Source organism: Sceloporus occidentalis, unplaced genomic scaffold (assembly GCF_023333645.1).
Source record: "Sceloporus occidentalis isolate IW3139 unplaced genomic scaffold, rSceOcc1.0.p SCAF_127, whole genome shotgun sequence".
Taxonomy (NCBI): domain Eukaryota; kingdom Metazoa; phylum Chordata; class Lepidosauria; order Squamata; family Phrynosomatidae; genus Sceloporus; species Sceloporus occidentalis.
The window spans coordinates 726902-798990 of NW_028317107.1; the positions used below are offsets into that span (position 1 = coordinate 726902).

At 40.4% G+C, this 72089-nt stretch overlaps 2 protein-coding genes across 2 annotated transcripts; one reads left to right on the plus strand and one right to left on the minus strand.

Moving 5' to 3' along the window:
- The first annotated feature begins 5742 nt into the window (after positions 1-5742).
- On the plus strand, positions 5743-38408 carry LOC149281787 (netrin-G2-like). Its single transcript, XM_089498959.1, has 7 exons — positions 5743-5955; positions 17143-17786; positions 24110-24282; positions 26360-26386; positions 34544-34711; positions 36844-36978; positions 38194-38408. Exons 1-7 carry the CDS (start codon positions 5743-5745, stop codon positions 38406-38408), a joined length of 1575 nt encoding a protein of 524 aa, XP_089355085.1.
- Positions 38409-42206: 3798 nt separating this feature from the next.
- On the minus strand, positions 42207-57602 carry LOC149281788 (helicase senataxin-like). Its single transcript, XM_089498960.1, has 24 exons — positions 57423-57602; positions 56857-57067; positions 56461-56570; positions 55864-56080; positions 55631-55756; positions 55310-55481; positions 54965-55058; positions 50814-54656; positions 50281-50389; positions 49804-49983; positions 49206-49435; positions 48642-48809; positions 47730-47886; positions 47362-47469; positions 47124-47242; positions 46760-46831; positions 45753-45902; positions 45294-45401; positions 44917-45089; positions 44742-44834; positions 44249-44416; positions 43487-43585; positions 43315-43402; positions 42207-42830 (listed from the first exon to the last, which is right to left on the minus strand). Exons 1-24 carry the CDS (start codon positions 57600-57602, stop codon positions 42207-42209), a joined length of 7599 nt encoding a protein of 2532 aa, XP_089355086.1.
- Between the last annotated feature and the right edge of the window lie 14487 nt (positions 57603-72089).

Genomic DNA, 72089 nt, shown 5'->3' on the forward strand with positions numbered 1-72089 from the left:
TACCATATTTAAATGGTGATCTTCTGATGAGGGAAAGGGTTAAAGGCATCAGTGTTGTTAAAAATTGTTGCATCAATAAAAAAAAATGAAAAAAGGAAAACTCGAGTCTATGTATCCAGCTAAAATCTAATTTTGCGTTCACTATACTTTGCTTATCAGTCCCCAGTGGAGAACAAGTTTCTCTTAAAGGAGAGATCAGGCATCGATCCTTTCCTTTAAGTGTAGGAATGGCTGCCTCTTAATAATGCCTGATAAAGATTTATACGTCAAAGGAAAATTCAGTTGTGATGGACGGGGTTTGGAGGAAGGGGTCTGGAAAAGGCCAAAGTTTCGTGACCATTATAGTTCATGCAGATGCAGGGGATCTTCTCTAACAGCTAATGCATGGTCCACGTTTCAGACGATCACAATAACTAATTGTCAAATCCACAGCAAGCCAAGAGATTAAAACGCATAACATTCTATATGATGAAAGGCTAATGGATGGCAATGTGTCCGGCCTGGAGGAGAGACGAGAGAGAGGGGATGGGAGAGAGACATTTCAATACATAAAGGGATTTAGCAAAGTGCAGGGGAGAGTTTATTGCAAAGGAGGAAAAATCACGCACGGGACGGGCATATGGCTCCCAAATCTAAGACGAGACCAACGACTGTTTAGGTTTGTGACAGCAGGATACACGGGCAGACTAGATGGGATGACACATTCAGTTTCTAATGGTATTATAGTTTTTTTTTTACAGTCTTAGCATATTTTTTAACAATCTTTGAGTCATAATTTATCTTAAGAGGGCTTACAATACAAGACTTGGCAAACAAGGGGTTAACATTATTATTTATCGTAGTGGAATATTAAGTTCCTCAGTATCGTCGTGGGATTGTGTGCCGATCCCCTTGTTTTGTTTGTATGCACGTATATATATTACAAAGCCACCCAGAATTCCACGGCGGGAGCCCTTTAGTGAGATTCTGGTAATATAAGGGTTAATACCGGTCCTTAATTTGCACTTGGAAAGAGTCAGTCTGCCTCCATGCGGGTTGGAAAGTGATGGAAAGGCATCAGTGGGAATAAAATACAAATGGTCTACGGGTTCTCATGAGAGCTGTATACATACTTTTATATATATGTATGTGTGTGTTTTTGTGTGTGTGTGTGTGTGTGTGTACGTGTGTTACTATGAGCCGTCTCCTCCATGTGAACACCTGGAAGCCCACGTTTAACAGATGGAGTGTAGTCTAGCGTGTATCCGGATATAGGTTGTTCTGAAATTTGATTATTGCAATTTAAAATATTCTTTTTTTTATTTGAGCAGGTGATATTTTTTAATGACATTTTGAGGGTTGAATAACGAATCTTAAAGCATAAAACCTCTGTTTAAAATGATGCTTCTTCTGCCAGACACAACAAAATCATACATTACATAAATCCTATCTTTACCCACAATTTCAATCCAAAATTCTGTGTTCATTCATCATTTTACACAGATCTTAGATAAAGTCTGGAAGGACCTCTGGCACATTGAGGGTTAATCGTCTTAATATTGATATTTTCCTACTCTACTCATTAACAATCCCACATTATTTTTTTTTTTTTAAAGGTCGTATATTAGAGGCGATCCTTCAAAACAAAATTGAAATTTTAAAAGTGTAACTTCGAAACAAAATTCTGCTTTTATTCGCCGCATTACACTGCTTCGAGGCGAAGTCTGGTAGGGCTTCTGGCGCATTGGGGGTTAATTGTCTTATTATCGGAAATTTAATGAGATTTTTCACCCTGACGGTTTTTCCCTCTTACGCAACTAACACTCGTGGAGGGAGAAATAACTTTTATATTAATTTTGAACCACATGAAATAAAATAAAAAAGTTAAAAAAAAAGCGTAGAAGGGATCGTCCAACAAAGCCTTGGCCAGAAGAAGCGTCCAAAGCTTATTAGAAGAAGGATCTCTATTAGGTTGGCGAGACCAGGGCCGGGCGTCTTAATAACATTCAGACCTCCGCTATGAAAGATGGATTTTTCCTTTGCAAGTCATTTGTCTCAATCAACCGGACTTCATCTTTGCGAGGGGGCGAAAGAGATTTTAACGCGGATATATGAAGGCCGTATCTCACATCAATGTGTCCGTGCAATCTCCGCAGCTTCTAGGCTTTGAGCGCTGATAAATATATATTTTGGGATTTTCTTCCCATTTTGGCTTTCTAAAAATAAGCAGAATTTATTTAGAAATAATAATAACAATTTCAACATTTCAAACTTTTTTTATATTAATATTTAAAGGCGATTTAAAAAAATAAATTAAAAAATTCCATAATTTTATGTATAAAAGCCTATAAAGAAGCTGAATCTTGTTTTACCTAACTCTAGAAATATCCAGAGATAATGCATTCATTAAACTGTCATGGTCGACTTATGAGGGCAAAAGATCCTATGAATGCACGTAATCATGTTACTTGTCTTTGTAAAAATAAAAATAAATGTTAAAAAACCCTTAACGTAAAGTATTTCGTGTTATATATACTGTATGTATATATATATATATATATATATATATATATATATATATATATATATATATATATATATATATATATATATATATATATATATAGCCTTTCATAGCTTACGGATTTAAGGTATTTGAAATTTCACAACTGGGGGCAGACATTTTTTATGTACTGTATGTACTTCCTGTTGCGTCTTATAAATTAAAACACTACTTCCTGCTCCAGAAGTGCAGGGTGTAACAAAAAATAACTTCCCCCATCTTTTTAAAACAATATAATTTCCATTGACAATAAACAAATAGAGATGTGTAATATATATAGATCCATTAGAAAATGGGTTTGCATCCCTGCTACTTAAAGTCCCTTTTTTATATTTCCTAATGGATTTTTGTAGTTACTTAAGATGTTGTAACGAAGGCATCGCTTGTTCTTCAGGACTGATAATGGATCGTCCTACTAGCTTTGTGTTTCTGTTAATTATAGGTTTATTCTTTGTATCTGATCTACCTGAACTCTTGTGCTAAATCCATTAAACATATCCAGTTACCTGCACTCAAGCAGGGAGATCCTCATTGTGAGAAAACAATCAATAAAGGCTAGTATATTTATTTAACAACAAAAAATCGGACAGCTACCCAGAAGACCTCCATCTGCAGAGGTTCCTGCAACCCTGTCGATACATTTATTTCATCAAGATGTAAAGTTTGCTTTTTTTTATTTGCTTTTTTTAATTGAAACAGTGGTAGATAAGTGGAACAGCCTCCCAATAGATGTGGTAGTGGCTAATACAGTGAGAGAATTTAAACATGCATGAGATAGGCATATGGCTTCTGAATCTAAGACGAGACCAACGGCTGATTAAGGTTTGAGTCTTTAAAAACAAGCAGGCTAGATGGGCCGAATGGGGCCGATCTGCCGGCAAAGTCTATGTTTTACTAGTAGGATTTATGTGATGCTTACATGTTCCTAACTTTGTGAATGAAGGATGATTTTAATATTCTCCTGGGACTAGTCATGAGCTTAGTTAACTGGTAGATTTTACACCATGAAGGGTACATTTGATCTACACGTCTTTCCATAGGAGAGACTCGAGTGGTTTGCCCTGCAGAGCATTGGCGTAACCCATTCTCAATTCTTCAAAGCATTGAAATGGGACCTGTCAGGTCAAATAGCCAACGGCCCTCTTTATAATAAAATGTACCCACGGCAATGGACAGAGTTATTTCTATATTTAAGGCTGCAGTTCCACTTATACAAAACAATTATGGAACTGTCTCATGTTATGCAAATACACCTTAGCCAATCTGTTATTATTCCATCTGGAGGTTTAAATCAGATGAAACCTTTAAAGTACTTGAAAAAAAAAAACAGTCTATGGCAACAACCTATCAGTGGCTGTCTTTACGTCACATGATAATTAAGTGTTCCAGACAAATAATTTTACATGTTAAAATGATTATTTTTAAGAAGGGATGGGCATTGAACACAGTGTAGTTGCTAAAGAGCCAAATTCAGCAGAGCAGGTGGAACAGAATGGGACACCTCCGAATTAGGGCCCTGCTATGCAATAGGCAGTGGCTGATTCAGGCCTAGGGTGGCAAGTCCAAAGAGGTGCCCTGTAATGGGCCGGTTAAAAGTGAGGTCGCTGATCTTTCCAGCTGGCCCAGTAACACTATGGAGGGCTGTGCCAACTCGAAACAGCCTCCATAGTTTACTTCCACCCGGCGCCGCGCATCCCTAAAAAGCGGTGCGCTGGGATATGACATCATATCCCAACTCCCAGAATGAAGGGGGCGGCTGGTGGTGCCGTCAGGACAGAGCCAAAGGTAAATACGCCACAACGGGTTGCAAGCTGTTCACAAAATGGAGCGTAGTAAAAATACTGATGTTTTATTTGTATTTTGTTACAAAATGCAGTCTTTTGTCTCACAAATCATCCTGATATATGCTGTAACACATTCCTGCTGTATACTACCAAAGCGAGGACAAAAAAAGAGCATCTGATTGCTTTTATTGCGATGTGATATCATTCCTCGGGAGAAGTTTAAGTCACGGACAGTTTTAGCAGCCCAATTTATGCTACACTTTACCAGCAGCAGCCTTTCCACAAAATAAACTCACAACCGTGTTTTAATACATAAGACCCTAGGATCTAATTGTATTTAGTAGATGGGGGAAGCCATTTCTTGGTGCACTTGCTCCTACGAGCACTTTGTTTAAGACACACTGAAGATTGCCCTCTTCATCCTGCTCAATCCATAAAAGTTCAGTGTCTGATCACTTAAATGCTTTCCATATTTCTTTGTGAATGATGAAAATATTTTTTTAAAAAGAAATTAGAATTAAAAAAATGTAACTCCCCTTTTCAGAAGATCCGTATATCATGAGATTTATACCATTATGGGCTTGTATTTTGCTTCTATATAATAATGAAAATGTTGTCATATTTTTAGTCACAACTCTATAATGACTTTTCATGTTTTGGATCCCTTTTTTTTAGTAAAATACTAAATCTGAGAATAATTCAATATTTTATTATAAAATAAATACAAAGCAAAAACCACCCTACACAAAAGACAAAGCATCTGTTGTGTGGATCGTGTTGGCAGCTTCAATACAAGAAAAACTGAATTCCAAAAAACATTTTTTTTTTTTTGTTGATATATAACTTTGTCCATTAAATTCTTGCAGGCATCGTTGGTTGAAGGCATCTCGCTTCAAAAAAACAAAATTCCTTGCGATGGATGAAAGAACAGTCCTTCTGAAAGAAAAAGGATCAAGACCCCGACCATCTGGTTCTCTACAGTAGCTAAGCTCCTCCGTTCCTATACGTCCTATACGTCAAAGTCTTCTTTTTTTCCTTACGAGGCTCCAATGCCGGACCATTTTCAAGTTGAGTTCTGGAAACTTAGCTGGATCTTCATTGGAACTTTCTGAGAAATATGAAGCTGAGAAGTCAAGACTGAAGAAATATTCCTAATTTGTTTTTTGGGGGGGGATTAGATGTTTCAATCCAAAAAGAGACAAGGCTTTAAAAACTATACGATTCATTCGCCGATGGTATAGTGGTTCAACTACATGAATGGCTTCACCAACAATGGTCGTTTTTCTTCTTGGTGCAAGGCACCCAGACTCATCCCTATACCTGTAGACGAGGCTTTTCCATGCTCCCTGAAGCTTACATTCCAGGGCTAGTAAACATCTCCTCTTCCGGAGGACTCCATCGTTGGTTCGCGTCACCATGCTGCGGTTGGCCGCCTTCTTCATACACTGCCTCGCTCTGGTTTTGGGACACTATGATATTTGCAAATCCTGGGTGGCATCTGATGATGGACCATCTTGGGAATATTATGCCTGCCAACCAAAGCCCATGGCGATGAAGGATTACGTAATGGTGAAAGTGGACCCCCCTGGAATAACCTGTGGGGACCCCGCTGAGTATTTCTGCACACATGTAAGTACCCCACGGGAATAAAAAGATAATATTTTTCTCCTCGAGCATAAACCCCACCGCTGTCTACAGTAATGTCGGACGGAATTGACAAAAACCTGGTTTTATCTCATTTTGTTCCAATAAACTCCCTTTATCTGCAGACCTGAGGGCATCCATTGTTGTCAGTCATGTGATATTTTGGACCACCCTCCCTGCTCAATCACCACACTGATGCTTTATGGCAATGTTAATGAAGTCTGTTCCTCCATAGACTTTCACTAGTCAGAGTCTCTAGCTGGGTGATTAAGACTGAGATATTCTATTGTTTCACACATGCAGTATGATAAGGAGTCAGGTGTTTAGTAGATCGGGGCTCAGATAACAGAGCAAGAACTCATACAAATGGCTAATATGCAGCTGTCTGAAAACATTATGGGGCAAAAACTTCAAAGATAGCCTCCGCATAAAAAGGGGCTATCGGTAACGGTATAATAACCTGTGAACAGACCAGCCAATCACATAAGGTGACCAGAAGCGTGGCCACCAAACTGACCAGCCGTTCTGCTACTTCTGATGGGAAGGTTCGACTTGCTGCTTCAGAACTATCCACTCCTTGTTCCAGACCTAATCTCCAAGGTGTGATATACAATAAAAGCTAAAAGAACGCAGACAGAAGTCAGGACTCCTGTCTGTTGCAGGCAATGTAACAGATTTAACATTTTAGGAACAAAATGTTTGACGACGAATCGTCTGCTATACCGGAGGACAGGATGGTGCCGGATTAAGCCCATTACTGTCCTAAAGAGCATTAAACATGCAACGCAGGAGTCGTGATATGAATTGGTACAGGTCGTGTTGTAGGTCCCTGATGGTTGATGCATAAATTATCTTATTCATTAAGTACGTGATCTCTGGCTTCTACTTAAAAGGGATGAATTCAACAATTTTAAACACTACTCAATGTCCCAAACCCTTCCCAGAAATAATCCTTTAATCATGTCAATTTTGGTCGCATTCCAAATTTTCGCTGGGAACTCTTAATTGTCATGTGACCCCACAGCAGGCACTGATAGGCCGTTGCCATAGAAGCAGAAAACGTTTCCTTTTGTTGTTTCTGTATGATTAACCCATCGGAAGAAGGAATAAAATGACAGATCTGCTGATGGTTCTTTACTTAGCATACTAAAGAGTGTAAGTGATGCTTGGGGTAGGTGGAACCGAAGCTTTAAGGTATAACTATGCCCCGCTCCATTAAATCCGTAATAACCCCTTTTTCCGAATTACGAACATATTGACCTGACTCGGCGTGAACGCTACACACTTTTAAGTTCTATGGCCGATATCCACTTTCAATAATCTGCCGTTCAATTGAGCTGATCTTTCTTTTTTTCCATGCTGAAATATTGATGTTGGAGATGCGAGGTCTTCTCTTAGATGTCTCCGCGCGTCCAGCTCTCATCCAGCACAAGCTTTTAAACACATTTTCGCTTCTTAGTAGGCATTTTTTTTTCTTTTCTTGAGTCTCCAATCGATACTGCACTTAGGCGTTGCGATAGTCTGTCCGTATAAGATCTTGGACAAAGTATATTAAGGACACGTTTCCATCAACATCTAGAATGATGCTCCTTCAACCCCCCCCCCCTATAAAAGGTCATTAAATGGTCTATATGCATCCGCGCAAGAATATGCATTAGATCCTTGGCTAGCATTCCGGGCCAGCAAAAATCTTATGTTATTATCTTTGTACTTATCGAAAGTATTTGGAGGAAGGTGGGTCGGTATCGGCCGGTTTATTCACGTTGGGATTTGCAAACTGGGCTCTACGATATATATATACTGGGCTGAGGATAATGGGGCTTGTAGTCCCAAACAGGGGGACCTCTCGTCAATCAACTGACCTGGCAAGGCTATAATGTTTCATCTTAGGAAGCCAATGATACAGGAAAAGTTGTCAGGCGTTGAAGAAACATCTTGCGTTTTGAGGATAAATACACATTGATTAGTGATACATAATTTTGTTTGACTTGCTAAAATTTAGAGAAATTAAAAAAAAAGAATAAAACATTGTTTAATTCAGTAAATGGGCCCTACAGGAGGAGGACTTAATTGTCTTGAATTAGCCAAGTGGTCCTTCTGCAGCTCCAACCATGCTCACGGGTCACATAAAAAATTATTATTATTATTATCTTTTATTTATATATGTATGTATCTATGTATTTCGATAAATACACATTGATCCGTGATACATAATTTAGTTTGACTTCCTGAAATTTGGAGAAATACAAAAAAAATCTTTCTTCTTCCTTCTTTGGTCTTCTTTCTTCTTCCTTCTTTCTTCTTCTTTCTTCTTCTCTTTCATTTATATAGGACCAATCTAGAGGATGTATGATTGCATCTAATGATTTACAAAAATAAAGTGAATGACGGCGCTTCTGATAAATATTTTGATATATAAAGTGAGTATAAATAGCTGCCAGCACTTAACACTTAACCCCTACGTGACAATAAAACAAACAAAAGAAAGTGCAGCGCTCCGTTTGTAATAACTCTATATTAATAGTGTTATGCAATATTTGAACATATCCGTCCTTACAAAATAACACCCACGTGCATAGTAAATACAAAAAAAAAACAAAAAAAAAAACAAAAACAAAAAAAAAACAGGTATACTTAGATTCAAATCACATGTGATGTCTTCTATGAGACTCTCAGCAGGTTCACATGAAAAATAAAAGAAGCATATAGATAATAGTATAATATTGTTTATACAAGAGATATTAACCCTCCTATAAGATTGGTACTCACAATCTTTTGAGCAACCAAGTTTGCTCAAACTATAGGGCGTCTGTGTAGAAATATCATAGGATCCAATAGTTTCTGGAAAACAGCAGCTTTGTGGTGTTCCACTCAATGTTGTTGTTCCTCAATGAGCATCAGCTCAAGATATACAGGAGGTCAAAATGAAGAGGAGGATTTGAAAGTAAAAATAGCAATTTATTAGTAGTAAAATCTAAAGAACAATATGCTTGCAACAAGCAAACAAAGTTTGTGCTACTTCCAGGTGGGCGTATCGCCAATTTGCATAACGCGTTTCACCCAATCAGGCTTCCTCAGATGCATGAGGAATCTGAGGAAGCCTGATTGAGTGAAACGCGTTATGCAAATTGGCGATACGCCCACCTGGAAGTAGCACAAACTTTGTTTGCTTGTTGCAAGCATATTGTTCTTTAGATTTTACTACTAATAAATTGCTATTTTTACTTTCAAATCCTCCTCTTCATTTTGACCTCCTGTATATCTTGAGCTGATGCTCATTGAGGAACAACAACATTGAGTGGAACACCACAAAGCTGCTGTTTTCCAGAAACTATTGGATCCTATGATATTTCTACACAGACGCCCTATAGTTTGAGCAAACTTGGTTGCTCAAAAGATTGTGAGTACCAATCTTATAGGAGGGTTAATATCTCTTGTATAAACAATATTATACTATTATCTATATGCTTCTTTTATTTTTCATGTGAACCTGCTGAGAGTCTCATAGAAGACATCACATGTGATTTGAATCTAAGTATACCTGTTTTTTTTTTTTGTTTTTTTGTTTTTTGTTTTTTTTGTATTTACTATGCACGTGGGTGTTATTTTGTAAGGACGGATATGTTCAAATATTGCATAACACTATTAATATAGAGTTATTACAAACGGAGCGCTGCACTTTCTTTTGTTTGCATCTAATGATTTGGCTAAGAGTGCGGAGGCTAACTCGCGTGCCCTTTAAACAACCCAAATACCATTTTTTTCCCTTTAAACTCTGCCCCTTTGCTTACCACTGAGCACAGATGGAGACCCTGGCAGATGGGTGCAGGGCACTGAAGGGTATTGCACACATCATCTAATGTTGGGATTACTGGGTGGAAGCAGGGGTGGATTCTGACCTGCAGGCTCATCCAGCACTCAGACACATGGGGATTACGCTCTTATCCCTGCTGTAGAAAACACACACACACAGGGAGGCGGTTCCAGTTATCTACCACTCTCTCAGTAAAACTTCCTTACTCTTCATCTAAGCCTCTGACCCTCTAGTTTTTTATGATAACCTGTTGATAAATATCCAGTATAAGGAATCAAATATATATTTTTTAGATAACCCAAATTGGGCAGGAAACCTGATCTAATTTATTGTATTTTTATTTTATTTCTAAAGATCTGCTACCCAGTACAGAAGGGAAGATTCTGCAGATTTCTATAATAATTATACACTAGCGGAATACCCAATTTTTGAGTCGGAAAATGGGCTTTGATAATGTATTTTGCTTCTTTACAATGTGCGGGACTTTAAGACGGCTTATTCTAAAAGCCTATCCCCTTTTAGACCAATAAATCACATTAACAACGTTGCTGCTGGTAAAGATACTACAATGTATCAGGCTTCGGAAATGGGGTAATACACAACAGAAGAGATATAATTGTGTTGATATATTACCCTTAGTGTGGCAAATTTCCTTACCACATCCTTAATGTGTTGTGTGACGGAATAGCTCTGTGCATGGGGAGGGGGGGGGTCTTAGACGCGAAAGAGTAGACGTTGGTGGAGCTTTTATGCCGACTCCATGGCCTCTCCCGCATCTCATCGAAATTAGGAATAAACCAAGACTAATGGACACATGATAAACATATAGGCTGTAAACCACTGGGTTGATGCGCCATTGAGTGATGTCATACATCCATACATGGGCATGCAGTGGGAGGTATGTTTAGGCCAGCTGAAGCCTAAGTGTGGTGTCTGATTCTTGGTCAATGGAGTCTGGAGTTGACTCGGAATCGGATTCAATTGTATATCATTGATATGTTGTAGCTAGAATCCCTGCTTGAATAGACTAGACTCAGGGATGTTGAGGCGGTCCTGGCGGTCTGATTGGGCAAGTGTGTGGCACCGTCGGCCACCGATGCACTGGCATATCACCAGTGTGCCAGATGGCCAGTGCGGGCCTGCTCAGAAGGAGTCCTTTAAATCCAGGTAACCGATGGTTTCAATGAAGACCAATGGTTACCACATCTGTATTGAGAGCTCGTAAAGGGTTATATATTTTAAGTGTCTCAGGGAGAGTTTTTAGGAAAGATTCCCAGGGACGCAAGTGATTGGTGTGAAGAACCGGTTGGCAGGTCTGCTTTAGGTAAGCGAGGAGCTGTCTCTTTGTTTACACCGGGTTCTGCGTCTGGTGCCGATTGTCCTCATCTACAGGATTAGTGAATTATAATAACTATGTAAGAGGATCACTAATCCCCGTGGCCTTATTAAAGAGCTCTGCCGTCTTTAAGTACCAAATTCAGCATCAGCGCTGTCCCCGAACACAGCTGTCTACAAAACAGAAGCAGCGGAGAGAGGATGTCAAAGGAGAGCCCAAAATTCTCTTAATTACAGACCTCTCTATGCCAAATAAAATGCAGATGGCCCTGTTAATGCGAAGCAAAAAATGTGTATTCTCGGGACGGCAGATATTCTGAAACAATGAAAATCTTGGAATATAGGAGGCATAAAAACAGAAGAAAAAAGGGGAAAATAAAATGCGATGGCGGCTCATGGGTGGACGCCATTTTTAATGATGGTACAGGAAGTAGGTGGGCGTGGCTAGATTTTACTACAAAGCACATATTCAGTCGTTCGGTCCCACATTGGCCAACATTCTATATTATTAAATGAATTCCCAGCATTCCATTTGTAATATCGGTGCATTCTGTATTAAATATGACGTTCATTATAATACAGTTTAGAGGAGGTTTTCAGAGACGGCCCCATGGGAAAGGAATAAACCTTTTTCATGTACTCCGTTCTGTCTCTCGTGAGCTGCCTCCTGTTTATTTCTTATGATAAATAAAATATACACCTGCGTTTTTTATATCGCTGGCGGCGTGCATACAGCGCTAGAAAGCTCCATTTGTAATCAGGCATTTGGTGAAAATGAGAATTAATTGAGAAACATAAAAACGTCACACAGAGGTATATTTACAGCTTACTACCCCACACCTCAGTGGTGCCGATCGCTGGAGATCAGGGGTACTGCACTGAAATTGTCTGTAGATTGAATAAAATCCAGCCCTCAACCATTAATTCAAACACACATCTCAACCACCCGCACAACACTCAGCCACACATACTACTCAGCCACCTACACCACACTCAGCCACACATACCACTCAGCCACCTACACCACACTCAGCCACACATACTACTCAGCCACACATAACACTCAGCCACACATACTACTCAGCCATCTACACCACACTCAGCCACACATGCCACTCAGCCACCTACACCACACTCAGCCACACATACTACTCAGCCACACATAACACTCAGCCACACATACTACTCAGCCATCTACACCACACTCAGCCACACATACCACTCAGCCACCTACACCACACTTAGCCACACATACTACTCAGCCACCTACACCACACTCAGCCACACATACTACTCAGCCACACATAACACTCAGCCACACATACTACTCAGCCACCTACACCACACTCAGCCACACATACCACTCAGCCACCTACACCACACTCAGCCACACATACCACTCAGCCACCTACACCACACTCAGCCACACATACTACTCAGCCACACATAACACTCAGCCACACATACTACTCAGCCACCTACACCACACTCAGCCACACATACCACTCAGCCACCTACACCACACTCAGCCACACATACTACTCAGCCACACATAACACTCAGCCACACATACTACTCAGCCATCTACACCACACTCAGCCACACATGCCCCTCAGCCACCTACACCACACTCAGCCACACATACTACTCAGCCACACATAACACTCAGCCACACATACTACTCAGCCATCTACACCACACTCAGCCACACATACCACTCAGCCACCTACACCACACTTAGCCACACATACCACTCAGCCACCTACACCACACTCAGCCACACATACTACTCAGCCACACATAACACTCAGCCACACATACTACTCAGCCATCTACACCACACTCAGCCACACATGCCACTCAGCCACCTACACCACACTCAGCCACACATACTACTCAGCCACACATAACACTCAGCCACACATACTACTCAGCCATCTACACCACACTCAGCCACACATACCACTCAGCCACCTACACCACACTTAGCCACACATACTACTCAGCCACCTACACCACACTCAGCCACACATACTACTCAGCCACACATAACACTCAGCCACACATACTACTCAGCCACACATAACACTCAGCCACACATAGTACTCAGCCACCTACACCGTACTCTAATTGCCGACAAAGTCAACACGCACTTAGCCAACCAAGCAACTGCAACTACCATCGTGCTCAGCCATGTCCATACCTAGGGAGACGCTAATAAATATTTTTATATAATAAGCAGAGTGAGGCAGCCTATGGCATTCCGTCAGGTCTAATGTAAACTCCCATTACACCGAGGCATTGTGGATGTTGTAGCCTAGTACAGCCGGAGTAAAGGTGACGATTCGGTGGTGTGTGTATCCCCGTACCCTTGCGGAAGGACAACCTTGTGCTTATTGACCTTGCAGCCTGATAACATTTGGTTTTTGGGGGGGGAGGAGGAGGACGGAGGACACAACCAGATGCCAGAGAAAAGATAAAAATCAATAAAGCCACAAAGAGAGAGAGAGAGAGAGAGAGAGAGAGAGCATTAGAAGAGTCCAGATTTAGAAACTCTCCGAAACAAGCGCCCCATTTCCGCTGCGTGAATAATTTATCTCGGCTCAGAGTTTTCTTACCAGTAGGCAGGAAACAGTCTCTTTCTGCGACCCTTTTCTGCTTATTGTGCATCTCAAGACCAGCTAAGAAGAAGTTGTTGTGTTTTGTTGTTTTTTTAACCCTTTCACGGCCAGAAATCTCTTCTGGTAAGATAGCCTGAGATATTCCTGCTAACGAGCGGGGCAGCCGGAGCGACGCATACTTACGGGCAGTTTGTCGACATGTATCACTTTCTTGGGATCTCCTGGGATTTTCCGATCTCAGGGTCTTGGGGTGAGTGGGCAAATTCTCAGGGGCGACTCCTTCGTGTTATGTTCTCATATAATGACGATTGAATTTCGATCGGCCCTTTTATTACTGCTGTATCACAGGTGAAATCCCTGCTTGAATATAGGTGACTTCATCCTGAAAACCTTTACCTCCTGACAAGCCATGGTTTTCCTACGAACTGTTATTGGAACCATGTGGCTGCCGCCATTAACTATTCAATACATTCTCCGCAGTGAGCTATTAAAGGGTTAATATTTGAAGCATCTCATGGTCGTTGTACCGTGCTTTTCTCCACGTATACAGACCGAGCAATAAACCATAACTGGCCAAGTGGCAGCCCACAGGCCACTCGAAGCCCTGGGGCTTTATAAATAGCGTCCTTCCCTTGGCGCCAAACACTTTCTTAATGCATGTTTTAGTCCAAATAGTTAGAGTGGCACTCCGGTGTCCCAGGCTGGACCCTCATCGTCATTAAGGGGTTAAAGTACTTTGCAAATACTTTAAAATGCATTAACTACAGGCATAAATAAATAAAATCAGGAGAAGCTGCAGCTCCAGAGCAAGAGACAGGGACAAATGCGTATAGGGGATATTCTGAAGAATCCATCCATGATAATTTAAAGAGACCTCTCAGCTATCACAGGCTGGAGTGTCTCTAACTGGTGGCTTTGTGACTCACTACGCAATGTGTTGGTCCCAACACTGTCATGGATGTCTCACTTGATAATAAGTAACCCTCTCTTGCACTCTCTACTAAAGTTCTCTGGGGGCATTAGTTCTTCTCATGTTTCTCATCACTTCTACGGTCATTCTACTCATTTCCAAGTATGGTGGACCATGTTCAAGAGTGATATCCGTACCTGGGAACTTTTTACACTCCCGGATATAGGGGGATAGTGTTTGTGAAGGCCCGTAGAACATCATTAAATTGTCCTCCACAGACCCCAGTAAATGTCCACCATGAGCGATGTTGGTCCTCAGCTCTGGATATGACTTTGTTTTATGAAGAGCCGAGAGTGCGTGATATCTATGAGGTCACCTATGAAAACTAATTCTGATCAAAAGTTTGGAAAATGCTCCTATCGCCATAGCAATAGAATTGTCTAGTCACCAGGAACATTCTATCAGTTGTTACAAGACCATTTTTCAAGCAGTGCACCAGAGTTCATTTTTTAACGCCTAACCCCTCCGTAATTGGCTTCAAAAACGTATGGACAGCCATATTCTACATGACATTAAATTTAATGCTACACTAAACGATACATTTTTCAGAAGCGTTTACGAGCCTCGGGTTCTTGTTCTAGTGATTGAGGGAACATGAGGTTGGCACAGCTCGGTAGCTACTAGCTGCCTGGTTCCAAGACTTTTACCCTTTATGTTCCGGAGTGGGGTTATCTCGCAGGGTTAAACCTGAGGTGTGCACGCATTCCCTGTCTTTGCTTGTATTTTTCTCCGTGGTCAGTGATGAGCAGTCTCGCGCTTAACGCTCTTAGCGTTATTGTTTTCTGAATTGTGGAAGCCATATGTGTTATGGCGAGATGTGCGCGATCTGTTATGTATCTGGTGATAATATGTGCGGTTCATCCAAGGTAGGTTGTCAATCAGCCATGTGCTACATTTGCAGACTTTGTGACTCATTAACTAATCTTATGTTATTTTGAAGCTAACATGAGCTGAATAATGTACATTGAAATTAAAGAAAAAATGCCAGACACTGCGTACCCAAATGCAAATTAACGGAGTGGTGGAGACAACGTGGTTTGTTTACCTCACCTTGCTGTGGCTTTATGGCGCTACTTACCTACCACTCCGATAATAACTTGGATATCTAAAATTACACAGAACATGTCCACAACATCCATACACAACATCCATACACAACTCACCCCGCTCATCTCACACACGCGCTACAATGCAAGAACCAGGGACCTTTGATGGCTTTTAGGCCCGGCCACCATCAGGGGGTTTCAACAAGTACCCATGTATGGCACCCAGACAAGCAGAGGGCCCAGTCAGGAATGGGCTCCTGGGGCCAAGAAAATACGCACAGTGGCCTCTTTCTGAGGATTAGGATCTGGGGCCCCCATTGCAAGCTTTAGAGCCTGGTGGCCCTATTGTAAGTTGGGTAGTTTGAGGAGCATTGGGTTGGGTAGTTTTGAGGAGCATTGGGCAGGACAGCAGGATGTGCAGAGGGTGAGATGGGCAAAGGGGGTCCTGTCTTTAAGTTTGTGCTGGGCCCAAAGATTCCTGATGGTGGCTCTGCTTTCAGGATTCTTTTGTGACCTATGTGACCCATTTCTGATGGTGGCTCTACTTTTAGGATACTTTTGTGACTCATGTGGCCCATTTCTGATGGCGTCTCTGCTTTTAGGACCTTTTTGTGGCCCAAGTTATGCTGCACATCAATAATGTCAATGCACATAACCCACAATCTGGGTCAGCAGGCATTGCTGCATACTTGGACCTCAAAATATTTAAAATCACTTATTTTTTTCAACTTGAGGGAACACATTATATCTGTGTTTGTTCTTAAGAGCAGGTCGTGATAAATTTTTATGCAGGAAGTGAACGGTGCAATGGAAAATGGCTTCCCCCCCCCGCATGCTATTTCCATATGGAAATCTTTTCATCAACGTGCCCAAAGCTTTACGAGATTTCAAAAACTGACTTTTTTCCAAAGGTCAAATAATCCAGGCTTTCACAAAATTTGCTGCCAAACTAATTGTCTCGGCGTGATTTAGGACGTTGGCTTTAGTTCAAGGCATTTGTCTCATTTTTAACAAATACATTTTTCATACTGCCAATTACCAAACCAAATTTACTTTGGTGCCGCAGAGTTTCAGCAGGTCACTGTGCAGAAAGGGGCAGCTTTTACTAAATCCACAGATCTATGAACACCTTGTTACAAAGACAAGATGACTAGTTGTATGCGACAGGTTGCCGGACCAGCTACATACATTGGATAGAGGCGCTATCAACTCAACAGCTTTAATTTAGCATTTTCAATAAGTCAGTTATGGGTTACAGAACAGAAAACATTGGAGTTGGGTAAATTCAAGTGGAAGATGTTCCACTGGTTTGTTATAATCATTTTTATAGGATGTTATTGAAGATCCAAAGTTCTAAAATCCACCAAATTTCCTTTCTTTTTCCAGGAAAACCCATACCTCTGCAGCGATGAGTGTGATGCTGCCAATCCTGACCTTGCCCATCCACCAAGCCTGATGTTCGACAAAGAAGAAGAAGGCCTGGCCACCTACTGGCAAAGTGTCACGTGGAAACGATACCCCGAGCCGCTGGTTGCTAATATCACGTTGTCTTGGAATAAGAGTGTTGAGTTAACCGATGACATTGTGGTGACCTTTGAATATGGACGTCCTACAGTCATGATGTTGGAAAAGTCATTGGACTATGGAAGGACTTGGCACCCCTACCAGTATTATGCAGATGACTGTATGGAAGCATTTGGCATGCCGGCCAAGAAGATCAGGGACCTCACTGCCTCCAACGCCAACCGCGTACAATGCACCGAGGAATACTCCCGCTGGGCGGGTTCCAAGAAGGAGAAGAACGTGCGCTTTGATGTTAGAGAACGTTTTGCCATTTTCGCGGGTCCTGATCTTAAAAAGATGGAGAACTTGTACACAAGAATGGAGAGCGCCAAGGGTTTGAAGGACTTTTTCACGCTCACCGATCTACGGATTCGTCTCTTACGCCCGGCACTGGGTGGAACCTATGTTCAGAGAGATAACCTGAGAAAGTATTTCTATGCCATCTCCAATATAGAAGTGACTGCCAGGTAAGAGAATGGTTTTTTCGCCCATTGAGATCACCCTATTGTTGTAAACTATAAATTCTCCTGAATAATGTCTATGGAGGTCCTCAGGGGCACCATTATGATGGACAGCAAATGCCTATCCGATGCATGTCTAAATTCCCCTAAGTGTATTAACTTCTACCACTTCTGCTGGAGGCTGCTCCACCTATCTACCGCCCTCTTAGTAAAGTAAAATCCCTTATATTACATCTAAGCCCCTGACCTTATGAGATGTATTAAGTCAAGAGGAAAACTGACCTGTATGTAAGGTTCTGCAGAATAAAAAGCTTGTTCTGCAAAACGCGACAGGGGCACTAAATACCTGCTATATATCCTAATGAGTGTCCTCATTGAATCGTGCCTCGTATGCTGCATGGCGTAAGCAAAGCGTCTTGTAAGGGAGAAAATTTGCAGAGCCAGCCGTACTTCCGCAGCCGGTACGCTTAGCAGCGTCTTGTGCCGTGGACCCCATCTGCTGGAGAGCGGAAAGCTCTGACATAGCACCAATCCTGCAGAGAATTCCCAAAACACACGCTAAGGTCACCAGCCTTGTCTCCGATCGGTGAACGTCACTAAACCATGACAAATCCTACAGCGCTCGACTGCGAGAATACTAAGGTTTTCCTGTAATACCAGCCTCTGCTGGTCGACCTTTCCACTCATACTACTCATACACTCAATATGTCAATATCATAAGTAGAGATGGGCAAAAACATTCACCAGTTCTCTAAAAAAAAATGGCGGAAAATGCTTCTTAGCAGCCTATGTCACCCAAACATGACATTTATATCATGACGCTTGCGAAGATTCTGTAAGTGAGTAGAGACTCTGCATTGTCATCAAGTTGCTATTTGCCGTTTCCGCAATTCTTTTTGGGAGTGCAAGTCGTTCCTATGGGAGTTAAAGCGAAAATAGGCAAAATAATGTAATATTCCTAATAACTTCCGCTGGATTTCCCAGCTCAAATCATGGGAATTATAACAAATTGGAAGACTTGTTTAATTTTTTGATGTCCAGGCTATCGAAGGTGCAGCCAATACCAAAGCCCCCTTCATTAGTCTAATCAAAGAAAGTGTGGGACCCTCAGTCTGGGAGGTACTCGTGATACAGGACACCGGGGTATTCCCAGATTCGAAGCATGAGATTCCATTTTGGAATTGAAGTTATCATCAAAACGACTGTCAATATAAGAGAAAATCTAGAAATCCCCCAAAATTATCTTTTTTCCCCCCTCTACATTGTCCTCATGTAGACCAAGGACTGATTAACTTCTGAGACGTGCCGAATGGGTCTGATCTCCCGTCAATCTCTCCCGTCAACCTCCGAGAAAAATCTTTCTTTTCTCCCTAAAATCTGATAAAATGCATGTTAACTAAAAAAAAAATAAATCGGCACGCAGCTAAATTAGCAGGGTTATTGTTAGCACGGAAATCAATGCTGGGCTAAGCCGTAGTGCAATGCTGAGACGGCTGACACCTGAGAACACCCCCGAGACTAAACATTTACATCACAGCCAAAATTACAGAGAGCGGCTTAAACCTTCCCAGTGCCAGGAGGATTCAGTCTTTCTTAACTACGTAATAAACCTTTTCTGGAAGTCCTCCCCCTCCTCTTTCCGCATTGCCCCTAAATGTCACCTGTAGCCCTCCATAGCTCTATTGCTGGACGCTGGCCTCCAGAGCGCCCCCTATAGCAAGCTAATAAAACTACAGACCCCGAAAGTCGGACTGGGGATTACGAGGCAGCCCTGGCACTTTAAGGCCAGTTGCCGTCTAATGATGTAAGTGTGGCCCATGGCCAGATATGGCGTGTGCTCAGGTAGCATGTGGCTGGGCAGATCCACTTGGCTGCTGAACACGTCAACACTGGATCTGCTGCTGGAGTATCGTATCGGGATTGTGTGGAGCGACCCCGGGCAGTGGCATTTGCCTAATGTGCCAGATGGTCAGTCCAGCTCTCATGTTATCCGGTCCCTCTTAAAACACCCCTAAATGCTACAACAGCCCCTTCCCCGCTAACAAAGCACTAAAGTCAACTCCTTCTCGCCTAGTCTAGGTAGACAGGTCTACAAGACCCTAGTCAAATGCCCCTGGGCCCTCTTAAGACCTTAAATCTAAACAAGATCTGCCATGTTGTGTCTATTAAAGGTTCTAGTCCATCTTTATCAATGAATGATGCTATCAGTAGTTATCTGGTCAACGACACGGCAACCGCACGGAATCAAGGTTCAACATGCTGTAGACGGCTCTAATCTGGAAGATGTCTCTGCGTTGCTTCGGGGCCTGCCAGCTACTTATTGTTTCCATCTTTTTGGCATGTCAATACGTGTCCTGTTAATATTGATCCCATGAGTAACTGGAGAGAGACACAGACCATAACTGGGAAGAAAACTGCGCGGCGGAGAAGGGAGGGAGAAAAACGATGAGCCGGTTACAGACGGGAGAGAAGATAAAAGAGAACGCTTAAGAGAGTACGAAAAATGCCTTGTGGGGGCAGAACCCCCAGAGATTGATCATCGTCGATATGTATCTCTTCATCCATTGTTTTAACATTTTTAGAAGGTTTAAGTGGTTGTTATACTTTTTTTGTAGGGCTACAGGAAATTCATGTTTTCCTGTATGTACAATATATATGTTTCTTAGAACGTTTTATACATTTTTGGTAAGTTCTGTTAGTTCCGTCTAGCCATGAAATGGCGTATAGACAGCAAATCTGGTGTAACTCCTACTCTGATACTATTAATACTAATCAAAAGTCTGGGGTCACCTAGAAATTTGCTTGTTTTTGAAAAAAGCAGTTTTCCTCTATTAAAATAACATGGAATGGGTCAGAAATCCAGCGCAGACAGGGTTAATGTTGTAAATGACTGTTGTAGCTGGAAATCGCAGATTTTTTATGGAATCTCTTCATAGGCGCTCATCACTCCTTTATCACTCCCATCACTCCTGTGTTCCAATGGCCCTTTATCACTCCTGTGTCCCAATGGCCCTTTATCACTCCTGGGTTCCAATGGCCCTTTATCACTCCCATCACTCCCATCACTCCCATCACTCCTGGGTTCCAATGGCACTTTATCACTCCCATCACTCCTGGGTTCCAATGGCCCTTTATCACTCCCATCACTCCTGGGTTCCAACGGCCCTTTATCACTCCCATCACTCCTGGGTTCCAATGGCCCTTTATCACTCCCATCACTCCTGGGTTCCAATGGCCCTTTATCACTCCCATCACTCCTGGGTCCCAATGGCCCTTTATCACTCCCATCACTCCTGTGTTCCAATGGCACTTTATCACTCCCATCACTCCTGTGTTCCAATGGCACTTTATTACTCCCATCACTCCTGTGTTCCAATGGCACTTTATCACTCCCATCGCTCCTGTGTTCCAATGGAACGTTGTGTTCGCTGATCCAAGTTTAAGTTTAAAAGGATGATTAATGGTTAGAAACCCTTTTGTAATTATGTTACAGCCAGAAATGTCCTTGTTTTCCATGAAAACAGCTAAGTGACCCCAAACTTTTGAACAGTAGCGTATGTCTATTTTTTGACACGAGTCACTGGGAATTAATACTCACGCTGGTAATTATTTATGTAGATACGCTCGTCGGAATGCCTTGGGCAGGGTGCCTCTGGTTGTCTTACCGTGTAAGATGATAATTATTCAAATAAATGTTGGTTTATCCTGCAGCGCCCTCGGGTAATGCCTCTCGTTTGCCCTTAATTTCGGTTTATGCCGGTTCCTATCTACAACCACCAGCACACGCTTACCCATACATTTTAGATTTTTATCGCCCACAAAATTAAACTGTGTGGTATAAAATTAATTTTAAATTGGTACGGTACCCCCAAAATATGGGACCACACAAGTATTTTCACAATGTTCTTGCAGAAGTATGAAATAAAACACAAGAGAGTAGCATAGTAACATAATATTTTGGTTGAAAAAAGACACATGTCCACCAGGTTCAGGTATGTGGGGTCCTCTGCATTGAAGTCCGTTGATCAGCAGTCTTGCAGGCACTTGAGTTGTCTTCCCACAATCACCCCACTATCTTCAAGTCCAGAAAATGGCATATCTAAGGTACCTTCCTTCTAGATCATCAATGGTAGAGCCAAAACATACCTTCTGTATAGATATATATATATATATATATATATATATATATATATATATATAGTTATGAGAACTGAGGATCCCATGACTGTTCCCATACTGCTGTATAGAGAGTTCATAATCATCTGATAGTCCAGGAAGGAACCCTCTTGGGTTGTTGGGAATGTTAGGAGAAACCCTACATTCCTTATTTACATACTAATGGGCTGTGGGTTCTGGGACTTTATTTTACCCAGAGTCGGAGAGTTTTTTTCGTCCACCCCATCAGTAACAAGTAGGCGACGTCTGTTTATCTGTCTACGTGTAAGGCTTCCGTGAAGTCGATAACCTCCCCAGGTAGATAATGAGCCCCGTGCTCCCACCTCTCTAGAGTCTCCGAGCGGTCATTTGTCTCCCGGCTCGATTTTCCGTGATCGCTGGGAGCTCCTCTCCTTCCTGCCTCGCTCTGTCACCGATAGCCTAATAGAGGCTAATTGAAGTTAATCAGGCATGGGGTGAAACGCGCATAGAGTCACTTATACACAATCTGATTTGAGGGAAGTGAATCAATCGGAGAGTAATTACCATGCGCTCGCACCAGAAAAGAGCTGGCGGTGAGAGTATCACCAGAGCCGTGTGCTTTATACTCACAAAGACTACGGGGGCTTCATCAGAATGTTAACGCTATAAACCCCCATATACACAGCAGGACTCTACATAAAGCAGGACTCTACATAGGCACGTCATACACCAGACAAACCAGGCCACAACCCGGGGTAAGTGCTGGGTTAAATGTATACTTTCCCAGGGCCGTGATGTATTTACCTTGGGCGTTGCCATAGGCCTGGCCCAAGGCACTGCCTTCCGTGCCAACAGGTCTCACGTCTGTGGCTCCCATCCTTACGGCTGAGTGCCACCTCAGTTTTGGGACCCTGTCAGTAGGCATCTTAATTCTGGGGGTCTCTTTGCCTGAAATGGGTGAAAAGTAAAGATTCCTTCTACAAGGACCTTGTGACTTTTTTTTACTGTTCAAGAGACCTCTCATGCCTCGAAACGCACACCCATGCCTCCAGACTGTCCCGCTTTGCATGGACAGTCTCCATTTTTCCACTCTTTCCTGCTCTCCCTCTAAGCTCCACCCCCGCGGTCCCCATTTCATTGAGCGGATGCACGGTGGCGCTGCCAGTTTGATTGACACTCTTCCAAGCTCCGCCCCCTGGTATCCCGATTGGCTGGGGATAGAAGTCGGGCGGTACACTCATGACATATTGAGCAGCAGAAACTTGGCGGAAATATAATTTTTCATAAAAGCTGGGCAGAGAAAATATAATAAATATAATATAATTATTTCAACACCTCCTTTAAAACATATATATATTCCAAAACGAGTTGGATGTAACTGTAGTTTATTTATTTGTAACACAAAAATATTTAAATTAGGAGGAAATGATAAGAATTCCCAGCGCGTGATGTTCTGTGCCGAGAATTTCATAAAATGCTTTTACCGTTTAAGGATTTTGCTAAATTTTTTTTCCCCAATAACCTTTTCTTTTGATTAAAGTGACAGGTGAGGGAGTCTGCAGGCCACGGGCCGCTAAATAATTCAGGGCTTCATTGTTGCCGGGCCGAGTGATCGGGACAGGAATGCAAATCCTGCTAAATTTCAAAAAGCAGGACAACAATTATATATTTATTTTTTTGGGCCCCAAGGACAAAACTCTGCGTTTGGGAAACTAAGTAAAACTCAGTAGCTGGCATATACGTAACACGATAAATTAATTTAGTTATGCAGACAGCCACAATGCAAAGGAATTCAATAGGAATAAATAGGATCGCAGACTAAGCAAAACAGCCTCCCAGCAGAGGTGGTAGAGGGTAATACAGTGAGGGTATTAAACATGCATGGGATAGACATACGGCTCCTGAATCTAAGACGAGACCAACGACTGATTAAGGTTTGAGTCTTTACAGCAGGAGAAATGGCGACTACATGGGGGCCGAATGGGGATTAAAATTGCTTCTATTTTAATGTCTCAAATGTATGTCATTTATGGTTTTTTTGGTGCTAAGGAAGTAGAAATGGTCATAGTTGCGTGCGGCTGTTTGAGGTCCCCGTGGATTGTGTCGTGGCGCTCTTCAGATGGATTAATGTGGCGTCTGGGATTTATTTCATTCATCCGTCATATTCTCATTACGCTCTCTGTCTCCTTCAGGTGTAAATGCAATCTACATGCCAACGCATGCTCGTTCCGGGACGGCAGTCTGCAGTGCGAATGCGAACATAATACCACGGGACAGGACTGCGGCAGGTGTGAAAAGAGGTTCCGCACCAAGTCTTGGCGAGCTGGCTCCTACACCCCTACCCCTCATGGATCCCCCAATGCATGTAGGTGACCTTCACTTGAACGCCCGCACTCATAGAATCTACGTAACTATGGAATTCCCTTTTTTCTTCATTTCTTTACATTTTATGTCTAGGACATTGTCTCGTAATTCAGTGATTTACGATATTTACGTAACAAGTTCACTATTTTTAATGATGCAGAATCCTGGCATGTATGCGGCCATCTTGTCTCTTGAAACCCCGCCCCCCGGATCTCTGCTAGAAAATGACCACGTGTCGCCATTGCCTGATGATTTATGTAAACTATATTTTATTGGTCTATGTGTGTTATACACGGGCTGCGTGATTGGTGTTTCTTAGTACATACAGCACTTGCATGCCACACAATGCACAGAAATTAATTTGTATTTTTTACACATGAATTATTTGGCAATTAGCATAAATCCTCATGCAAGTATTTTTTTCTACAAAAAAAATGAAGAGATTGGGGTACCTTTATAGGGTACTATGTAGCAGGATAAATCACAAACAATCTCCCTCGTCATATTTCATCGTAATAAATATTTTTGGGTCATATTTCTCCATTTTTTTAACCTTTTATTAGAGACGCTAGCAATTAATTAAAAAAATATTGCTCTAGAAAAATCATATAAAATAATAAAAAAAAATCACCCCCCCCCCAATGTTACGAATACTGACTTGCGTTCATACCTAGTCGGGATTTTTTCCCCTGCGGTTCTCTGGATCCCCTCCGGTCCCTCACATTCAAAGACAAGTAATAACGTTTTAAACATTCGGAAGATATGTACTTCCAAATTTTCTTTCAAGCTCCGATCCCGTTGGAGTTTTCCAAAGAGATATTTCATTTTTTTTTTCTTCCTATCTTTAAACATCTGCACTTTAAATTGATCAAAGCTTTGCGAGGACGGTGACTGGAGTGTCACCAGGATCGTGGAGAAGAAGAAGATTTCAAAGAGAACAAGCTTGTCAGATAGAGCCAAGAGCCTGTATTCCATCAAAGGGCCTGACAAAGACATGCCGAGCTTAGACAGATATCCTCGCTCTATCTATTACTCAAGGACTATTAGTCTTCATGCCCTTCCGCCAGGGAATCCTTAACCCTTATATTGTCTGATACAATGTAACGCCAAGCTTCAGACAACCCAAAACACATGGGTTCTCATCTAACGTCAGGCTTGGCCGGTTCTGGAAAAAAAAAATCTAGAACACTTTAAGGGAAAGAGAAGGTCGAGCCTCAACTCAAAAGCTCATTGAGAATATGAAGTCAATGATATATCATTCACGAAACAAACGTCTCTGTCCTTTTGTCGTTTGGCTTTCACCATCAAATCCAGAAAGGAGAAGGTTAAACATATTAGACACATATTTGTCTTTCATGATACAAGATCCCAATTCTCCCGATGTTGGATTAGCTAAGTGTGTAGCGTGGATGATGGGAGTTATTGTCATACCACTATGTTACGTTATCATGATATGTCATATTTTGGATTTCTAAAACATCAACTCTTTTAACGAATGTTATTGCGGTTGTTGTTTTTTCCCTGTCCTAAACCTGGTGACCTCCGTGCTATCCAGTTCCTGCGCCTTCCTACGGCTTTTTGGCTTGAATGTCTCACCCTACCATATACTGTACATAACTGGGAACCTTCTGGTTAGTTTCTAGGGGGTCCCTACTTTGACAGCCCATCAGGACTTTGGGACAGCATCTTAATGTTATGTAGATATATTTTTCACCATCAGTTCTGTCCTGGAGGTTCCAGGTGTTACTTGGCCACCTATGGTCTATAGTTGGGGAGCTTGGCTCCACTTTCTAACCACACAATCAACAGTTTTATCCCCCCTGTTTTCAGGTTTAGCCATACCCTTGTTTAAGTTGGCTCCTGAGCTCCCGAATGGAGATGAACAGGAGACCTCTGGTATGCATGCAGGTGGAGTATGCTATAGCTCCACTCCCCATTCTCTATGTGCCAATGGAAGTAATGGCTGCCCACTGAATCTTGTGGGTCACACCACCAGAGTTCCCAGGTATGACTGTGGCCCCTCTGGCATACCAGCTAGCCTCGCGCTTCCCAGCTAATTACTTATTTTTCCCTTCCAGGTGCAGCGGCTGGTTCCGCCTTGGGCAGTGAGTAGATCCCTCTATATCCCATGTCTTGTGTCTTTCCATGGTCATTCCACCACATGCCTCCACCATTCCACCATACCCTCCACCTCCCTCATCACTCTTTGATGTTTTGTTTGTAAGTGTTTTGTGCTCGTAGATAGACTTTGTGCGATTTATCCCACACTCTCCGTCCACCTTGACAGTCTTATTTACCAAGCTCTAGGATTTCTCTCTGAAGACCTCAAAACCGTGGAGATACTTGGACAAATTGCTCCAAGTCTTACAGCATTCAGATGAGTTGAGCTTCTGATGATCTCAATGTCATGTCACGTTTATAACCTGCAAAGTGGGCTTTCCACCAAAAATCGACCAGTCTAAGCAGATGAGGAGCGAGACCCAAATCCTTCATTTTCTAACCTAAAAGCAAGGTTATAAAAAAGGTCTATTCAAATAGTCTTAGGGGTTTCTAAGATTTAGAATGGTAGAATTCTGGGAAATCTGTTGTCATGGAGATATATAATATATAATTATATCATTTTATTCTATTTAGATCATGGGCAGCATCTGTTTGAATATATAATATTAGTGGTGGGCCTGATTTAAGCCATTTTAGACTTCAACATTAGGTGATGTCATAGATCCAGATTTTTAATACACATATGAAAATATATTATTGCTCTAATATGCCATCTGCGTTCCTGTGAAACTTGCTATAATTGACTACACTTTTTTCCAGCTACATCGGGTACATTCCCCCCCCCCATTACTCTATTTTTTCAGACTTCGTGGCTAGAATATCAAGAATTGGTTCCTGTAGGTTTATAGATTCATTTCATATCAGAATTAAATAAGAACGATGTGCGTTTGGAAAGCAATTCTCACGCCTGTTTCTGGAAACCAAATGGTTACTTCACAATATCTACTTCAAAAGTATCAACCGCATTTGTACAGTTTGGGGGAAACACTGTTACAAACCAACAAAGTGTCCCTGTTGTGGAATGATAGACCCTCTCTGCGACTCAAATCCTTGTGCCCCTTTTTCCTGCCCTGATGCCCCTTTTTTCTAGGAGCTCGGAATGTTTGCTGGACATAAGGATATCATAGGGTTCTACAGGTTTTGTAAATTGTGTGAATAAAATACATTATTCGTCTACTAAATGCCTCGTTCAGTTACATAATTAGGCCACAAGGTCTTGTAAAAAGTCTCAGTAAAACCCTTTTTTTAAGTTGGAACGTATAGCATTGGAAAGAGACATACATTAATGACCTCATACGTTTATGACCTCATTCTGTATATGTGTAGGTTCCGAAATGACACGACTGTGGGTGAAGGCTGATCCTTGTATGGTGGGGCTATGAGATGTTGGCTCCTTTGGAGACACTTTCAGCGTGACGAATCTCATTGCTCTGTCTTTGTGTCTCAGTAGTATCATATACACCTATGCCAGAAATCACAACGACCAGAAAATCACAAACCTCCGATTCAAACGCCTACAATGCGGTCGACCAAATTCCCTCCTCTCCAAAAGGTTTGTCGATAGGCGTAGCAGGTTCTTCAGTATTTTCACCTACGGGGCTTCTCTTGCCCCCCCCAATAGAGTAGAAATGGAATTACACTTTGTTGTCGTTATGACTCGATAGTAGAGGGGTAACTGACCTGTCGCTCCCTACCTGGTGTTGGACTTTCATATCCAGAGCCAGGCCAATTCCTATAAAGAAGTCTGCAGTCCAACATCAAGAGAGACCAGGGTTGGTTGCCCCTGGCCTAGTATGTAGAACGATTCTGAAGGTTCAATACACGCTGTACACTTCTAGATGATCTAGAACCCCGGTTTAGGTGCATGTAGCTTGAGAAGCTTCATTATCGAAGGTCGGAGGTGGCCAACTTGTGAATAAAACCTTGTTATCACACATTGGCCATTGTTTGTGTAGTATTTAAAGCCATAGCAGCTGCCATTGCAATTGTGTTTTTATGTTGATCTGTGTTTTTTACACCCTATCATTTTATAATGGCCTTCAGTGGATCCAGTACATCAGATCTCCCATTCCCTTCCTGTTAAGGAGGTCGAGGAGAAAGCAGGTACTCTAAAAACCCATAATCCTTCTCGTTAGTCCCTTGTGCCTTATGTAGTTTAGACATGATCTTGCTCTGTGTCTGTCCTAGCCTTTAAGTGAAATCAGTTTTCTTGATCGTGTTCTTTAACTACCCAGAACTCCTTATTTTATTATCTTTTTTATTTCAAAATTGAGTACATCTAGATCAGCTCAACAGTTCCGCTGGGAACCTTGAAGTAATGGTCCATAGGTGGGGTTTATAAAAAATTATTTATCAAGCAGTGTGGAATTTCTTTTTTATTGCTTTTTTAAGTATTGTTTGTGAAATGCAAGCTATGTCAGTCCTGTTTTTTATCATTATTATTGAGACGCAATGGCTAATTATGTAGATAAGGTCCTATAACAATCTCTTTTCTACTGTGCTACCAATGGTCAATCACAATTAGTAAGACCCAACTTCTCCTATGTTAGCTTTGCTACCAGAGCACACCAGCTCTTCAGGTGCGAACCCTTTGCAGGTGGTCTCACCTTTCTCAAGAAAGTTTCATGACCACACAGAAGGTAGGTCCCCTTTCCCGCTTGGGTCAGGCTTGGAAACCCTACTTAGATGACGTTCCTCAGCTGTTCCTCTGCCTGTACATTAGTTGCACGTTAGACCATGCTTTGGTATGACGGCATATGAAAGTTGTATTTAATTTAAAGCATCCTTCCTCTTTGTAACACCCTTCCAGGGTTTGCCGGGCTAAGCAGCTTCAAATCTTGCTCCATCTGGAGGAATCCCAAGTTGCCTTTTATAAAGGTTACTCATTAAGTTAGAAAAATACCCTTCAAGGTCCTAATCTTAAAACAAATAACTTGATCCCCATTTATTAATCTGGATATGTTTATCTAGACAGTGGAAACACACAATGGTTTCCTACATCATAAACATGATCAACACAAAGCTTGCACACTAATACTTACAGCTAATACAAGAGATGCGGAGCTACCTCCTTCTGGGTCAAGGTTAATTGCTTGCTGCATAGTTCTAGAGGAATTAGCTAATGCACATGTACTAAGATCCAGTAAGATGAATGGATGTACATCTCTAATAGAAAATGTAATGGGCAATCAAGGAATCCATTTACTAAACATTTTCAGGACTGGTCTGTCCAATGGGATATTAGATATTTTTATAAGCCAAAAAATGGCTGTTCTTTGGGGGTTCCCCAGTCCTCGGCATCTAGAGTGCCACGGCCATTGTGTAGGGATATATTCTCAATTAAAAGGATCGGTGGGTGACCAACATCATTTCCGATGACCATTAAAGCCCTTTTTCTCCTGTTTCATTCTGAAATCCGTTTGTTTCAAGCTCCCAGGGTCTCTGCGAGCCCCCCAATGCTGGAGGCTAAACTCCAGCTTCCGGAAATTCCAGAGAAAATCCGAGGTATGTCTGTGTCTGACGGATTCTAGACTAGGTCGCTACATTCGAGCTGAAAGGTCTTTTAGTAGGGTTAGGGTGACCACGTTTACTTTTTGCTATTCACGTATATATATATATATATATATATATATATATATATATATATATATATATATATATATTTCAATAGAGTGTCTGTATAAAATCCAGCTGGGTAGACGCTGGACTCCAGCCACCGGTCCATTTTTCAGCATTTAGCTTTAATAATTCAAGCCGCGTGTCCAAAGATTTGCTGTCTGCCGAAAACCAAACCACATTTTTAAGTCTGTAGAACATGAGGTCCATTAATTCCACATGATGCAAGTTTCTCCAAGCGCAGAATTAGACAATGGATGCTGATATTATGTGGCTCGACCCCTATTTTCTGGTCCCTGAACCCATGTTCCGATGTAACGTGATGTAAAGCTTCACAGCCAAAAACATTGGCGCGTTTTAGAAATTGACTACCTAGAACCTGGAGGCATTCTAGACTAATGAAGGACACGTGGTCGCCCTAATCCATGGGTGTTAATTTAGATGATAGAGTGGGAATGTGTGAATACAGGTGATTTGTGGACGAATAGAAAACTTGGTTTTGGATGAATGTAATCTTAATTTTAAATCCAGATTCTAAAAATCTAAACTCATTTCTTTGGTTTCACGTTCTAGACTAGCCATGAATTGTTCAAAATTTCCCATTTAATTCTACAAATAACGCTTTTTTTGGTATCTTTGAGTAGATAGAAAAATAGAAACAGAAAGCGTCCAGGATGAAATCGTTTGAACCCAGGTGGGGCAGATGTAGGAGATGTGCTGCCCAAGCGTAGACAGCAAGAACGTGGAAAGTTTTGATTATGCATCAAAGTGTCGTCTAGGAATAGAACCCTGACCCAAAAGCCCTTGTTATTTAGTAACACCTTTACTCCGGCACATTGGCGGATTAGGACCCGGGGTCCCTTCTGCCCATGGAGCCCGACGGGGGTGGAAAGAGGCGGTTGACAGGGACAGCTGGCTTTTTTTCACCTGGATAGAAAGTATGGTGGGAGAAAGAAGAGAGAGACAGACATTCCGATTTCTCTCGGTCTGCAGACTCTCTGCCCATCTTCCATTCTCTCTTATCACAGCTGATCAAACGGTAACAACAGACAGAGTTAGGAGGCTGTTACCGTGGAAACGCAGAGCTAGGAATATTGCCCTGAGCTACTGCCACCTGTCCAATGGCATTTAGTAGCCTCGGGGCTGACGCTATTCTACATTGACTTGTAACCGTCCATCTGTGGAATCTGGAACGCAATAAAAGACTTTCTTTCTATTAAAGTGAGATTACCCCTGCAGCCTCTGCCGTGTTCAACACATCCGGCGAATTCTCTTAACCCCTCGCCTGTCAGATGAATAAATCGTTGTCTACGCCCCAAACCGACCCGCCGGGTTTTGTATTCCAGGCCACGTTGAAGCTTAATTAGCATTTTAGCTTTCAAGGGGCAGTTTGGCAAATGATGCCAGAACTGCATTGATTAAAAGAGCGGTTAAGCCAGGATAAAAAATGGCTGTTTTAGAAGATTGCACGCTTTGGGGAAGTTTAAATAGTTTTGTAAAAGTTATGGGACTTGAAAAAGCCGGAAATGAGAGTGGCAGAGAGTCAAAAAAAAAAAAACTACGCACTTTCTATTTCTAGAGCGGCTGCTGATACGCTTACATTAACATGGATTGTCCACCGAAACATTTCGGGGGAAATATTTTGGCCAGGTATATATAGAACGTACAGTTGAGAGAAAATTAACTTTACTTGCTCACTGCCTTCATGACATTATCAATGCCCCCTATGCAAATCAATTAATCTACATAAGAGCACGCATCTGCATATGAGGGTTGGGTGTTGATTTCACTGAATGGCTGGAGATGGCAGACGTCATTACAAATGCAGTAGAGATACTTATTTACGCTCTACGTAAATCTACGCTCTTTGCTCAAGCATTGTTGGGTTGCAAATTTATTGTGTTGTAGATAACACACCTTGTGTTCAGTTCTCCTTTGTGTTTCATACAGCTGCTCCTCCTATACACAAAGAATTGCCTCTGACACTCCCTCTGACACCCTCTCCCAGCAGGAGACTCACCAAGACAGGTACCTACTCAACTCAAAGTCACTCCAATGTGAGGTCTAAGTTGGACCTTAGTTTCTTCTTAGGAGCGCATGCCGATGGATTGTCTTCTGGGTCATTCAGATCCCTCTCTCTTTTAGATGCTAAATACCATGCAAATGTGACCCATTGTCTAAGGGACCCATTATCCTATAGAGGAGGCGACCAATGACTAATTCTTAAAATGATGGTTTGGTCATGCTATGGGTTTTTTGATACCATAGTTGTCCAAGAACCAAATAATATTGAGGTATCTTTCTCAGTGAAAGACTACCCACAATTATAGATATTTTTTCTCTTGTGACGTCATAAGATTTACCTACAGGGTACGCGAATAAGCCTAGTCCAAGAGATATCTGAAACCAAGTTCTTCCAACGTTCTTGTAGACATCTTCTTGGCCTCTTGAGCCTCACAGGAACCCAATGGCCAACCCAGAACCAGTAAATTCCTACAAATCTTCATAGGAATGTTGACGTTCTCCATATTTGATGTGGTCTGCTGGGTTCTGGAACCAGGTTCCGTTTATTAACTCCAAAGTGAACTCCATGAATCCTTAAACTTTGTGTATAGACTCATAACCCTTTCCCAATTACCTGTAATATATATATATATATATTGTCTATGTTGATTACTTAATAAAACTTTAAATGGAATAGGAATATTTTTTTTCTTGGCTTCTAGTCTTAAATAATTGTAAATAGATAATTATCCAGAACTTACTAGCAGGAATTGTTTTATTTTTCACCCAAGCTTCCCCAAAGGGCTCAGTTACTGTTGAACCCACACCGGCCCGTGTCAAAGAGACTCCGGTAAAGGATTCTGAAGGTAAGGGACGTAGATAGATGTCTTTGTGGATATACATTCACGTCCAATGTATATCTACATCTCTATAGTTTTTTGTACCCTTTGAGCACCAGAGGTAAATGAATTGCACTGCTCCAGCATCCAAAGGGTCAATTGATTAAGCATATGGTTTTACTGATTTTAAGAGATTTTTGAGGATTTAAGAGGAGTCCAGCAGGTTGATGGGACCGTATTCTAGAATCTAGATCGTTGTTCTGGACTTAGACAAACAACTTTCTGAACTTTTCAACCTTAGAAATGAAGCAGAGAATAAAACGGCTCCGGGCGCTACGTGGCAGTGCGTTAAAAATGACATTTATAGAGTCAGCGGATCTATGGAACCAATATATCCCCGGCTTTGAGCACCGCAAATCCAAATAAATCTTAAAATCAATATTAAAAAATAAGATGTTGTAACGTTGTTACTAGGATACCGAGACCAATCGTTCTGGGCATCGGGTACCTTCAGGCATGGACATATTTACAGGTGTAAGCAGGAAAAGTTGGCAAAATATGTATTTGATCTATACACTTAGCATTTTTAATTATTTTATATTCGGTGCAGTTTTGTACAATTTCAGGGGAGAACATTTTTTTTTTTTATAATAATTATTTTAAACAGTCCACATACAGAGACTAGCCAAAAACCTGAAATCAGCCCATCTAGACTGGCCATTTTTGATAACATTTATTTAACTTATTTTTTTTTTAGACAGTTTTATGTGCGTGCCGATAATTTTGGAACTGTGTTAGGCTATACCATTTCCTCAGGCTATTCCATGTATCTACTACCCTTTCAAAAGTAATAAAGCTGTCACACAGCCATGAATATATTTAACGGTGCTATTTTTTTGTAAAATCCAATTTCCAAGAAAAACAACACAAAGAAGCAGCCCATTTGGTGAGTGTTGGGAAATAGAGGACTAACGTCATATGTTTTTACTCCATATCATCTCCCTGTCCTCCGCATGCTATCTCATCTCATTTTCATTGTCCATCTGTCCTGCAATCTCATTGTCAGTGCTTGGGGGTGATTCTAGGGTAGGGTAAATTGAAAAGCTTGTGAAGAAGAGACCTCCGAGGCCCCAAAAGCTTATATAACTTTCTATGTTGGTGCCATAAAAAGGTATCAGCTCCGTTTTCTCTCTCTCTGGTCATATCCATTTTTTTTGTTATTGTCCCTCTTGTAAATAGGATCGGGATTAGAATCTATAGCATAATATATAACTATTATCCAGCAATCACCATAACATACATATAGATTTATATATATATGATCCTCCATTTATATATAATACCTTCTGGAAATGTATTTATAGGCTAGAGGAGATCAAGCGTCTTCCTGAATATATTGTAGATCCCATGACCTCTACTAAACATAGAAGTCTGCCCTCCGGCTACGCCGGTGGGAGATTGACGCTTACTAGTGAGGAAATCACTCTGCCGGTAACATTGTTCCTAGCCCTCGGCAAGGCCACGAACCGGTAGCCGGCCTCTCCAGAGGAGAACGTTGCTGTTCTGAGATACATTGGAACATTCTAAACTCCAAGAACATTTCTTGGTGCTCCTCAAGCAACATTGTATCCCTGACAGCGGAGGCCCGGGAATATCAGGAGCATTTTAGATGGGTGATTGGAGTTGATGGAGTTGGTGGGGGGTTTTTTTTCTCCATCTTACGTGTTTTCTCTCCGTCCTCAGACTGCGAGTGTTACGGACACTCTAACCGCTGCAGTTATATCGACTTCCTGAATGTGGTGACCTGCGTCAGCTGCAAACACAACACTCGGGGTCAGCATTGTCAGTACTGCCGGCTCGGCTATTACCGGAATGTCTCTGCCGAGCTGGACGACGAGAATGTCTGCATAGGTGAGTCAGAAGAAGACCTTAAGGTCTTGGCGAAAGGTCTTGTTTAGAAGGAACACAACCTGCCCAACTTCCAGCTCTTCTCATGACCCCCACTCTGGCCTAAGGAGTGCCTCGGGGTATCCTACCAATGACCTACTCTTACTAAGTACAAGAGGATGGGACATTTTTTAATAAAAACACGATAATCACTGAAAATTGAGCTTTAGCTTTAAGTTTGGAAGCAGGGCCTGGTGATGGAACCTGGTAACAGCAGAAGATACATTTTTGTGTAATTACACAGCTTATTATCATTATTTATTGTTTCATGTAGCGCCTTCATGTTCTGTAGCGCTGTACAATGGGTAAACAGGACAGAACAAGTAGTCTATAACATAACAGTTTGATTTACAGAGACAACAGTCGAGGAGGACCTTGATCAAATGAGCTTACAATCTAGAGCTTCACCAAATGGTTATAGTTGGGCATTTCTTTTTGGCCTACAATGAAAATTGCCCCCGCTTCCAGTCCATAAGAGGAACGTAGGGTTAGACAAGTTCAAGAAAGTTGGGGAAGGGTAAAAGATGGGAAAGGAACGTGGACGTTGAGGTGGGGAGACCCTCTGTCCTGCTTCTTCTACCAAAAACAAGAACTCTACAGGGCTGCTCTATAAGAGGCAAATACCGTCATATGCAATACTAATAATGATGATATTTAACGTGTACCCTGCTTTGATTATTTTCCAAATATGAGATTAGAGAGAAGAGATGTCTGGACGCTCAAAAAAAACCAAAAAACCCACCGCTCCTCATGATAGGCGCCTGGAACCACGTTTATTTTTGGAATCTTGCTGCATGAAATAATAAACCATGAGAATTCCGACAGAGCGATAGGGTTCCTCCGCCTGCTCTGCGTGACTCGTATTATTAAGTCAGTTCTAATAAGTGTCCCCGCTGTCATGGGACCGAGAATAATTCACTCACTACTGTACGAGGAGAGGTCTTAAATGCATTAGATTCCTCGCATCACACCGGGGCGAGCGGAGACTCACTCCGCTGAGTAACAGGTCACAATTCTTTGGTAATTTGATTAAAATGAACCGTTTGCTTGTTCTCTGCTGCCAAAGCCTCTCCGTGGACTGGAATTCAGCTGAATATAACTTCAATACATTATCCTTACACCGAATTAGTGGTCGGCGCACCATCGAGCAGATTCAGATCCTTCTGGCACCACTAGCAGAAAGCGGCTAATGGGGCAATTTGTTTCCCAAAGAGTATTTTTTTAAACCATTGACCAATTTCATTTTTATTATTAGCTGCAATTATTTATTTTTTTAAGGAAAAAAGGGAATTTGATGGCAGATCTACCCCATTCGGCCCCAATCTAGTCTCCCGTTTCTACTCAAACCTTAATCAGTCGTTGGTCTCGTCTTAGACAAGAGATCCATATGCATGTCTATATGCCTGTCCCTGCTTCTGCTGGGGGGCTGTTCCACCTCTCTACCACCCTCTTAGTAAAGTAAATCTTCCTTACATTATATTTAAACCACTGACCTTCTACTTTTCAATATCGACCCTTTGTTCTCCTCCTAATTCAGTAGATATGAGTGAGGAACACTTTTTTATCCATTATTTTGGTAGTTGGGGAGAAATGTATCTTCTCTGTTTTAATATGATGCATGTATTAGCCTTAAATTCATTTGACATACTCAGTTGAAATCCCATCAGTTGCTCTTGTCTGGAACCATCCTTGATCTCTAATTGGCTGCCTTGTCAGCCAATGACCTGAGGCAATATCTATGATGCTATTTTACAGTTTCGGGAGCTGATGATGTCATGCAAAGCAATAATGTTGCATACTGTCAGTGGACAAATGGTAATGAGTCTAATTGTGTAGCTGACACGATGTCTCTAATAAATGCTACATATCATTAAACTGATTTATATAAATATCTTTTTACATTCTCTTATATTTCAGCTTTTAAATGATTTTTTTTTATTACGGTAATTTTGTCTTTGATTTACTAGCTAAAAAAAAAACTATTTTTATATAGATGACGCTGATCAATATCCTGTAAGTAGAGAAGACCTTCATTGACATGTACGGTATCTGTAATAAAGTGAAGCTGCCTTGAGTGACCTTGAATGTCCTTGCAGAATGTAATTGTAACCAGCTGGGATCTCTGCACGATCGATGCAACGATACGGGCCACTGCGAGTGCAGAACCGGATCCGCCGGGCCCAAGTGTGACGATTGCCTGCCCGGGTACCACTGGAAACAGGGCTGCAAACGTAAGTAGGAACGCGGTGGGGGAGGCAAGTTGACCTTTTGGCTCCAACTTCCCATTGAAGACCTCAGCGTGGACCAAAAAAGATCAGACTTTTCCTCGTTTGCCAGGGATGGAAGGAGAAGGAGAACAAGATTGGGGGCCAAGTGATCTCCCCAATCTGTAGTTGATGATGAAAGAATGATAAACCTCAGGCTCCTAGATAAAGATAAAAGGAACCTCAGAGATAGGGCCAGAGATGAGAATTATCACTCTTGCCCCATGACGGTCAAGCTGTCAGTCAATGATCCGTGTCACATCATAGAATGGTCTACTGGATGTTTGGTCTTTGTAGGCTATGGCCAGACCAGATCAGGTAGTCAATCTAATCCCCCATTTCAGATAGTTAGATCATATTAACGCAGGGAAAGCGTAGCTGCCCCGACGCGTTTCGACCTGTAATCCTTGTTCCGAGGTTGATAATTGGCATGCGTCCAAGGAGCAAAATGATAAATACGGCTGCCCTATATACATTATTCTGAAGATAGACGTAGATCTGTCAATGTGTAAAAGATCCGGTTAACGCGAAGATATAAATACAAGTGTTTTATACGTAACGCCCTCCTTCCTTCCGAGTTAAAAGATTGGAGAGCCGACTTTTACTGCCGAATGATTAAATAATGCAGGCACATTAAATCTGCCCAGATTTCAGGATGACCTTTGCTCTGGGTATGTAAGGAGCATTTGAATTACTTTCGCCTAATTTAACGGATTTTAAATAGGACGCCGTTCAGCCTGTGGTATAATAGATTCCAGGAACAGAGCGAAACCGGGAGTTAAATTAGAAAAAGAGGGTGGAATTAATGTACGTAGGGAGAGGGAGAGAGAATATTCAGATGTGTTAAAGACAGACCCCCCCCCAAAAAAAAAAATGTAAAAAAAATATTAAATATCATATTCAATTTATTAATGTAACCATAAAGTATTTCAATAAAAAAAAATCTAAAGTAACTTAAAAAACGGTGAATTTAAAATGATAAAGGGGCAATTTTGTATGGAACGATCATAATTTCTTCTGTTTAGTTGTAAAATGTTGAGTCATTTTTTTAAGTTAAAATTATATATTTTTTTTTTACTGATTTTAAAGTTTATTTAGTTGTATAGAATTTTTTGGTAACTTTCGGCTTCACACGACTGACGATTTATCGATTTAACGATTTTTGTTTCCCCCCCCCACCAGCCAACGTATGTGACGAAGAGCTTCTGATCTGCCACAATGGCGGAACTTGCCACCACGGACAGAAATGTATTTGCCCCGCCGGCTTCAAAGGAGCACTGTGCCAGGATGCTAAATGTGACTCCACCCACAGGAACTGTGACTCCGCCTCCAGCACTGTGGTCAGCTCGGCGCTTCTTCTCGTTTGCACACTTTTGATGAGCACGGTAGACGGTTAAAGCCCTGAACGTCATAGGCTGAGCACACCGCAGGAGCTGTGTCTACGTATCAGTCAATCTTCCTGTTACAGAGCACTAGATAGTCAAGAGGGGGGCAGTTGATGTCTGATGGTAACTCAACTTCTGCAGTGCCTTATTGCCTTGTTACAAGGGACATTGGGAGAGCTTGTAAAAGCACACTGGCGTCACTGGCAGCCATGTGCAAAACAGTGCCATTAAGTTGGCTCTCAGGTGGAAGAGTCTCTCCCCCTCTCCAGAAAATCATGGTGTGATGATAGCCAGCTATATTTTGGACTGGCTCCGCCAAGGGCACTACCTACACCCATCTACGGACTCCGACAGATGGACGTTGGAGCGATCACCAGCTGCTGGTCAATGCTTTTAGGCAAGAAGGTGGTCATAATTAGCCTACCTCTCTTTAGTATAAACAGGGGGCACGTGGTGGACAAAGACAATGCTTAACAAGAAAGGGGGTCATCTCCACACCTCATTGGAGTCCCAGCGTGGAGACCGGACCCCGTGCCAAAAACAAGGACTGCACATATACATATAAATATATAGAAAGAAAACGTATAGGATTTCGGCGGTGGGATTCCGAGCGCGTCCATGCGGAGGCAGGCATCCGAACTAAAAAAAAATCTTTGGCTATGACTGTTTCTGCGATGGGAATTTGCTGCCTTTTAAATTATTTGGTATATTTACCACATTTCACAGAGTTCTTTCTTAATGTGCAGTCCCACTTCCTAGTCGCCACCAAGCTTCATCCAAGTAAATAAATATATATTTATATATATGATATATAAATATATTTATATTTATAATATATAAATATATTTATATATATATTGTATATAAACATATATAAATATATTTATATATACCTATATAAGCAACTCCCACTTCTGAGGATATTTTCTGCATTCCGACACAATCTGATAGAATACATTTTTTTTTTCTGTTTCCTGGAGGTTCTACGAAAATGAAATATTAAAATCACATTCACTGTGACATATCCCAAATCATCATCAACATAAGGTTATGATGCCTTGTCCTCTATGGCAACTAAAGTGTTAACTGGGACTGGGACAAATATAAAACGCTCACTTTAAAGGCACAGGGCAGGGAAAGAGGAAATATGTTATATCAGAAAATAAAAAAATATTGATTATATTGTATATTGAAAAGAATTTTTCTTTTGTAGAGAATTATTTTTGTTTCGATTTAAATGTTATATTACGGATCAGAGAGACGGCTTTATCCTGAAGACCTGGAAACGATGAAAAATAATCAAAGTAAAAAAAAAGAATTGTGTATTAACAAATGCTCTTTGTCTGATGGCTCTTAATTATGTCGATATGTTCCAATATTTAACTCTTCGGTGACCAATGAATTCTTACACCGGGCGTACAAGACTCTGGGCTTGTAGGGCCTCTGAGCGAAAACAATAAGGCATTTTTCCCCAAAATCTTTCACTTATTCCTAAATACATCCCAATTTAAGCCCACAGCCTTTAATAAAAATTGTCGTTAAGGCAATGCAGTGATAAATAAAATTAAGTAAATATACATTTATTTTTAAACGTAATAGTGATGTAATAATATGAAACGTGCGTGTTAAATATTTTCATATGCTTGCTGGATTGCAAGCGGATGTATAGATCAAGAGAAAAATAAATCTCAATATCGTATCCTGATTGATGCGGTAATAAGGAGTAAACCAGCCCGACAAGAACCTCTTAATTAAGGGAATAAAGCGCCCTCTGCTGGCCGAACCAGCTTCTCATCGAAATCTTTACAAGATTTATTTCCCATTGGGGGCTGCCTAGGGGCTCTGCCACCAAATGTGTGGAAACTTTGCATTATGGGACATTGTCACCTTCACAAAATTACCTATAGCCTGTGTAGGTTGGACGTTCATCTTATGGCTACCGAGATGGACAGCAGCCTGTGGCAGAACCAGCATTACCTGATCAATTTCTCACCCTGCTCCCTATCCTACAGCAGGTTCTCTGACAACAATCAGTAACCTAATAACAGGGGACAGAGCTTAACAGGGAGGAATAGTCATGAAGACCCCGAAAACAAGGAATTCTATACCCAAAAAAGGTTTCTAATATGTAAATACTTATTATTTTAATCTGTAAACACAGCTGCATATATGTATTGAGCTGAACCACAAAATGCAAAGGGGGAGAAGCAACAGATTTGGGGGGAAAAAAACAGCCTTAGATGTGTAAAATTTTCAGGCCGTACTGGGGGGGGGGGGGGTAAGTCAAGTTTTCACAGTGCCTGCGAGGTCCAAACCTTTCCAAGTAACCAGAAGTCTTGGGCACTGGCGAAGTCTTCATGTTCATCTTGTATTCTACAAATATTCCCCCGTTCCCGTGTTCGTTTTGGGCAAATACTCATAAACATTCTTCTTTGTTTTACTCTTTTTTCTGCTGGTTTTCTAGCCTAAGTCTTCCATAGTATAGCAGAGGTTAGCAAGAATCCATAGGATCACACCAGGAGCCCATGGTCCGTAAGAGCGACTCTATTGGTCGCCAGCAAGGAGCTCTTCTGGCATCAACCAATGAAGGGTAGCTGCTCTTCATTGGTTGGTGCCAGACACTCTCCCTGCCGGCAACCAATAGAGTCGCTCTTATGGATCTTTTAATCCTTGCGCCAAAGCCATTGCTCTCCCAGTCCAAGTTGCTATGACATGTACCTTGTCCTGCTCTTTGTGAGATGGGGCTAAATCCCTGTTCCTCCCAGGCCAAGTTGCTCAGAGCAGTTGTCTCAGACTCAGACAACTAAAGACAGCTGGATAATGGTCAGATTGTTTTTGTGTCAGGAATCAGTGAGCAGTGGATCACAAAGAAACCTCTCTGTTACTTCCCAGCGGTGGCAAACCCAATGCATTTGACACCAAGGACTTATAGAAAAGCATAGTAAATGAACACCATAAATGAGAAAACCGCAAGATTTACAGGTTGTTAGGTACAAACATGTTCTAACTTAAGGGGTATTTATGTTTTATAAAACACACACACAAAAAAAAAGTTTGTGCGTGCAAAAACTATGAAACGTCATTTTGTCCCATATCGCTGCACTTATATAAAGTAACAAAAGTTAATGAAAGTATAAATTAAAGTATGATTTCACAAAACCATTTGAGTTCTTGGGTTTTCAAGATAAGAGCGGATAATTCCAAGGAATGAGCGTTAGAATATACTACTCCCTGCCTCCTGCCTAATGTAAAATACAGATGTTTTCCAGCCACAAATGTCTATTATCTAAATGAGAATCAGCTGGTCAAAGTAAGTTACTTTAAGTTACTTTTAGTCTCAAGAAGTGGTAATGTTAACCACACACACAAGTGACTTAGAAAAAAACCATATTTGAGGCTTTGTTACATACAGACCAGAACTGCGCCATCTTATCGGATGCAGGATGGTAAAATAAAATTCAGACAAAGTGAACAGAAATTATACGACAAACAAACAAACAAAAAAAAAAAAAAGGTTTGGCTTTTTTAGCCATTATAAAATTTCTCTGTCTATAATAAAATAAGTTTGTTCACAGTATCAACACAACTATCTTACACTACTAGATACATTTATTATACAATGACCCCCTTTTTGGCCATATCAACAGGTAGTAGCCATCCTGATCAGCACAGGGATTTGTGTGAGTGAATCTTGCATAGTACGTTTTAAATACAAAAAAAAATGTAGGGTTTCCAAGGCCTGTACAAAATAGGACTGTTCCATCTGCCTGCAGTCTTCCACCTGTTAACAAAAGCACAATGGAGTTCTCATCAAACTTTCCTCTTCTTTGCTTCATGGTCTCCTTCGGAAGCTGGCTTACCAACCCCATCTTTGTCGCTGTGAAAGCTACTTGTTGGTCTCCTATTGAGAGAGCCCGGGGTTGGTTGTGGAGGCTGTCGAACGTCAGCCGTGAAATGTATGGACAGAGGTCGATGGGTGCTGTTTTGTCCCTGATTTAGAATGGATCGGTGCTGGGAAGGCCCAGATGTTGGACTGGGTCCTTGTGGTTCCTTTGTGCTCTCCAGTCGACGAGCTAACCTTGGGTCCTTTAACTTCTCTCGGGGCGCAGAAGACGCTGCAGAGGGGCTCACTAAGTTTTTAGAGGAATCCCTTCTGGAATCGGCAGGTGGAGGCACCACAGGCCGTGAAGGTGTCGGGGCAGTACTTCCATGCGGCTTAGCAGACTCCCTTGAAACCTTACTCTGGGGCGGATTATGGGAACTATCCCTATGCCTCTCATCTGCTCTTCCACTAGGAATGTGAGCGGTGCGTTGTGCTACCGGCTTAAGCTTCAGGATCTTACTGACATCATTTTGGTAGTTGTCCTCTTTTGTCTTAATAAGAGCTCCCCTTCTTTGGGCATCTTGGATTAAGTGGTTCCAATCGTTGTTCTCCTGTATCCAAGACATAAAAAGTATTGTTAAGCAAGGCCAAACATCCTTCAGGCGTGTAAAGCACGCACGACACCGGTAATGGGGGTCTTCAGAAAACCGCAAGAAGTCTACACTGAAGCATAAGAAACAGGAGACTGCTGGGTACGGTCAAACTGGAAATTTACAACAGAGACACCCTATGTACTCCAAATCCACTTGTCTTGCCTTAAATTTGTATTTATACTACTATCAACTATTAACTATATTTTAAGACCTGCCCCAGTTTTCAGGATTTTCCTTAATAGGATCTCAATGGGTGTATGAAACATAACTGTGTAAAATAAATCTACAGCTGCACGTATCATAGGGAGGCATTGGGGAACAGTCTAGAAACATCAGTAAAATCAGTGAATTTTCTCACAAGAGCTAATGTTACGGGAATATCTCTGGTAATTAAGTCCTACTTAGAGTCACAGAAAAGTTGGAACTTAAATGTTCTTCTTACCATAAGGGTTCTGAGGTTTCCCAAGATAAAGAGACTAAACTTGGCTCTGGTGATCGTCACGTTCATGCGCTGTCGACTTGCAAGAAATCTAAAATAAAACGAACGAGCAACACAATTAAAAAACAAACAAACCGACCAATAACTGATTAAAGTCTAATCAGACTTGGCTTACCCGATGGAACCCTGTGCGGCGTTGGCACGGACACACGTAACAATAATGCAATCCTTCTGACGACCCTGAAAACCATCTACTGTGTCCACTTCTCCTGGCCTGGAAGAGAAAATATTAAGCAGATGATGGATTAGTTTTAAATACGGTGCAACGAATGGGACTTTACTGGCACCAAGTGGCCTGTGTGGCTCAATACAGCATAAGATAACGCATGGTTGCTGTACATAAGAATACGCAGTGTTATTACGCACCGGCTTGTAATACTGCAAATAATTTGTCCTTGGATAAAAAAGGATTTAGAAATATAAAAACACATCTTCTTTGCTCTAAACTACAGCATCTATTACATTCTACATTCTCAAAAGGAAAAAAAAAAAAGGAAAATTCTGAATATGTTTTAATAACGAGTACGGGTAGCCTCCCAAAACCACCTTCTTCCTGTTTTGGTGTCGTTTTTTTGCAAAAAAATTTCAAAAGAGTTCTAAGCTACATGCTAAAAACCGCAGAAAAGCTACAGCGCACCAAGACTACATGCAAAGAGAATTGTGAGACTGTGTGCAAGCGTGTAACGGACCCTCGTGCTGATTTAATTTACTTACAAAGACGCTCACTTGTGTTCTGCCCACGTTCTATCCATTTGGATAGCAGAGACAAAGTAGGTTGTGTATCACTAATTATCCCCCGCAATAAAAACTGGATGTTAATGACATTTTCAGAAGGAAAACAAAAAAGGTTGGTTAAAATTCAGTGACTTGTCCTTACTTGTTATCGTTTCCAAATGCTTGTCTGAGTGCATCAATAATCATCACCTTCTGAGCACGATATGGAGTGATAATTCCAATATTTCTGAAGCAGAACTCTTTTTTCTTGCTTTTAATGAGCTTTATGAGAGCCAGAACGACTTTAATTTCCTGGGGGTTGAAAAATGATCTGGAAAGAAAAAGAAAATAAATCAACAACATTTAACATACAACAAGCACTGGGTGAGAGAGTTCCAGATAATTAGAACCAAAAAAAAAAAGTTTGCCACAAAGTCATTGTAAACTACAGTCATTACACCAGCCTCAAAAACCTAAAAAAGTAACCGTTTACACTAAAAAATGTGACAGTCAAAGCTTAGCTGAGAATTTCTGCAAGGTTTCAGTGTCAAATATTCTGAATTATAGTTTGCTGCAGTTAAAAGGGCCTAAATCTCCAACACATCTAATAAAGCGCTATAACCGTCGACATTCATCTTTTAAAGGAAGATACGTACTCCCTTTCTTTCTTCTCGTATCCATCCGACACATCAAACACCATGTACGGCTGGAAAGGCCAGTCTGAGGAACAGCGGACCTCTTCTGTTGCCCTGCAGAATGCACAAGGAAGACCCTGAGCTCAAAGAATATTCTACACGCCCATCGGACTTACATTTTTATAACAATACCTACCTATCTGTCTTCAGCATGCGCCGGTAGAAGTAATTTGAAGGGAAGAGGCAGATGTCAGGATGCATGCGGTATTGTACAGTCAGCTGAAGAACCGGGGAGTCGGTAGTCAGGGCTTCCAAATACCGGCACAGCCTGGACATCAGTGATTGCCCAAAGCCAAGCTCCCCGGCTTTCTGGAGATAAAAAAAAATAAAATATGGTAGTGAGTCTTTAGTATATGGGAGTCTTTAGTACATCAGTGTCTACCCAAATATATAAAAATCCACCAGCATTTACAGTTATAGAAGATAGTCTGAAATAAGCCAATAAAGTACCTAAATGCTTTATTTTTCCCTAGAAAGAATAAGTTGCATGGCTTCTTTGGCGAGACTTCTTACCAGTGAGATAACTGTTGGAGGCAACTGCTCCGGGTCCCCAACAAGCACCAGTTTAGAACATTGGTGGAGAAGAGGAATAAGGTTCTCCACTTCACAGGACTGTCCAGCCTGAGCAGAAGATATGAAAAGAAAAAACAATACATTTACCATGGAATGGAATATCAGCCGTGCCACCTTACAAGAATGCATTGCTTATAATCCCCCAAGAAGTAGTATTTATTTCAAATTGAACAGCAAATTACAATTCATGGACAGAGTCTTAGAAGAGGAGGCCATCCTTTAAGATATTCCATGAATCATGTTTACTGTCGTAAAGGATCTGAACAATTCAGTATAACATTACGGTCGTTCTTATGCCTTTAGTTAAATAATTTATTTCCCCGTCAAGGTTGACACAACAAAAACAAAAATAAACAATTTAGCAAAATGACCATTTCCAACAGTTTACAAATCACTGACCTCATCCACAATGACGCAGCTAAAAGGCTCCTGTCCTAGTTGTCGGAAGGCAGACTCCAGCAGGAACCCCCCGCTTGTGCTCAGCGTGCAGCAGATGACGTGGGACTCCAGGATAATGTTGCGTTGAACCTCTTGCGGACGCCTGCGGAACTTTTCATTGACATCACAAAATTTAAAAACAGACTCCAGGACGCCGATACGATTTAGCTACGACGATATGTCATTTCACAAGTTATTCCACCACCTGAAAGCTGCGGAAATCTCTAATTCGGATACATTTAAAGTTCCGTACTTGAAGGCTAAAGACACATCAGGTTTACGAGCGATTTAACTTACTACAAAACCACACATTGCTCTACCACGCAAGACCAGCAATGTCGCGTGCAATATTTCATCAATCTCAGTTGGAAACGGTTTATATGTCTGCTAACAAACTTAAAGGGACAGGCTAATTTCCCTGACTACTATAGAACAATGCATATTAAAGTACTATGTCAGCGACCCTAACTCTGTGTACTTTAATAAGCGTTAAAAAACTAAAATAAAATGAATGTTCTCACCTGACCCACTAGAGAGAGTGTCTTGTAGCAGCAGCAGCTGTATGCCCTATGATCTTACCATTGATTGGCTGCTTAAGCTGTCACTCAGTGGCAGTAAGCCCGTCTAATAAAACCAACGGGAACATGTCAACTGGCTGGCTTGAGTAGCCAATTGGTGGCAGGAATGTTCTCACTTTTGAAATAGGAGGGAAGATCTTACACATGCGCATCGGGGACTAAACCGGCTGATAAGAGGCGAGTACATCGTGGGGAAGGAGATGCCGTCAGCCAAATGCACCTCCGGCAGGACATTTAGCTGGGGAAAGGGGGCAAATACATTTAGGGTGACTCTGTAGAATCCCCCCATGCAATTGGAGAGTAAACTATATGAAAATCTAAAGGGATCTTTTAAAGTGCATATGATGGCTGCAGAAAAAGTATTCCGTTTGTAATGCTTAGATCCCTTACCTCTTTTAGGCGATGTGCCAAAAGCTGTCTTTCGCTGGACAGTTTGGCAATCTTCTCTTCCAATTGTTCGCACTGACAGAGGAAAGCGATACAGCAGATTAGCATTTTCACCAAGATGGAATATAAAGACATTCAAACTCATTAGACCCTTATGAAGGTTTACATACGATCAAATAGCTCACAAGACCAACAGCCATTCTTCCAACAATGCGATCTGTTACAGTGTTAAAAGAAATGTTAAGCGGTATTATTCCACAGTTTAAGGTAATAGTCGGCCTTATGGTATTATACAAGAAAGCAGAGCTGGAATACATTGTCATGAACATTCAGGAACAGTATTAACCATTTAGTCATGGTAGTTAACTGCTCCTCTTACCGTATTCTTATTGCATCTTTCCATGGCTCGCTGGCGGGACAGCTCGTCCAGCTGCCTATCCAAAGCTTCTTTCTGTTTGATCATGTTTTGATCCTGCTGCGCGCGATCTATAAATCAAGTTCCTAATTCAATGGGCGAGGCAGACACCAACATACCACTCTAAAGTTATTTTCCCCAAAACCCATTTGTTACGGTTCAGATTATTACATAAAAGGCTGTGTCTCACACTCACTCATTCTGTAGTTTACTTGACAGTCCAGGCTAAACTTTATAACATCGCTGGAAATGCTTTTCTCCGCTCCCAGGCGAACCAGATTTATGTCTCCGCAGTTCCCTGCGTGTGAAGCAAAAAACATCTAAATCACAGAAAAGAATCATCATATTTAATACACACTTATGTAACAATTATAAGAAACTGCCATAATCAAAGACAGTAAGTAATATAAGGTAAACTGGTGAAAAATAAGCTTTTTAGTTGTCTTTCTGCCTTGGTGCTACTTTTTAAAGCTACGTTACAGGCTAGACATATTACGCAATACTAATAAACATTTAATTGCATGATGAATAAAGCCGTATACTAAATCCAACACACACCGACGGGATTGTTCTTGTCGTGGCATTTCTCTTTGAATTCTAGTATGATCTTCTTCATGAGGTCATCGATAGCTGCGTTGGACGGGGCGCAAACCAAAACTCTGTTCCTCTTGTTTTTCACATTGAAGTTTTGATCTGGAACATTGCTGCTGCTCTTCTGCGGGTTAGAACAAACGTTCACCAATATACCAAGAGCTACGAACTGTATAAGTGTGATACAAATAAAGCAAATCAAGTTTTAAAAAAAGGAGCACAAGTAAAGTGATTTAAATCTAATTTGTTTTAGAATTTATTGCACCAGCGTCTCATACCACATCGTAAATCCACAAAAACAAATTTGCAGAAGATTCTTGGTAGACATTCAAACGGGGGGGGGGGGGTTAGACAGCTGGAATCGTTAATTTTATGAATAGTTATACAAAACGTATTAAAAACAAACAAAAAAAAAGTAATTAGAATCCAACAGAAAATGCGCAAAGCGAAGAATCGTGTCGAACGAATAGATGGACTTTGTGAATTACGACCAGGCACAGGGTACAGGCTGGTTCTGCATAAAACTCAAAATTAAAATATCCATTAGTTGTGCTTATGCGATAAAGCTAGGATACAGTTAACCCGCGTCCTGTAACACATCGTACAGTATCGTTGCCATGCCTTTAAAGATATTCTAAGCTATTTTTGTATCTGCAGAGGTTATCTTTGTTTCATGGACAAACACTGCATACTAACTCGTTTCCAAAGAGAAACGTGGAGGAGTTAACTTAAATCTTCTCCAATTCCCACAACATGACCAAGTCTTTTATCAGTACAAGAGAGATCCAGGACAGTTGAAATCGTAACAAAAATACCAGAAAACGTGATTAAATCATTTTAACATTCATTCTCAGGAACGCTCACAGACCGTTCTCTTACCTCCATAAGTATTCTATAAAGAAAGCCCACTATTGTCTTGGACTTTCCGGTCCCCGGCGGGCCGTGGATCATGCAGATTCTGGGTAATTTGGGGTGCTGTTTCACCATAGCATAAGCTTTTTCGATGGCATTCTTCTGATCGCTGTTATACTCCTTCAGGCTGTGGAACTGAGATGCAGAAAGAAACTTTTCACAGCGTTTGTGCATCCAACACCTTGACAAGCAGACATGGCCTATGCAAGAAAGTTCTAGAAGAATTTTTTTATTTTTTTTTTAAATGAAACAAAACATGCATTTTTACTGAATTCATGTGTGTTAATGTCTACGTCTTATTCCAATTACATAGACAAAATGTAAATTATTTTGTCATGTTGCATCAAGGTAAATATACATGAGAATAATGAACAGATGTACGGTGCACGGTAAGTGCCAAAGGAATACGCAAAGCGCTACTCGCCGAGCGTGGCTGAAAATTGCAGACAGGCTGGACACAAACGGAAACATCTGGTTTGGCATTATCTCATCGGACATCTAAGAGTTATAGGAATCTTGAAATCCACCTACCAATTTGATTTCGCTTCTTAGGTTATCCCTTGGCAGGAAATGTGAGGGACTGGGATGGATGATGGGCTTGAAGAGCGGTGACTTTGGCAGATTAAGCAGCGCTTTGTATTGCCTTTGCGTAGTAATCAGACTGCCCACCACCACGCACTGCACTTGCCGATTGCGGCTTCCAGAAAGGTTTCCGTAGGTGTGGATACAAAAGTCACACAGCGTATATTGCTCCTTGTCCTCTAGAGAGAATAACAATGCAGATTTGATATTAAAATGGTATACCAAACTGGGGACTCTAATTGGTTCAACGTGCCACATCATGTCACCCATAGTGATTTACATGAAATGCAGCATTTAAAAAATAAAATAAAAAACACATCTCCAGCAAACCTGCAAATGTAGATATAACACAAAAATAAGGCTTTAGATTACCATATTTTAGCCAAAGTTCATACTCTCATCTGCCATCAAGGCACCTCATGGGAAGGGTTTTGACTCATCACCCATGGGGTGCCCAGATGAGGCAGGTTCAATTTAAACCTTAGCGGTCACACAAACCTTGGCCCACATGATGTAATACGGATTCTACTAAACGGTAAGGACTTACGGATCTGTGTGCGCTGGGAACGAATAAAGCGCGACATGTATCCCGTGTGATACACTAGGGAAGTTGGCTGTTCTCCTTCCTCCCCTGTCATGCTGTTACGCGACTCTGGCGTAAGCAGAAACACCAAGTCATCTTCCTTGGGATGGCGCTGCTTGTTCAAATCCGCATCCCTAAACCAAGCTGCAGGAGCACGCAAAATAATAATTGTTACAAACACAGAAAACAAGGCATGCACGTGTTTCACAACCAATAACGCAAGAGTAGTAGAATTTTTTTTCTATGAAATCGTCATTAAAAAAAAAAAATAAAAAATAAAAAACTTGCCGAAAACCATGGTTACTATCATGATGGCCTAGAACATATTTAAAATAACTATGTAGTAGTGAATTCATGTTGGACAGCCAGCAACCTCGTCTTTCAAGTGAAATCATCTCACTGCCTTACGACAAAGACTGGGCTTTATCTCCATGAACTTACCTTGAAATTCTCCCCGGTTTACTTGACTGTCGATGCAAAAATTCTGTAACTGCAGCCTGCATAGATGGGAATTTATCGACTGTTGTTTAGTTGACCAATCCTGAGCCAACTGTTGGGGAAAAAAATAATACAGGTGGAGATGAGCGGTCATTAGTTAGGTCATTATGTATTTTTGCATTTATGCCAGAACAGATAAAAAGACAAAACCAAACATTTTATGCTTATTTTAAAAAAAAAAATATTTTTTGTTTTTTACTGGTATTTTATTTTGCAAAACAAATCCTACAGTTATTCACTCTCTCGCTACCACTTCTAAAGTTACTAGTTTTGAGCCAGCGTCTCGTTCCCTGTTGTCTCTCTCTTTCCCCAGACAAAAAGTTTCTGTGAGTGAAAATTTCCTTATGGAGTTTAGCCGACATTTTTTTTTTGGCATGTAATCAAAACTTGAGTAATAATTACTGAACTATGCATATGTATTCTACGTATTGGATAACATCTGCAAGAAGTTTGTATGTAACTTGAAAATGACTTACCGATTCAAAGCTATTTAGTAACATCAGGGGGAAGAAAGCATTGAAATATTCATCGTATCCAGAAAACCTGAGAGGAACCTTCATTAGAGGTAATTCGCAGAGGTCCCTAGGAGGTCCAAACTGAGAAACATTATTAAACATTTCATATCTCCACTTCAGAACCTCCCTCATTAGCCAACCTGGGTCACGCATTTGGGAAAGGCCCATTTGATGATGAGGAAAGTTTCCTTTCTGAAATACAGGAGAAGAACCAGTCTGTAATGGGATATTATTTTGGTTGATAAGTGGCTGCAGTACGCTGCTTGTAACCTGTGGAACTGAAGGCTTATTTTGGCCGGTTGAGGACATAGCTGGTCTCTGGAACGCAGGCTTGGGTGGCTGGACTTTAGCTTTAGAAACACCGTGGATCTTTGGTACGCTTTCCAGATCTTTAGTAAGAGAAGCAGTCCTTGAAATGTTACCAGAACCAAAAACTTTGGCCGTGGAAGGCTTGATGGCTTTCTGAAGAGAAGGCGGCAGACCGGGTTTCGCAAACAAGTGATCGCTTGGTTTTTCTGGTACAGAATGCTTTGCACAATGTTCTCCGTTGCCACTAACAGTCGCTGAACAGTCGCTATACTTACACACTGAGCGCTCGACTTTTTCTGGGAGCGATGGAGAGGAATGCACAGTGTTGGGTGTGCTACAGTCGTCTGGGGCCCCAATTTGAATGTCATATTGTATCTGAGAACATACTTCCATGTCAACTGGATCTGACTGGGTTAAGAATAAATCACTGTCATCGTCATCAACCTCCTGATTATTACTAGATTCTTTTACTACGGTTGACGGAGACCCGACGGTACTCTCAACGGGTGAAGAAGCACAAGTTCCCTTCCCAGCAGAACTCTCACCATTAGCAGTAGATGAAGATTGTTCAGATGACTTAACTGCTTCATAAGGCATATACGTTGGTTCTTCTCTGCTAGAACTACTTGGACTTACGTCAGAGCTGCTCTTACGAGTGTGTTTGTTCTGTCCTGAAAGCGACACATGCTTTTCCTCTTCCTTTCCAGGGTGCTTTGAGGTCTCCAATTTTCTTTTGCGACTCTCTGAGTGCTCGGCACTTTTCTCTTTGGGTCTCGACTGACGGTAAAACTGCCGGTCCTGACAAGCCAGAAGTCTTTTGTTCCCTTTCACCAGTAACGACTGTGGCGAAATTAGCTTTGTCTTTTGTTTGTTAGGCTCTACCTTGCCAGCTGATTTGCCATAGTTACGCAGTTCTGCTAAGCTGTCTAGAGAACGTTGTGACAAGTCGAATGCTTTGCGGGGGGCTTTTTTAAGGCCAAGTTTCTCCACGGTGGAAGGTAGCTCGGGACAGACACGAATCTTCTTCGGAGGAATCACAGCAAGCGATGGTTTACGGGGACTGTTGTGCTTTTTATTTTCAATATATGCCCTCACTGGGCTTTTTGTTCTGCTTATTTTTGACTTCAATGAGATTTTTTGACCGGCGGCAGTCTCTGTTTTCTTGTTTAAAGCGGTCTTTGAGGAGGATAACGGTGTTTTCTTTGGCATGGTTGAGGTCTTACTCGTTACAGACAGTTTACTACTCTTTTCGGAAGAGGTATGTGATTTTTTACCATAAAACTTTTCAGAACTTAAGCTCTCATTTGAACGACTATGGCTTTTCTCTTTAAGATCTTTTTGATGAGGCATAGACAATTGAAACTCTTTCTCGGCATCCTGTGCTGCTTTTTCAATGGCATCATCGCAAATGTAATCCGTGTCGTAACCCCACTGGTCAAAGTCATTGTCCGATTCTAAGTCGTTACATTTTTTATCATCAGCTTCCACTTTAGAACTTTCATTTTTTTGTGCCTGGTCAGGAGAGAGCTTCTTCTCCTCAACCCAAGAGTCTTGCCAAACTGAAAACACATCATCAGCTGTTTCAAACTCAAATAACTGTGAATCGTATTGATCACATGTCTGAGGAGATCTCTCAGGTTTTATGTGAACTTCATTCGTTTGTTTGGAAGGGGAGGAAGACGTGGACCGCCGGTCCTCTTTGCGAATTTCGAGTTTCTCAGGCTTTAAATCTTTAAGGACTGGCTTCATTTCCTCGTCTGAAGAGGAGTCAGAGATTGTTATGATCTGATCCGAGGACATCTCTGTGTCAGACGATGAACTCTCAAAGATGGAAGATCTCTTTGAACCTTTCACCTTCCTCTCAATTAGGCAGGGCTCTCGTGGAGCAACCATCTCCTGGCTAGAGTCCTCAGAAAAGCAAAGGTACTTAGCATGGGCAGCCAAAGACAAACAGTCAAGATCACGATCAACCTGAGAATTGGTAAGGTTTGCACGCTGCGCACTTTGCTTTAACAATCTCTTTCTAATCTCAGTCAAAGGAAGGTCATCGTCATCCTCTGGCTCTTCATCAATTTTAATATAACTATTTGCACCGCTCGTTTCTTCATCTAAATGTGGTTTAAGAAGTCCCTTAGCTTCTGTATGCTCATTTTCTAAAGAAAGCCTTTCTAGCTGTCTAGCTACTGGAAGGTTCTCAGAAGTCTCTTCTTTAAGTTTTCTTTTGAGCCCCGATAAAGGAACAGAATTACCATTGACTTCTCTAAGCCCTGGATCACATGGCTCAGTCTTAATTGACCCAGCTTTGGTTTTCATAGTAAAGCCCTTGCCAAGATCACCGTCACTAATATTTCTTCTAGAGACTGAACTTTCTCTTCTAATTTTCCGGCTTGATGATTTCTCCATTACCTTTGATAGCTTGGATTGCCAACCCGTTAGCTCCTTTTTGGGTTTTGGATTCAGCTCCACAGCTGCGTCCAGCACAGTGTCGGCAGCTGACGCGCATCCTCTGTCTGCAGAAAAATCTTTTTTAAATGTCTTGGCACTGGAGCTACGCCCAAGAGCAGAGGGATTCAGCTCTGAAATTCGTGTCTCCTGAGGTTCACTTTTAACAGTAGGTACACTCCACCCTTCCACGCCAAAAGATGAGCTTAATGCGGTGCCAGCTTTAGTATCTACAGAGGAAAGCGGAGACGTGCAGTTGGAGCCATACCACATGTCATCATCATCGTCCATTCTTTCAATTTTTATGAAGGGCACAGACTGTGTTTTACTTGTTGAAATTTGCTCCAAAGTAGAACTTGGGGCGGATAATGCTTTATCCTTGACACTTTTAATAATCTGCGTCAAACATGTTTGCAAACCTTGAGTTTCCGTTTTGCTAAGTTCTAGATTTCGACATACATTGCCTCTGATGATGAAGTTGAGTTTGTCCAGGTACGGCTTACAAGTGCCTTGCTGTCCGAGCTGGTAACCTTCTCGCAAGAGGCTTCGAATTAGCTGGATGCAAGCACTTTGGACAGAACCACCAGTCTGCGAGTTGGGGGAGGAAGACAAGGAATAGTTCGTGGCTGTTCTAGGATTACTCCTGAGTTGCTGGTCTTTGGCTGGAAGCAAAGCACATTTCACAATGGCTTCAACCCATTTGTGTGAGCTCACCCAGAGCATATGAAGGCACTTTTTATTTCTGTGTAACTCAATGATTGAAACCAAGACCAAAATGAAAAGTTCTGTAACCTTATCACACTGTGGGGTCCGCTGATTGAAAACATCCTTTATTTCAGAATACAGGTGGTGAATCACTTCAATGATGTAGGCGACCCCTAAATCTTTCAGGTCCATCACAGACTGAACGTATGGGACAAACCACAAGAAGGTGCTGTCGTGGACCCGCATGTCTTGGCCAATATCAGACTGAAGGATACTTGCAAGACACTGCATTTCTTCATACATGTTGGGGCAGTAGTCAGGACAAATTGCATTCCTCCATCCTGTGTCCTACAAAAAAAAAAAAAAAAAATACAAAATTTTAAATAAAAATTAAAAAAAAAATAAAAAATTGAATAATTTGGGACATCAGTGAAATTGAACACATCTAAACATGGACATAGATTTAAAGTCTATTAAGAAACGGACATGGAATTTCTGCCTCATGCAAATGGTTTTAACTTAGAAGGACACAGACCTTAAAAAGGTCTATTCACCAACAAGTAGACGGGCAAGGAGACAGAATCTGAAAAAAATTAATACAGCATACCTGGGAAAGAAACTTCCATCATAATAAGATTACTTTTTACTTTACGTACCTTTTTTTTCTTCTCTGTATTAATGCTGTAAACAATCTGGCTGCATGTCACGAGGTCATCGTCATCACTAGGGTCTGGCTCAGTTTTGCTCGGCCTTCCATAAAGCAACAAAATAATAATAAAAAAAAAACTTCACTGGACAAATCACCACAAGAGCACACTATAAGCAAAGCAAAAATAATACTTATATATTTAATAATACTGAATTAATAGGGATTTCCTGCTCAAATGGAAATGATATCATTGCCCAAGAAGGTTGTTTGTATGTCTGTGTGCGCAAATGGGTTTGTAAAGTGAGCTCATGCACTGTGTATGAAATTGAACGTGGATGGCGTAGATGCAGACCTCATGCAGCTTTTCCGAACACTTTCAATCTCTCTGTTGTAACTTGGGCTGGCGATGATGGTTTGAAATGCCTGTATGGGATCAATCAGTTGCCCCCAGACTTTAGAGCCCAAACGGTCAAGGATCATCATGAAGCAATGAAGAGCAGGCCAGAAGGGGTTAAGGCTTTCATCTGAAATGTATAACCAGAAGATTATGCTGACGTGAACACAACAGCATCCGTCCAAACAGTGGAAGCTGAGTAAAGAGCTAAAAACAACATGATGATTCCCTATCGTGAAGTTTCCAATAAGGAGGAACAATCAGACGGATCTATAATACCGATACCTTCAGTATACTTTTCCATAACGTGAAGGATAGACTGCATTAAATCATTTTGCTTGTCCGGACCTAGCAGCAATGAATCCATGGCTTGTTCTTCAAGGACAGTCAAAAGCATGCAAATTCCTACACGAGAGAAACAGGACCACTTTAAGATACATGTCACGATCCAAAACAGAATACAGTATGAGACACAGGAAAAAAAAAACGCAAGCGGACACGTCGAGGCTCACCTAGCCAGTAATTCTTGTAGTTGGTTGTATCGTACAGGTGTGAAGGCAGAAGGATTAGCTTCCCTTCCTCCAATTCTGTACTGTAGAGATCAGGGTTTTCAAACAAGCCAAGCTCAATAACCTTAAACAGGCAAGTGAAGACCTCCTGCAGCTCATAATAGTCATCTCTGTCTACCTTTCCCTGAGCTTTTGCGGTCAAGATGGCCCAACGTCTGACCTGAAAAAGATGAGATGAGAAACATTAATCAATGCACAAAGAACTTTATAAGCCCAAGTAGAGAGCATGTCATTTGTCAAAGAAACCGAAAGCGCATCTGTCACCAACTGAGCTTTTTTAAGAATTAAATTGTATCCATCATGCATTAACATAAATATTTTTTCCCCAGCCTCTAATATAATATAAACAATGTCTTACATAAAGTCTAGAAAAGGGATCGTCTCACAGGCACCAGAAGCACTCTGTCAGAAGGCATCATGATGCAGGACGAACGGCTGGCAGCCTCACCTACCCACACTATGATCATTGCTATTTGTGGTTGAGTTCATGTTTTAAGGTAAAAAGTGAGAGAGAGAGAAAGAAGAAAACAAAAAACTTACAGTTTCATTGGGATGCACTAGCAGGAGATATACCCCGGGAAGTTTCTCGTACACCTGAAAGGAATTGTTCACTTGTTCCATCTTGCACAATGCATCAGCACAAAGCTGGCCTACGGAACAAAATATACGTAAACGAGTATCCTACAACACAAACAGCTCACAGATTTCTGAAGATTTATACCATCTATTTAAAAACTGTAAACACTGAGCTGTGACTTTTACCAATGCCGTTTACTGAGATGGAAAGCATTCAAGATACAGCACTGCACTGATTAGACGGTTACAAGGGTTCTTGCATAAAAAGGAAACCTGGTTGTCCCCAAAAAATGCCACTTAAACTCCCTTCATAGCCAACTCTTTCCTTCTATACAATATACGAAGACATGGGATACTTACTGACTCGTTGGTTGAGGAGTAAATATGGGTACTTGAGGGATTCTAAAAGTGGTACGCGAACTTTGCTCTCAAAGTTGGGATCTGTGTAGCCAAACAGCGGTTTCTCTCCATCTTCTTCAATCAAAAAGAGCTCATCGTCTTCCTCTATTTCTTCTTGCAAGGACTTTTCAAGCCAGGCGATGATGCGGGATGTTTCCATCTCCCACAGTGCCTGCCAAAAAAAAAAATGCTCTTAACAGTGCTAATTCCAAATTAATATTCTAGCCCTATACTCCTTTTATTCTCCCTGCGCTAGAAAACCAACATTTGATGCATCCCACAATTAAAAAGAGAACACTTGGTTCACTCTATTTTTTTTTTTGAAGAACAGACTGTCCGTGACACTTTTGCAAAATCTTCTTTCTTCTTCCACGATCTGACATTTCTTGCCACTGATTACTACTACTGATAGATTAAGCAGCCAACGTACTGCCAATGAAATCAATGGGAGTAGGTTCCTGTCCCTGATAGACAGCATAAACAGCCAATCAATGAAAGTGCTCCCAATGGGTAATGCTTAAACGCACCTTGTGGAGCTGCGGAACCTCATCCCGAGCTCGGTGGTACTCCAACACACACTCCATGCAGTAACTGAGGTCATCGTTGGCTTCATGGACGTCCTGTGTGTGCAGCTCTCCGGCAGCATAACCCCTGAGAAGATCGGTGGCAGCAGAACCACCAGGCGTGCACCAACGGCACGTACTCATTGTCCTGCTCGCAAACAATAAAGACACTACATTAGTACACAGTCGCTTCTTAAGACATCCTTACGACGGTAAAGAAGTCTGCTAGTAACTCATCTACTTTATGTAAAAACAAAGCTTATGGAAAATAAGAAAAATTATATATTAACAAAAAAGTAAAAAAAAAAAAAAAAGTCACAGAAAGAGGTCAATTAAAATTAAAAATAGGGAATTATAATTTATGGAACCATACTATGCACACACTTGTTCAAAAGTTTGGGGTCACAGCTATTTTCATGGAAAACAAGGACATTTCTGGCTGTAACATAATTGCAAAAGGGTTTTCTAACCATCAATTATCCTTTTAAACTTGGATCACTGAACACAACGTGCCATTGGAACACAGGAGTGATGGGAGTGATAAAAAGCCATTGGAACACAGGAGTGATGGGAGTGATAAAGGGCCATTGGAACACAGGAGTGATGGGAGTGATAAAGCGCCATTGGAACACAGGAGTGATGGGAGTGATAAAGGGCCATTGGAATTTGGAACACAGGAGTGATGGGAGTGATAAAGCGCCATTGGAACACAGGAGTGATGGGAGTGATAAAAAGTGATGAGCGCCTATGAAGAGATTCGATTAAAAATCTGCCGTTTCCAGCTACAGTAGTCATTTCCAACATTAACCCTGTCTGCGCTGGATTTCTGATCCATTTCATGGTATTTTTAATGGGGACAATTTGTGTTTTGGATGCTTTCCAATAAAGCCTTCCTTCAATTGTTGAACTGCTCCAAATTATGTGAATATAAATGTACGCGCACGGAGAGAGAAATAAGACACACGACACACTCTGGGTCAGGTCCAAAATCACTCTGTTTATTACGTTTGTGTTATAGGTTATATAGTGTCCAAAAAGAGGGACGTCTTAATACGTAAATCACATTAATTGGTTAATCCTTAAAACTATGTGGATATAGGCAGACAACCATTAAAAGCAAACATTAGGCAATATTATGAAATTTCCTTTAACTAGAGCAAAATGCTAGATATCTTTGCGGTTAGTAAAACATTGTGTAAGTATCTGTTAACTCATATTGAATGTAACAACGTACTGCTACTTGCGTCTCTCGCATATCTGCGTGAGGTTTGACCCTTTATACTAGTCAAAGCCAGCTTATATTCATTAAAGCCATAAGCGTTCCTTGATAACATATTTGCAAGTATTCTGTTTCCAGAACATTTGCTTTTCTTTCAAGGACATTTCCAAGTGACCCCAAACTTTTGAACGGTAGCGTGTAAATATTTCCCTCGTGTTCCGATACCTGAAATGGTTCTGTTTAGTCCGGGAAGTACACTAACAATATACTGATACGGTTTATCATCGACAGCCCGACATATACTTTGTGATTCTCCTCGTATCGAAAAGAACCTCAAACTACTTGACAGCTGAGCTGCAGCGACTGCAGTTCTATGATCAGTTGAAGAATTTGGGACACATTTTAACACATTCTCTCTCTTTTGTCATCAAATTATATCTCCAAAGCGCGCCATATTCAAGTCACCCACACAACCATCTCCCACTAGTCATGAATTAAGTTGCCCCCTTACTAGCCAAGTTACCCCAACATATAATAAGCTCTATTCTTTTGTACTAATAAACACAGTTACAGACTGTGCCCCATGTCCCTGTTTCTACCCACAGCTATATTATATTAATACCCCATCTCCTTGAAGCATTTTCAGCTTTATTCAAAAGGTTGTCATTTGCCCCAAACCTCCTACTGCAGACTGTATTGCCCCTAGCTCTCCCTGACACCGTTAGGCCAGTCCCTTTTAACACGAGTGCACTGTGGGGGAATTATCATGCCCCTGCCACTTTCACAATGCCCCTCATTAAACTCTTACCCTAACCTCACACACCACTCAATTTACCCCCCTCCACACACGCACTTCCCTGCCCCGTGACTTCACACTCTCCATGCCATGATTAGATATATAAATAAATATGTATATATACCCCCAGACAAGCCTTTATTTACACCCCACAGTGAGTGAGTCTCTAATCACGTGATCGCCATACCCCCAACATCTCCTGTCAAACCCCCTGAGGTAATAAACGTGTGGCGCCAGCTGCCATATTCTCCCGTCTCCCCCCCGGTCACCTTTTTCTTGGCTGCCCGCCTCTGGCATGACTTCCACTCTCGTGATTTGGCGGCCTCCCCCGGCAACTAGAGCCGGGGACTCGCGTTTAATTTTAACAACAACCCGTGCACACTGCCCGCACAACGATTCCCTCCAGCGCCTCCCACCTGGAAGTGACGTAAAGAGCGGGCGCTCTGTTTACTCTGCTGTGTGCGCCCTGCTAATCCCTCCCCGCCGCGGGGACTGTCCCAGGGGTCCGTGCCTGCTACCGCATCTGTGTCTAAAAGAGAACCTGTCAGGTGGTATTATTATTATTATTATATGCAAGTATACACTATTATTTATTATGAAATAAATGCATTTATATTATTTAATAAATGCAAGCATACATTATTTATTATTTAAGAAATATATTATTATTATTATTATTATATGCAAGTATACACTATTATTTATTATGAAATAAATGCATTTATATTATTTAATAAATGCAAGCATACATTATTTATTATTTAAGAAATATATTATTATTATTATTATATGCAAGTATACACTATTATTTATTATGAAATAAATGCATTTATATTATTTAATAAATGCAAGCATACACTATTTATTATTTAAGAAATGCATTATTATTATTTGCAATTATACACTATTATTTATTATTATGAAATAAATGCAATTATATTATTTAATAAATGCAAGCATACATTATTTATTATTTAAGAAATACATTATTATTGTTGTTATATGCAAGTATACACTATTTATTTTATAATAAATGCTATTATATTATCTGCAAGTATACACTATTATTTATTATGAAATAAATGCATTTATATTATTTAATAAATGCAAGCATACATTATTTATTATTTAATATATTAATATTATTATTATTATTATTATTATTATATGCAAGTATACACTATTATTTATTATGAAATAAATGCATTTATATTATTTAATAAATGCAAGCATACATTATTTATTATTTAAGAAATATATTATTATTATTATTATTATTATTATTATTATATGCAAGTATACACTATTATTTATTATGAAATAAATGCATTTATATTATTTAATAAATGCAAGCATACATTATTTATTATTTAAGAAATATATTATTATTATTATTATTATTATTATTATTATTATTATTATTATATGCAAGTATACACTATTATTTATTATGAAATAAATGCATTTATATTATTTAATAAATGCAAGCATACATTATTTATTATTTAAGAAATATATTATTATTATTATTATATGCAAGTATACACTATTATTTATTATGAAATAAATGCATTTATATTATTTAATAAATGCAAGCATACACTATTTATTATTTAAGAAATGCATTATTATTATTTGCAATTATACACTATTATTTATTATTATGAAATAAATGCAATTATATTATTTAATAAATGCAAGCATACATTATTTATTATTTAAGAAATACATTATTATTGTTGTTATATGCAAGTATACACTATTTATTTTATAATAAATGCTATTATATTATCTGCAAGTATACACTATTATTTATTATGAAATAAATGCATTTATATTATTTAATAAATGCAAGCATACATTATTTATTTAATATATTAATATTATTATTATTATTATTATTATTATTATATGCAAGTATACACTATTATTTATTATGAAATAAATGCATTTATATTATTTAATAAATGCAAGCATACACTATTATTTAAGAAATGCATTATTATTATTTGCAATTATACAGTATTATTTATTATTATGAAATAAATGCAATTATATTATTTAATAAATGCAAGCATACATTATTTATTATTTAAGAAATACATTATTATTATTGTTATTTTATGCAAGTATACACTATTTATTATATAATAAATGCTATTATATTATCTGCAAGTATATACAATTATTTATTATTCAATAAGAAAATAAATTATATTATTATTGTTAAATACATGCAAGTATATAAAAACTTATAATAGTCTGGAGTGAATAGGTCATGCATTTAATTAGAACATCTAGTTTCACCAAGAACTTCTTTGTTCGTCGTATAAGAAAGAATGTAACAATTTATTGTCATTTTAGAGAAAACCAAATGGCTCCGGTTCCTTTTTGTTTTTCCGTGACATATAATATGTTATGATATACAGATTCGCCGGGATAAGATATCTGACAGAGCCCCCCACCAGGAGCACTCTCTCTTCTTGGGTGTGTGGCTTTGTGTAAGGGTGGGGCTAGGGTCAGTCTTTTAGCAGGACAGGAGAATGTGGGCGTGTAGGAGGCAGAATGTGGGCGTGTAGGAGGCAGAATGTGGGCGTGTAGGAGGCAGAATGTGGGCGTGGCCACCCACTGCTAACCGTAGACTCATGGAAGCAGCAGCCTGACTTTGAGACACCGGATCAATCCCGAGTATGCTGTCCGCCAACCTTGTGGCCCTCAATGCACCAAACGGTCATGTGGGAACCGCAAAGCACAGACCTACAATCTATTTTGCCGTTCGCTACGCTGGTCAGCAGTCCCTTTTGTACCAAAAGTTTTATGACAAGTTTTGGAGAAGCAATGCTCAACAGAGTAACTCGTGGGTCAGACGTTTAACAGACCGATTAAATCCATGCGAGAAGAATGTGGTGAGAGATGAATGACATGGAAAAGACTCAGAATCTCACCCACCCTTGAAAAACATCAAGAAATAGATACTCTTGTGTTCTGGTAACATGCCACAGGTAGTCCAGTTTCATCGGTGTTGAAATGATCTATCACCTTTATTATAAATCTTCTTTTCTTTGATATTAAACTGAGTGGGTTATGCATCTTAAGCGACGACCGGCGAGGTATATAAGAGATCTGCCCCAGAGACCCGTATTGAGTGCTTTATCAGGAGACTCCGAGTCTCCTTTTGAGATATTCTATAAATGGAATGTTCTGCAGAGGTACCTTGATTGATAGTTTTATAGTTATTCCATACCCAGAATCCCTGGATCCTCTACATAAGCTCACCAAGAAGGAAAGAGCACATTGAAGAAAAAACAAAAAAACCTTTATTGAACAGGTTTGGAAGCGAATGGAATTCTAGGTTTGAAGTCCAGCAGCGAGGCTCATAAATACTTCTGATAAAAGCTTATCATACCCGAGAAACACGTAGGAAGCTTCTCTGAATTTTCCTCAATGGAAAGATAAGATCCTCCACATTCTACCATGTGATGGACTTAAAACTAGAATTTTTTGTACCGTTCTTGCTGTATCAAACGTTATTGATCATTCGCATCTTCCCAATAAGTCAAATATTTACATAGCAAAAGTGTTTAAAAGACACTGTATAACAGCATAGCATAAAGCCACTATACATCTCGTCTCGCTAGCAGAAATAAATCCCAATGGATACAACATAATAAAAAAATATTTAACATTTTTCTTTACATAAATCTTTATGTTGTAAATCAGATACAATTGGCCCAGGGCAGAATATTTTTGTATACTTTTTTGCATAAAATTTGACAAAACCAAATATGAAATCCTTTGCTCGATCTATACATTTCCTTGTTAAAGATATTTAATTGACAATGTAAAAAAAAAAAAAAAGGGGGGGTTTCCCTATTTACCATTTTTTGTTCTTGAAACAAATGTAACAAAAATATATATTTCTGAAACGATAACCAGTGCTCAGGAGCCAAAAGACAGAGTTAAAAAGTAAAGGAGAAAATACGGTGAATGCCATGTCAATTTTTCTTCACATCGAATACAATTTCTTGGTTCATTTTTTTCTTTTAACTTTTCCAGAGCCAACTTGCTCGTTATCAGTATATTCAAAGAATATTTCGCTAACTGAATAGTCATCTCTCTTCTCAAATGCCTGTAAAAGCATAAAGTAAAACATTGGTCAATGTCGGCCCCCCACACACACAAACTGGAGCAGATTCAAAAATGAAAATTATGAAACGCCCCCAAATCCATATTTACCTCGACGTGTTTTTTCTGTCTGCCGTGATTCGCGTTTAGCTTTTCTGCAAACACTGGTACCACCTCGGTGTACAGATAATTCACAATTTCTTTAAAACAAACACAAAAAAAAAGTTATATGCGAACAAATAACAAGCATAGGGTACGATGCATGAAAAGTGCACATCAAGCAAAAATAAAGGAGAATGCAGACAATTTGATATCAACATCACGTGATGTTAATCGCTAGCAAATGTGTGGATTAAAAAAAGTGTAATTCTTTACATTACCTATAATGTTACATTTATCGTTGGGTGATAATACACATGATCTGTAGAGATACTACAGAAATCAATGGCAGTAAGGAGTGACGGGATGGGCTGCTGTGATTGGCTGCTGCAATGACCAATGCCTTGCATGGGAGTGAGACATAGCATTCGCAGGAAGTATACTTAAGTACACTTCCTGCTTTCAGCACAGGCAGCCTGGGAAGGACAATAATGAGACAAAAAAGGTGTCTTCAGGGTACTAAAAAGTTCCACAATAAATAAATACAAGATTCATGGCAACCATCAACATTGGTAATAAAACATATTTTTACCTTTAAAACTCAATTTCCGCCAGTGTGGGACATGCAAAGCTTTCAAGTTATAATATTTGATTTGAAGGATCATTGGTGGGACATTCCTGGGGGTCAAAATTCATACATTTTTAGATGGATCAGCAACAAACGAGAAAAGAAATCTCTCTACGTTGATTTAAAAAAAAGGAGGTATGCCTTTTCATCTAAAAAGTGTTAAAAAAATAAATGGATGTATGAATAAAACTTCTTTGTCGTTCATTCTCGTGTTTGAGGAACTAAATTGTACTTTTTTTTTTTTTTTTTTTTTTTACTTTTCCTACCTAACTTCACAGCAGAGCTGCTTCATTAGATTTGGGGCTAAATGTATATATAAACAAAAATAAACACGTAAACATTTTGCACTAAATATCTAAAATTACATATGGATTTATATATTATATATATATATATATACACACACATACATACATACATACACACATACACATATATATGGAATTCTTTCAGGACTTCTTTGGTATTAATACATTAAGAAGGGGAAAAAAATTACCCAATATGGTCAGCCAATTCTTCCCAGTTTACTTGTCCGCTTTCTTTTGGTCCACGTTCATATAGCCTGTGAAAATCAGCCCACGGAGACAATAATGTTAATTTACACATAGGTGGTGTTGGCCACACCTTGGCAAAAAAGCAAAAATCCATTAAAAAATACAACAAAAAAAAGTTATAGTTGAGACACAACATTTTGTACTAAACTGGCTCCTAAATGTTATACCGATTTGCCCAAAATCAGATTGTTCTACACACTCAGCAGCCTCCCTTCATGGCACCTTCAACCCCTTGTTGTTACAGCGTAATGGATCTTGACCCCAAAGGAAGCTTAACATCCCCGGCAGCAAGTTATAACATAATACAGCAGTAACATATAAAGACACGATAACAAAGCTATCATGATCCTTTCTAGAATAATTACCATTGAATGATTTTCATTTGTGACTCCACACCTGAAATCCCTTCAAACATGCTAACCCCATTATTCATCCTCAAAAAGAGAATTTCCGTCCTGAAAAAAAGAAAAATAAGTATCAGATAAAATTAAGCTTTTATTAAAATTGTGCAGTTTTCTTTTAAAAAAAAACCCCAAAAAAACAGCTGTATGTTAGTCATTTGTATATTTTCTTGCTTTGTTATCCGATCTACTAGACTCGTTATCCTACTGGCTGTCAGAAACGGCAGAACGGCTCTTAAATCACCCAGGGGGACGCGTGGGCTACCGAAAGTCTATAGAGGAACAGACTTTGTCAGCATTGCTATAAAGCATCAGCTCAGTGTGGTGATTGAGCCGGGAAAGTCACCCAAAATATCAATGGCGGCCTCCAGGTAAGCAGATAAAGGGAGTTTAATGGAACAGAAATCAGATAAAAAAAAAAAAAAAAAAGGTTTTCTTCTCAATTCTGACCTATATTACTGTACACAGCGCGCGCAGGGGGGGGTTATTACTGTACACAGGGAAGGGGGTGTATTACTGTACACAGCGCGGAAGGGGTTATTACTGTACCCCCCCCTGGAAACTTAAATTTAAAATTTCCTTTTTAACATAATTTGGCTTGAAGTTCGCACTTTAGAAGATTTACCACTTAGTTCTACACTGTGTCCAGTTTCGGGTTTTGACCTTTTCTTCGATTTGAACCCACGGGATGCCTTTGTAGAGTTTTGGCTTCTGGATGATGATATCAGACTCGTTTCCGCTTGTGGTGTGCTCTTCCATGCTCAGAATATATTCTTTCACAGCACTGATCAGTAGGTTGGTTTCCTCTACGCTCCAGGCACCCTTATTGACTTCTTAAAAATAGATAAAAAAATAATTCTTAAAATACAACCAGTGACAGAATAACCAAACATTAAATGGGTCTTTCATTTGGAACCAAAATTACTTCGTCTGAGCTGTGAGGCCTTTAATTGGACTTTAATGTTATTTCTTCCCATTAAAGCCCCGATTGCAATCCAATTGTTCCCGTGTATCTTCCAGTTCTTTTTTAACTGCTTTACCTCTTCATCAGTGAACCTGTATAATGAGAGGAAGCATGGGAGACATCTTTACTGAGTAACAGTATGTATGGTTCTGCGGATATTAACTGGTTTAGAAGAAGCCAGCTAATAGATAGCCTTGCAGTGGATCACTGGTGCCGTCATTCCACGGCAACCATAAAACCGTTAGCTAGCCCTGTTTTAAAATTTTATAATGATCTATAAAGACAGAAGTGCAAAACATATAGTATTTAAAATGAATCAACATCTTTTCCACCTTCCTGTTAATCATATGACCACGTTTTGCCTGCTTGGTTATGGTTTTGTTATCAAGAGATCAGTGGATCAGAAAGTGTATGTGTGTATATATATATATATATATATATATAAATAAATAAAAACAGCACTGTATGAAGTTACATGAAGTCATTGGTGGCAGTTTTTACTATGGGTGGCACAAGGAGACTGTAGAGTATTCAGGAGCATCAAACTCCTTGTTATGCCAGGTTTCCCCAACAGTTGCCATATAATTTAAATTTCCCTTAGAATGAATAGTCGCTTTTGGGAATTTGCTTCATAAACACAGATACTGACCTTCCCTTGGTTCCGGAAAAGTCAAACAACTTGACGCCCCTGTGGCAGATCTCCTGCACTGCCCGAGGTATCCCCTCTGCTGTAAAAGAAATATTTGGGGATAGCAAAATGAGTCAATAAAAAGCATAAGAAACGGCCAATCAAACAAGAGAAACTAGACCGCTATGGTGAAAATAGGGAAAAGAGAAAGAGTAACACAAAGAAACACTCAAAACCCAATGGTGCTAATCAAATACATCAGTACCGTAATGAAAAGTTTTCCAATGTATACTGTATTATTTGAACATTGGCAAGCTTTTCATTACAGTATTTATATACTAATTTTTGTTAGCGCCATTGGGTGTTTTTACGGGTTTTAGTGTTTCTTTGCCGTAGGGAAATTAGTCCCAGGTTTAAAGAAATGGTAGGTTTTATCAGGTTGCCACCATACCTGGGAACCTCCTACATCTAGGAGGTATGACTGCAATAAAAGACACGGCTAGCCCCAGGTACACTTTAAATGGGCAGAGAGTGGTCCGAATGTGGCTAGAACATTGAATGTAGCCAAATGCCACTTCTCTGTCCAGATTTCGTGATAGCCCCGGGGGAAGCGGCGTTTCGCTTGAAGACTCCAGGAGAAACCAGCCAAGTTCTCAGATAAAGTCCTCACGCTAAACGTAGAAGAACTTTAAAAACATTCCTTACAAATTCTCAGGCGGAACTTGAATTTTTTTTTAATCTCCTCTATAATCTTCTTCTCCTCTGGATACCGATAGCTGTGAAATAGCATTTCTTCATTCTTTATCCCACTGAGCTCCAAGAAGCTTTTCACGTTTTCCTTGAGTAGTTTGTTTTCTTCATCGGTGAACCTGCCTCTGTTAAAAGTGACTCCTGGAACACAAAGGCAAGGAGGAAAGACTAAGTCGGTAAAACCAAAGTTGTTAAAATGAATAGAAAATTTCCTCTGCACAAGGGAACGGCAATCTCGGAAATACGGTTTGATGAGGAGGACTGCTTCCAGACCAGAGGGTGCGGGGTTAACCGTATAACCCACAGACACATACTATAGGGCCGAGTTTGGGCTCTACCGGTGTGAGTGTATAGATCACCAGTATTTGTGAAACATATTGCGTTGTGTCATATTTTTAATTTTTGAGTATTACCCATATGAGAACGTGATTACCATAAGGGAATGGTTTATACTCTTAGTTCTTTATTTGCGCCACCTATTTGCGTTTGTTTATTGGACACTTTTTTGTTTTTGATTTGCAACCACATATTATTTTTGTAAAGGAGGGAGTATGTATGAGTGTATGATGGCTTGAGAGAGTATCTGTAAGTATGTCTTTTAGCATGAATGTGTAAGTGTATGCGTGAGACAGTGTACATTAGCTTGAGTGTGTACGTTTGTGTAAGTGTCAGTGTGTGTGCCACAAAAGTGGCAGTGCATATGCAAGTTACTGGGGGGGGGTCTTTACCTGTCCCTCCAGGCCAGTAGGTATCAGCCCTCCCCTGCTGTTTTCATTTTTTAAATTTTGCAAATTTACCTCTTTGTTTCGCCTCTTTCACTCTCTCCAGTTCACAAGAAATCAGGTTATTTACTGTTGTTTTAGAGCATGAGGACAGGTTTGGAAAGTACTCCTTTAAAAGTCCAAGATCTCTTTTGCGAACATCGATCAGAGCTTTGTGTGCTCTCTTCTTAGAGACTGGAATGGACATAACCAGTTCTTCCTTTGGAACAATCGTACTACGAAACACACAAAATAATCAATATTAAAATGAAATGTCAACAAATTATTCTTAATGGGGTAGAGAACGTGGCTAAGGATATCTTCAAACTGATGAACAGAAGGCATTTAAATAGGACTTTCCATATACGCGTTCCTACCACGTTAGAGTGTAAGACGGATTTACCCTATCTGGTTAAGGAAGGTCTAGGAGGTCAGGACTTAACATAGATTTTTCAGCTCTGAAAACCTAAAACTTTATTGGCCCTTACTGTACTAACGTCGACTACCTCTGTTGGAAGGCTGCTCCACATCTACAACACCCACATCTCCTTAATTTACATCTTAGCCTCTGACCATCTAGCTTTAGGAAATAAAGTGACAATATAGAACGGAAAAGAAACACCTTCACAAGTGGGTAGGTCTTAAAAAATGAATATAAAATAAATTACAGTACCCTACAAATCTTGCTGCTCCCGCTGATCAACACTCCTCATAAGTGTTATAACAAATGATGTATAGGCAAAGGTCGGGGCGCATAGATATGTGGGAAAAAATAAAATGATTTCTACAATTTTCTCCTGAGGAAGCCAATATTGGCGAAACGCGTTGAGATATTTTGGAAAAACTTTACTATTATTGACAACTTGGACTATATATGGACTTGATGACCATCCACTTAATTTTATAAAGGACACTGCGCTTACGCATAACCCAGCTGTTATGCCTACTTGTTTGTAAGCTTTTAATCTATATTCATTAAACAATATCTTTTTTTACTGCACTATTTCGTTCTTTATCTTCTACACAGAAGCTTCTAAGACGAAAGAAAGTATGGATTTTTGACGAGCTTTCAATTTCTTATACACTTGTGAGTGCAACATACATCTTTATTTTTATTTTTTATTGGACTTATTACACTATATTTGTTTTATTTTATTTTTTCCCACATATCTATGCGCCCCGACCTTTGCCTATACATCTAGCTTTAGGCCAAGATTACCTTTTCCCCTTGAAATTTACGTATTTAAATGTTTCTACCACACACCCCCACCCTCTTTTATCCAGGCTACAGAAGCTGAGATCCCTCAGGTCTTGGGTGATTTTTAAAAGTCTTTACAGATACACATTTGACTCTCACCAGTCGTCATCATCCCCGTTTGTCAGCTGAGCTTCTACAACATTGACAGAAGGATCATTGCCAGGAGATTCCGGTCTGGTTTCCGAAGCAGAAACTTGTGAATTGTCATGTTCCGTCACTACGTAACTTGACTCTGGTTGCTCGTCGTGACCATGCTGGGAATGTCTTTTCTTCTTCTTCTTCTTCTTCTTCTTCTTCCTTTTTCTTGGACTCTCCCCGAGCTGGGGTTCACAGTCACTTCCAGTCTCCATGACTTGAAGCGAGTCCTGAAGTTGCTCATTTCTTCCAGGGGATTTTGAAGCAGATTGGATCTCCGAGTCGGCATCCGCTTGGAGGGCATCAGTTATGCGTTTTTTCTTCTTTTTCTTCAAAGAGACAAAAACCTCAGAATCTGTATTCTCGCCGATAGTAGTCTCCCCTGTCAACATAAAGCATGAATGACTTATTTTTTTCCAATAAGAGACAATATGCTAGTAATTCCATAAGAGACAACCCTACACCTATATATATATATATATATATATATATATATATATATATATATATATATATATAATATATATATAATCTTAAAAGAAATGGTAACTATTAGGGTGTTATCTTTCTGCCTTAAAAATAGGTTAAAAAAAAAAAAAAAGAACTAAGCAGTAATGCTGACCTAGTTACTGCATATATTCTACTGCTTTGTTGTCATTTAACATTTTCAAGTGGGTATTTAATTTGAACCTAGTCCTAATTTCTGTATTCTGCATCTGCTAAACGCAAAGCTCCCGGTCAGGAGACAATACAGGTAAGTAAGCTACATCTAGGGATATATTTTTGGTAGAAAAGACAGGAAATGTAAGTAGAAAGACCTTCATTTTTTATGTGATGTTTGTTGATCCATGTCACATTTTTGTTCAAAGAGCCAAGTTGGGTTTAAAACGCCAATATCTAAAATCTCTGGTGTCTTCTGCCTTCTCTCAACAACCCCTTACAGATCTTCGATCCAATCAACAATCAATACAGGTCATCCTCAAGTCATTCAACTTGTCTCTATGCATGCAGCCCTATCCTACTGTTACACCCCCCCCCCCAACTAGATCGTAAGCTCCCAAGAGCAGGGCCTGCTTTCCCTTATGCGCGGGATTTTAAATGATTTTGACTGCTCCTTGTTGTAACAGCACTACGGAATATGCTGGCGCTATACAAATAAATGTGCTGTGATATTGAAAGGGCAGTTGGTATGTTCACCTTAAAATGGTTGCATACAGGCACATGCATAAAATATGTATTTTAATAGACTGAATACAGTCAATAATGGTAAATGGATGATAATTCATTTTGAATGACTAGATAGCCGCTGTCACACAAGTTGTAGCTTTTTTTTTGTGGGGATTTACCAAAATGTCTTGACTATGCAAGGCTCCTGCTCACCTATACAAGAGGTCGTCGGTTCGGAAATAGATGAATCCTCTTCTTGGACACGTCCCTTCTTCCTTTTCCTCCGCCTCGCTTTATGTTCCTGGGTACACTCGACATCTGTCTGATCACTGGGGGTCACAAGCTCCAAGACCTGCTCGTCACGCGTATCTCCGTCTTCTGCCTCTAGGATTTTCTTTTTCTTCTTTTTCTTGGGGGTTTTGCTTTCCTGCACTTCCGCCTCCTTGATCATTTCCAATTGATCTACAGCAGCGGTGTCGTTCTCTTCATTTTGATTCTCTCCATTCTCCTCTTCTTGGACATGTCCCTTCTTCCTTTTCCTCCGCCTCGCTTTATGTTCCTGGGTACACTCGACATCTGTCTGATCACTGGGGGTCACAAGCTCCAAGACCTGATCGTCATGCGTATCTCTGTCTTCTGCCTCTAGGATTTTCTTTTTCTTCTTTTTCTTGGGGGTTTTGCTTTCCTGCACTTCCGCCTCCTTGATCATTTCCAATTGATCTACAGCAGCGGTGTCGTTCTCTTCATTTTGATTCTCTCCATTCTCCTCTTCTTGGACATGTCCCTTCTTCCTTTTCCTCCGCCTCGCTTTATGTTCCTGGGTACACTCGACATCTGTCTGATCACTGGGGGTCACAAGCTCCAAGACCTGCTCGTCACGCGTATCTCTTTCTTCTGCCTCTTGGATTTTCTTTTTCTTCTTTTTCTTGGGGGTTTTGCTTTCCTGCACTTCCGCCTCCCTGATCATTTCCAATTGATCTACAGCAGCAGTGTCGTTCTCTTCATTTTGATTCTCTCCATTCTCCTCGTTAGCTACCAGTTTCTCTTTTCTCCTTTTCTTATGTTTTTTGGATTTCCTCATGACATCCTCACTGTTAATTTGTAAACATTCTACATTTTCTCTCTCATTCTCTCCATCTTCTTCTT

Bases quoted from the DNA above. Each gene is read 5' to 3' on its own strand.
- LOC149281787 (XM_089498959.1), top strand. From the start codon at position 5,743: ATGCTGCGGTTGGCCGCCTTCTTCATACACTGCCTCGCTCTGGTTTTG. The intron at 5,956-17,142 runs GTAAGTACCCCA...TTCTTTTTCCAG, and splicing joins CTGAGTATTTCTGCACACAT to GAAAACCCATACCTCTGCAG. The intron at 26,387-34,543 runs GTGAGTAGATCC...CTCCGTCCTCAG, and splicing joins GGCTGGTTCCGCCTTGGGCA to ACTGCGAGTGTTACGGACAC.
- LOC149281788 (XM_089498960.1), bottom strand. From the start codon at position 57,602: ATGAGTACGTGCCGTTGGTGCACGCCTGGTGGTTCTGCTGCCACCGAT. The intron at 54,657-54,964 runs GTACGTAAAGTA...TTTTTTTTGTAG, and splicing joins ATACAGAGAAGAAAAAAAAG to GACACAGGATGGAGGAATGC. The intron at 43,403-43,486 runs GTAAGCCAAGTC...GTTTTATTTTAG, and splicing joins GCCGCACAGGGTTCCATCGG to ATTTCTTGCAAGTCGACAGC.